This window comes from Salvelinus namaycush, chromosome 3 (genome assembly GCF_016432855.1).
Source record: "Salvelinus namaycush isolate Seneca chromosome 3, SaNama_1.0, whole genome shotgun sequence".
NCBI lineage: Eukaryota > Metazoa > Chordata > Actinopteri > Salmoniformes > Salmonidae > Salvelinus > Salvelinus namaycush.
The window spans coordinates 11519676-11591368 of NC_052309.1; the positions used below are offsets into that span (position 1 = coordinate 11519676).

At 44.6% G+C, this 71693-nt stretch overlaps 3 protein-coding genes across 7 annotated transcripts; 1 reads left to right on the plus strand and 2 right to left on the minus strand.

Annotated features, from left to right (window-relative positions):
• Positions 1-6206: 6206 nt before the first annotated feature.
• On the minus strand, positions 6207-21158 carry LOC120044935 (disabled homolog 2-like). Of its 5 annotated transcripts, XM_038989680.1 has the most exons (16): positions 20934-21158; positions 17717-17845; positions 16998-17295; positions 16600-16739; positions 13361-13459; positions 12998-13129; positions 12806-12889; positions 12359-12385; positions 12145-12195; positions 10630-10692; positions 9200-9820; positions 8429-8546; positions 7469-8134; positions 7115-7317; positions 6685-6763; positions 6207-6596 (listed from the first exon to the last, which is right to left on the minus strand). In XM_038989680.1, the coding sequence occupies exons 3-15, from the start codon at positions 17131-17133 to the stop codon at positions 6710-6712; spliced, it is 2394 nt and encodes a 797-aa protein (XP_038845608.1). In that variant the 5' UTR covers positions 17134-17295; positions 17717-17845; positions 20934-21158; the 3' UTR covers positions 6207-6596; positions 6685-6709. The 5 variants fall into 5 exon arrangements, with proteins under 5 accessions (XP_038845608.1, XP_038845607.1, XP_038845609.1 ...); XM_038989679.1 differs by lacking the exon at positions 17717-17845; XM_038989681.1 differs by lacking the exons at positions 12145-12195; positions 17717-17845.
• A 10651-nt stretch (positions 21159-31809) lies between these two features.
• Positions 31810-47971, plus strand: c9 (complement component 9). Its single transcript, XM_038989685.1, has 12 exons — positions 31810-31945; positions 32073-32181; positions 32342-32495; positions 41189-41330; positions 42685-42823; positions 43232-43465; positions 43674-43813; positions 44007-44107; positions 45890-46021; positions 46551-46726; positions 47244-47466; positions 47585-47971. The coding sequence occupies exons 1-12, from the start codon at positions 31854-31856 to the stop codon at positions 47755-47757; spliced, it is 1815 nt and encodes a 604-aa protein (XP_038845613.1). The 5' UTR covers positions 31810-31853; the 3' UTR covers positions 47758-47971.
• A 15267-nt stretch (positions 47972-63238) lies between these two features.
• On the minus strand, positions 63239-65985 carry LOC120044937 (growth arrest-specific protein 1-like). The gene has a single exon (XM_038989686.1). The coding sequence runs from the start codon at positions 65390-65392 to the stop codon at positions 64604-64606; it is 789 nt and encodes a 262-aa protein (XP_038845614.1). The 5' UTR covers positions 65393-65985; the 3' UTR covers positions 63239-64603.
• Between the last annotated feature and the right edge of the window lie 5708 nt (positions 65986-71693).

The window sequence follows — 71693 nt, forward strand, 5'->3', positions numbered from 1 at the left end:
TGATTTATTTCAGCTTTTATTTCTTTCATCACATTCCCAGTGGGTCAGAAGTTTACATGCTACCAAATACTAATTGAGTGTTTTGCCTTTAAATTGTTTAACTTGGGTCAAACGTTTCAGGTAGCCTTCCACAAGCTTCCCACAATAAGTTGGGTGAATTTTGGCCCATTCCTCCTGAAAGAGCTGGTGTAGCTGAGTCAGGTTTGTAGGCCCCCTTGCTCGCACACACTTTTTCAGTTCTGCCAACACATTTTCTGTAGGATTGAGGTGAGGGCTTTGTGATGGCCACTCCAATACCTTGACTTTGTTGTCCTTAAGCCATTTTGACACAACTTTGGAAGTATGCTTGGGGTCATTGTCCATTTGGAAGACACATTTGCGACCAAGCTCTAACTTCCTGACTTATGTCTTGAAATGTTGCTTCAATATATCCACATAATTTTCCTTCCTCATCATAGTAACTATTTTGTGAAGTGCACCACTCCCTCCTGCAGCAAAGCACTCCCACAACATGATGCTTCCATCCATGTGCTTCACGGTTGTGATGGTATTCTTCGGCTTGCAAGCCTCCCCCTTTTTACTCCAAACATAACGATGGTCATTATGGCCAAACAGTTCTATTTTTGTTTCATCAGACCAGAGGACATTTCTCCAAAAAGTACAATCTTTGTCCCCATGTGCAGTTGCAAACCGTAGTCTGGATTTTTGATGACGGTTTTGGAGCAGTGTCGATATACGACTCGTTTTACTGTGGATATAGATACTTTTGTACCTGTTTCCTCCAGCATCTTCACAAGGTCCTTTGCTGTTGTTCTGGGATTGATTTGCACTTTTCGCACCAAAGTACGTTCATCTCTAGGAGACAGAACGCGTCTCCTTCCTGAGCGGTATGACGGCTGCGTGGTCCCATGGTGTTTATACTTGCGTACTATTGTTTGTAGAGATGAACGTGGTACCTTTAGGCGTCAATTAGCCTATCAGAAGCTTCTAAAGCTATGACATAATTTTCTGGAATTTTCCAAGCTACTTAAAGGCACAGTCAACTTAGTGTATGTAAACTTCTGACCCACTGGAATTGTGAAACAGTGAATTATAAGTGAAATAATCTGTCTGTAAACAATTGTTGGAAAAATTACTTGTGTCATGCACAAAGTAGATGTCCTAACCGACTTGCCAAAACTATAGTTTGTTATAACAAGAAATCTGTGGAGTGGTTGAAAAACGAGTTTTAATGACTCCAACCTAAGTGTATGTAAACTTCCGACTTCAACTGTATGTGTTGGAGGTACACTAAGTGCTTCGCTTAACCTATCAATTTGCAATAATAATCCTACATGCTCTGCAGAGTCTGTGCTATCAAACATGCGTCATGGGTTAGCTTCACAAGATTACATTATCAAGCCTTAATCTCTGAACTAAAGAAAATCAGTGAGACTGAAACCAATCTCACCTTTTCCTTGTTCATCTCCTGTCTCAGCAGTTCTCTGAGCTGCCGGGCCTTGGCCAGCCTCTGCAGGTCCGTTGGGTCATTCAGGAACCTGCTAAGCCTGGACTTCCCTGGTGCCAACCTGGTGAGCCCAACAGACCTGGCTACCAGAGTCATAGCTCTCTCAGATACTGAGATACCCTCTTTGTGTGAAAGGGAGGATGATGAGACATTCTCTGATGGAGTGAATGGAGCTTTAATGGCTGGTGTTTTTTTTCGAGAGATCTAATTGGATGCTGCCTTTGTCTTGTTTGGTGAGCTGTGAGGATGTTTCCTCCTTGTTTGCTGCCTGCAGGGTCTGTTTTGACGGGGATGAGTAATGCACTGCCTGCTTCCCCAGTGGGGGGGTTGTTGTCTCAGGGGCTGGGGAAGATGGGGACAGGGGGCTGGGTTTGGGCTGTACTTTGGCCTGCCTACTACCTCCAGAGGGCCTCCGCCTTGGGTATCTCATGCCCTGTGGGGGTCCAGCATCTGTCTCGCTGGGGGCCCCTGGAGCCTCAGTGGCTGGGGTCTCAGTGCCCGCTCTCACAGGGCACTTGGAGGTCCGGGGGGAGGAGAGGGTGAGGGCCGGGGTTGCAGCCGCCCGGGGTTTGCCAAGGTTTGGCATGAAAGAGAACCTCTTCCTCCTTTGAATACTGTCTGAGGGGGTGCCACTGGAAGCCTCACCATTTGGGTCTTTATCATCCCTATACCAAAAGACAAAAGGATCAGAAACAATGCTGACAATCAAGGAATACGTGAGCAGCCACACAGTCAGTGGATGGTTGTTGGGAAAGAAGCAAGTTACTCATGTATAACCCATGTTACCTTGAACAGTTCTCAATTATACAACAATTATAAATCCTATGAGAGGTTACGAACCTCCAGAACCAGCTCTGACTGCTGGCCAGCAGCAACTAATCATTGACAAATGTTGCTGTAAAAGGGACTATAATACATTTGATTTAATGACAGACTTTTCCTCACTCTCTGGGTGTGGTGGACTCTGTGGAGGTTTCTGGCACTGCAGTAGTGGTGGTGTCCACCTCCTGGCCTCCTGCCTGGAAAGGAGCCTCGGTGGCCTGGGACGATGGAGGAGTGTCTTGGGAGGAGGCTGGGGCTGCTGGGCCTCTGCCTGCCGGCCTGACGTTGGGCCTAACACTGATCCTGGATCTGCGGACCATTCTGTCCTACTGCAGAGAGAGACTGTGACACAGTCTGCACCAGAAAACGTATAGTGAGATACAGACATCTGATAAAGTAATTGCATTATCTTGCTAGCTAGCTAGTATTTGTTATAACAGAATAGTAACGGCGAAAGAGCATTATTATTAGCATAATATAAGTTCTACGCCTAGGAAAGCAATGTAGCAATATAGCTAATACTAACTTCCTCTTCTCCAAATACGTATCATGATCAATACAAATACAAACCTCGTGATTAAATTCCTTTTTTAGAGATATATTCCATATGTTTGACGTTTTATTCCAAATTTAGCGCCCATGAACACACTACCCCGCCATGATGTTTTCGGTGACGTCGAATGTAATTCGTGATGGGGATTAGGGGAATAGTATTTTTGTAACAATAGAGTTTGACCAAATGTCACAGTTTCTAAACCGGGAGGCGCAACATCGCGAACGCTTGCGAAACAGACCAAACAGACCATTCTTCTTCGATGGGGTTTACCGGCGGTAGGCATCAAATGTTAATCAAATCAACTCAAATGTTATTTGTCACATGTGCCGTACACAACATGTGTAGACCTCCCGAGTGGTGCAGTGGTCTAAGGCACTGTATCTCAGCGCTAGATGCGTCACTACAGACACCCTGGTTCGAGTCCAGGCTGTACCACAACCTGCCGTGATTGGGAGTCCCATAGGGCAGCGCACAATTGGCACTGCGTCTTCCGGGTTTGACCGGGTTAGGCTGTCATTGTAAATAACAATATTTTCTAAACTGATTTGCCTGGTTAAATAAAATGAAAATAAAGCCCATGAAATGCTTACTTTACAAGCCCTTAACCAACAATGCGGTTTTAAGAAAGAGATAAGAAAATATTTACTAAATAAACTTACGTAAAAAATGTTTTTAAAGTAACACAATAAAATAACAATAATGACGCTATATACAGGGGTTACCGAGTCGATGTAATTAGTCGAGGTAATAATTAGTCGAGGTAATTTGTACATGTAGGTAGGGGTAAAGCGACTATGCAGGATAATAAACAGTGAGTAGCCACTCCGTTTTTTATTTTACCTTTATTTAACCAGGTAGGCCAGTTGAGAACAAGTTCTCATTTACAACTGCAACCTGGCCGATACAAAGCAAATCAGTGCGACAAAAACAACAACACAGAGTTACACATGGGATAAACAAACGTACAGTCAACAACACAATAGAAAAATATGTTCTAGCCCCTGAGGCTCCAGGGGCCCCCTGCGAGACAAATGCTGGACCCCCACAGGGCATGAGATACCCAAGGCGGAGGCCCTCTGGAGGTAGTAGGCAGGCCAAAGTACAGCCCAAACCCAGCCCCCTGTCCCAATCTTCCCCAGCCCCTGAGACAACAACCCCCCCACTGGGGAAGCAGGCAGTGCATTACTCATCCCCGCCAAAACAGACCCTGCAGGCAGCAGACAAGGAGGAAACATCCTCACAGCTCACCAAACAAGACAAAGGCAGCATCCAATTAGATCTCTCGAAAAAAACACCAGCCACTAAAGCTCCATTCACTCCATCAGAGAATGTCCCATCATCCTCCCTTTCACACAAAGAGGGTATCTCAGTATCTGAGAGAGCTATGACTCTGGTAGCCAGGTCTGTTGGGCTCACCGGGTTGGCACCAGGGAAGTCTATCTATTCTATTTTTGTTTCATCAGACCAGAGGACATTTCTCCAAAAAGTACAATCTTTGTCTCCATGTGCAGTTGCAAACCGTAGTCTGGATTTTTTATGGCAGTTTTGGCGGTGGCTTCTTCCTTGCTGAGCAGCCTTTCAGGTTATGTCGATATAGGACTCGTTTTACTGTGGATTTAGATACTTTTGTACCCCTTTTCTCCAGCATCTTCACAAGGTCCTTTGTTGTTGTTCTGGGATTGATTTGCACTTTTCGCACCAAAGTACGTTCATCTCTAGGAGACAGAACGCGTCTCCTTCCTGAGCGGTATGAATGCTGCGTGGTCCCATGGTGTTTATACGTGCGTACTATTGTTTGTACAGATGAACATGCTACCTTCAGGCGTTTGGAAATTGCTCCCAAGGATGAACCAGACTTGTGGAGGTCTACAATTTTTTTTCTGAGGTCTTGGCTGATTTATTTTGATTTTCCCATGATGTCAAGCACAGAGGCACTGAGTTTGAAGGTAGGGTTTGAAATACATCCACAGGTACACCTCCATTTGACTCAAATTATGTCAATTAGCCTATCAGAAGCTTCTAAAGCCATGACCTCATTTTCTGGAATTTTCCAAGCTGTTTAAAGGCACACTCAACTTAGTGTATGTAAACTTCTGACCCCACTGGAATTGTGATACAGTGAATTATAAGTGAAATAATCAGACTGTAAATAATTGTTGGAAAAATTACTTGTCATGCCAAAACTATAGTTTAACAAATCTGTGGTGGTTGAAAAATGTTTTAATGACCACAACCTAAGTGTGTAAACTTCCGACTTCAACTGTACATTTAATTGGGGAGGGAGTCATGTGTTTGATGCCATACCATTCCAGCCATTACACTCCATTTCCGCCATTATTAGGAGCCGTCCTCCTTCAGCAACCTCCACTGGTTAGGTTGGTTGAAAACATTTAGCCAGGTGCTTTAGTCAGCCCTTATTACTGTATGTGCATCAATGGCAAAGTATCTATGAACTGACTCAGAAAGCCAAAGTAAAAATTGCTTGTTTCTAGCCTTTCTCCAGTTTCAGATTTTGTAAGAGCTGACTCCACTCATTTAACTTATTTCATAGGTGGATTAAAACACTGCACCCCACAAGTTCTATGAAAACATATTTGAGTGACCTATACGAAAACACACATGGGATACTAAAACAGGTTTACGGTTGTGAATTTTATGAATAAATGACTAAACGATGTATACATTTAACTATAACTAATTGAATTCTACCCTGTTTTAATATATGTTCGTTCATAAGAAAGAGGTTATGTAGCATGTACATGGGAAGAAAGGAATGTGTGTGTGCCTAAAGAAAACTAAGTGGATCATTAACCTATGTTTGAACCGACCCAGCTATAACTCTGTGGAGAAGACAGCGAGAGCCCTCCAGGTTTTCCGAATCTGGGGGGGACTGCAACTGTCAGCTAAGTGGTAATAAAGTGTGGTGAGACTTCAGGAGATAATCCAGATATAGTGTGTAATGTATGTGCGTTAGTGTGTTGGAATCAGCTTTGTCTGGTCGGAGGGACATTTTAGGACGCTATGAGTGATATAAACTAATGTACATGGTATTTTGAGTAGAGCTCTCTCGAGAATAAAGCTATTGATTAATTTGGACACTGGTCTTTATCCATTTTATGCAAATAAGAATCTTACAAACGGACAGACTGTTTGCTTTGTTATAATTAAATTGGTTAACACATAGGAATCAAATTCCTTTATCAGTTACATTCGAGTGTAGTCTAGGAATGCAGTAATAACCCTTCTGAAACCTGAACATTATTCTGCACAGGGAAATATCTAAAACACAACTTTTATAAGCAGACACCCAAAAGACCACACTTAAAGGAATACATTTTTCAGTGTTTAATATAGAGCATTTCCAGGGCCTTCCATCCATCCTTCGCACATATCCCTTTTTAAAATAGTCACTTTATTACAATACATTTCATTTTTTACATTTAATTCAGTGGTACTGGAAAGCTATGCGAGATGGGAACCGAAACCAAAAAACACTACTGATTGGGCAAGACATTAAAGTGAAGGTGTTTTGGGGGTAAACGAGGGGCTATGTAATGGACATCAAGAAAGGCAGTTATTCAGTATGGGCAAGGGGTTAGAAGTTGTTATTGTGTAGGATTGTCTGGCGCTTGTAGTTGTAGTAGCTGGTTCTGAAGACATTATTTGGTCGTAGAGCGTCGCTGCTTATTCTCTGGACCACTGCAAACCTGACTGGAAGAAGAGAATGCACAGGTTGATTTAAAGTAATATCTAAATTCCCAGTCTAAGGTTCAGAATGTGGTATCCGTCTGTCACTCACATGTGGAAGATGGGCAGGGTGTCACTCAGGCAAAGGGGTTTCCAAAGGGGTCTCCGAAGGGATCCGAGCCACCAGTGGTCTGGGCAACAGCAGTGTTCCGTCATAAAAAAGGGAAAAGATGAAGGTTTTATAGTGATGCAAAGCATTACATCACAATCAATTGAACTTTGATAGAACTAATTCCCCTATATGTGTACTTGCAGGGGCGCAACTTTGGTTTTAGAAGTGTGGGGGCCATAAAGTTTATTTTTTAATCCATTCGGATAAACACTCCAAATCCGTGAATACTCGACGCCCAGAGGCATCCGCATGGTCGTAAAGCACACCGTTGCCTCGTTTTGTATCACATTCCAATGAGAACTGGGGTGAAAAGAAAATGCAATTTCAGTGAAAGTTGCACCCCTGTTTGTATATGCGTGTACATCCATACCATAGCTAGAAGTGGTGCTCCAAAGGCATTAGGAGTTGCAGCGCCAAATGCGTCATCAAATAGGTTCTGGTTGAGACCTGCTGCTGCTGCTGGAGCAAGGAATGTGGCTGGAGTAGGCGCAAATGCATCCAGGAGCCCTGGCCCTGGGACCACTGCAGGAGATATCATGGGTGCAGAGTGCCGTGGGGCTGGTTTGGGTGGGTCTAGAGACAGAGAGAAGGGGGGTAATCAGGTGGATTCAAATGTATGTATACTCATTGGACATTAAATTAATCTTTACTAGGATGATATCATAAATGTGGTCATCTACAAATCAATTTACAGGAACTTAAAATCCTAAATAACTGCCTTTACCATTGGCAACAGCTGAAATCCGACTCTGAATTTCAAAGTCGTCATGATCCGCAATTTCCTGGGGCACGCCCACTTTGCTTGAGAAGTACTGGGCAAACACCCCATCCCCATTGGTGCTTGGGGCGGCGGACCCAGGTGCCTGCTCCCCTTTCCTTGCTGGGATGGCTGGAGGCTTGGCAATCTGGAAGTCCTTGAACATGTCCTTCCCACTCTTCTTCTCCTTCTCCCCTCCCAGTGGGTCCAGAGCCGTGAAGGCACTGGGTTCCACCTTAGCTGGGGCCTCCTTTACTGGCGGCCGGGGTGGGGGCAGTGGTGGACCCTGCGGCATACCCTGTGGAGGGCCTCCCATCATGGTGTAAGGCCCAGGCTGGAAGGGGTTAGCCATAGGAGGCTGGCCCCAGCCTGGTGCACCCATGGGCCCTGCAGGTGCAGGCTGTCCCCAAGCCTGGGTGACTGGCGGGGCCCCATAAGGGGATGGCGCCTGCTGGCCCCAGGGGGCAGGAGGTATGGGCAGGGCACCAAAGGCAGATGGCTGGGGGAAGGTGGGCTGGGGGTTGTGTAGTGTGACCCCTCTTGGCATGGTGAACATGGAAGAGGCTGGGGCTCCCCATGGTGATGGGGCGGTCTGAGGGATGGTGACTGAAGGGGGACCCAACTGCAACGCTCCTGGAGGGGAGAGCGAGAACAGAGAGGGTGATGTATTTAGGTTTGGGTACAGTAGGTAGCCTACTGGCTGCAAATCAACAGAATCTAACACACTAGCTAGTATGCACACTACTGAGCTGAGTCCAGCTGAGCCATGCCGTATGGCCTACTGCTCTAGCCTGATTACACATGAAACAGTTGCTGGAACCACACATCTACAGATGCAGATTTGACCACTTTAGAAAACTAACATGCATCAACACTGCATGGGTAGCATCATTGACCATTTCAAACCAATGGTAACACTAGTCTTACCCAGAGCTGCCATGGAGGAGGTGGTGGTACTGAAGAGGTCATCGGAGGCAGACGAGCTGTCAGGCTGACTGGGAGCAGCAAACATGTCAGCCCCAAACAGGTCGTCAGCAGGAGGACACTGGCAGTGAAATGTCAGATTATTCAACCAAATTTACCACAGGAATAGTGAACAATGATTTACTGGCCCTCAATTAATTGTCAGAGAACTGTGGTAAGCACAAAATTAATGACAAGGTTTATTGTATGGATGAAAACTAAAATGATACCTTATTCACAGTTATATGATAATTAAAAACAAATATTTCTAACAATACTTAGACACAAATACCAACACTTACCTCCACACCTCACTGAAGCATGAACGTTAGGACAAGGAACATATGAATAGATAGCAAACAGGAGACAGATGCAGTGTTTACAGTCGAGCAGAGAGGTTGTTAAACTTCCCTGGGACACGCAAGTTAGAGAAGCCATGGGAGCACCACCATGCAGTTAGCTACGTTAGAAACCCATACCAGTTCCATTTGCATCCCAGAGACAAAACAAACACACCACCAACCCTAATATACTTCTACAAAAACCATGTTGGTAGATACAAAACCCAGTGCAACGCAACCTGTTGCCCTTGAGGAATAGAGTATAGTGGTATGGTATCCCAGTGCTGTAAAAAGGGTTTGTTAGAAAACCAATCATGGTTTGGGGAGGTGGTGTGCAGACAGAGACTCATTCTCAGACATGCAGCAACATCAGAGCTTCATTATGGAGCTTCACCTTGGCACTCCTCTGACCTCGTCCAGCCTTAGTGTTCTGTGGAGGGAGGCTTATCACTACCGAACTGTCCTTGCCATGACCCATGGGTGCGTTCTTTTTTGGATCGAACAGCACACTGTTACAGAAGGACGGGATTTTCCCAGATATGTCGAGAAAGGGGTTCTGTGGAGAGGCCACAGGTCCCAAACCGTTCTGGATTAGAACAGGGACCCTGCACTCTGACATAACGCCACCTATCGGCCACTGGCAATTACTGAGAGCCAGGATCATGTTCTTATTGGACAACCCGTTCAACTGCTGACCGAAGTGGTCAGAGTCTCCATTAAGACCATTGCCATTCATGATTGGCCTGCCCAAGATGTGAACAGAGCGCTCTTGGCTGTCATAGGTGGAGGGTGCTGAGATCAGAGAATTGGGGGGTGCTGATTGGGCAAGGGGGTCGTCGCTGAAAGGGTCAGAGTCTGGAGTTGAAAAGAAGCCAAACGCGGAGGAGAAGGGGTTCTCTGTTTGGGGGGTGCCCCAAAGGTTAGAGGCGTAGGAAGTGAACGGATTTCCTTTTATACAGTTCTGATTGCTGTCAACCTCAGCGGACAGATCCAGCAATAGAATATCATTAGTCTCCTGGTTATCAAGAGGAGAAAGAGATAAAAATCAGTTGTGCTGAAAAAGAGAAGCAACTGTTAACATAGCTAAATTAATCACATAATGACATGACAGTTAATGATTGTTGAAGCAACAGCATTGACGACAGACCAATAAACATTTCAACAGGAATCAAACTCAACTCTAGGAATGTGCTTTGTGATGGCAGTTGGCTAGCTTTTGTGTCTGTCTGATGATTTAACCATATTTGACATGCTGACATTTGATATATATCCAGGATTTTACCTTTGTAATCCATCAAACTACTTCAAGACAAACATCCAGATTACAGACCTTTAGAGTTGAGTTTGAGAGCCCTGTATGACATGTGGGATGATATGATTGGTGGAAAATGAGGGTGAAGTTATGCAGTAAAGCTATGTTTTGGGGCAAGAGCCTGAGACACTGCCGCAATGCAGAACAAAACAGACATCTTTGACAACTGGCAAGCCTGCACTAGCGAGAACCTGAAAGGAACTTTACCAGAGATTGAGTTGTCAAAGCCACCTGATTATAAAAGATCCTTGTTAGGAATAAGAAGAACGGGCAAAAAGCCACCGATCTTCAAAAATAAAATAGAAGCACCGTTCTTAAATGTAATGACAAATGTTTGAGCATACCAACCGCTGCATTATTATACCCATTTCTAAAGTGTTATGAACATTTCCCCAGTGCCATCATTTGGTCTCCTTATGAACGCAGAATGAAATGTTTCCAGAAACGAGGGGTTCTATATTATGTGTGCGCATATCCAGTGAGCCTCACCCTACAGCAACAGGCCAACTTACTGTAGGAGAATGGATGTCTGGAGGGGTGGACATGTCTCCAAACAGATCCAGCTGTTGCACCTCCTGAACAAACACACAAATATCTAGTATCAGCATCATAAAGATCTATCCATCATCGTCATCATAAATATTTTTTATTGAACCTTTAACTAGGCAAGTCAATTAAGAACAAACTCTTATTTACAATGATGGCCTACCCCCCCCCCCCCCCAGCCAAACCCGGACGACACTGGGTCAATTGTGCGCCGCACTATGGGACTCCCAATCACGGACGGTTGTGACACAGCCTGGGAATGAACCAATGTCTGTAATGACGCCTCTAGCACTGCAGTGCCTTCCGAGTGGTGCAGAGGTCTATATATCATAAAGATACAGTGCCTTCGGAAAGTATAAAGACCCCTTGATATGTTCCACTTTGTTACGTTACAGCCTTATATAAATTTCCCCCCCCATCTCACACTATACCCCATAATGACAATGCAAAAACAGTTTAAAAATGTTCAGAAATAACACTGAAATATCACATTTACATAAGTATTCAGACCCTTTACTCAGTACTTTGTTGAATCACCTTCGGCAGCGATTACCACATTGAGTCTTCTTGGGTATGACGCTACAAGCTTGGCACACCTGTATTTGGGGAGTTTCTCCCATTCTTCTCTGCAGATTCTCTCAAGCTCTGTCGGGTTGGATGGGGAGCGTCGCTGCGCAAGTATTTACAGGTTTCTCCAGAGACGTTCGATTGGGTTCAAATCCAGGCTCTGGCTGTGCCACTCAAGGCCATTCAGAGACTTGTCCTGAAGCCACTCCTGCGTTGTCTTGGCTGTGTGCTTAGGGTCGTTGTCCTGTTGGAAAGTGAACCGTCGCCCCAGTCTGAGGTCCTGAGCAGGTTCATCAAGGATCTGTACTTCGCTCTTTGCCTCGATCCTGACTAGTCCCCACCTCTGAAAACCATGCCCACAGCATGATGCTGCCACCACCGTGCTTCACCGTAGGGATGGTGCCTGGTTTCCTCCAGACATGACGCTTGTTACAGGTGGATTCCAATGAAGTTGTAGAAACATCTGAAGGATGATCAATGGAAACAGGATGCACCCGAGCTCAATTTCCAGTCTCATAGCAAAGGGTCTGAATACTATCATAAATAAGATATTTTTTTTATTTGTAATATATTTGCAAACATTCCTAAAAACCTGTTTTTACTTTCTCATTATGGGGTATTGTGTGTAGATTGCTGAGGATTTTTTATATAAATTAAAAATAAATACATTTTAGAATAAGGCTGTAATGTAACAAAATGTGGGAAAAGTCAAGGTTTCTGAACACTTTTTAAAGGCACTGTATATCCAGTATCAGCATCATTAAGATACATCTCTTTATGATGGCACTGGATATAAAATAGTCTTGATCAACACAACATAATGTCTACTAGTAGACAGGTGGTCCTGGAGAAAGCTCTTTTGCATCCACTTGGCGCTCTTTTGCATGTATGATTCCATGATCTGAAACACTTACTTTGGCAGTGCCTGCCTGTCCATCAATACTGAGCAAGGTGTTGCCACCATTCTATAATTGAGAAACAGCAATTAAGGGTCACGTATGCACTACTACAGCCTACATCTCAGATCAAGCTTATACTAAATCAACATACACAGGCAATTAAAAAAGCAAAAGGAAAACTTCTAAGCACAAATAGGTGCTAAGTGGCATGACAAATACAGGCACTTACCTCAACTGTTGCATTATTGCGCTGATCCTGAACAGATGGAGGAAGAGGGAAAAACAAGGTGATTCCATTGGAGGAATGTCATATGTACTCCATTTACTTATTAGCTGAGATGTGATATTTTTGTGCCATAACGAGTCATCTCATTGCAATACAAAGAAAGCATGGTTTGTGGTGCAGGACTGTAATACAGCGCTAGGGGGCAGTGTCGACCTCACAACTTCAGTCACATGACCTCCATCCAGTCAGCAAACCCAAAACACTACCTCCCCAAAAACAATACTTTAAATAAATAAATAGGGATCATGTTCAGTAGGGAGAAAAAAAGGTTATGAAACTGATTGAAGCAGGGAAGAACTATTAGCACATAGAACAGTGTTTTCTGTTGCAAAATCTTTAGCTACGGTGTGTCCTACTGAACACAACCCGGATCCCACCATAGTAATTTACCTTCTGTGAGGCCTCAGACTCTTTCTTCTTCATGTTGAAGATGACCTGGAACAGATCCTTCAAGTCAATGACCAGGGGCTCTGCCTATATGGAGAGGAGATTAATAGAAAAACAGTCAATAGATACAATCAAAGACTTTCAGTCTGTGTGTGTCCCTGTGTGTGTCCCTGTGTGTGTCCCTGTGTGTGTTACCTGCTGGCCAGTCTTTATGGCGAAGAACTGGTGCTGTCCCTCGGCCCCACACACGTAACCAAAGGCCCTGTTATCTGTTACGTCTCTGGCGATGAACGAGATCTTATTCACTATGTGCTCATGTTCTATTACCTTAGGGGGAGGAAATGAAAACACAGCTTTAAAAAAAAAAGTGTAGTATTCATTAGCATAATAAAACGGAGGCCTATATGGCATCTACTCTTGACCGAGATCATGTCCTGTGTTCATATTATTCTGAAAATGTGCTCACTCTATGATCTACAACAGATCATTCAATGTGTAGGTTGGTACTCCCCAGCCACTGAGACATGGTTTAGAAAGCCATAGAAGAGTTGTTCTCACCCCTGTTTTCTCATCAATGATCTTGATGCCCGACATGGATATGTTGACCCAGATCCTCTGCTTGTGTTTGCCCTGTGACCGAGAGGCTATTGCCATGCCCTGCAAAGAAACAATGACCACCATGCGCAGAACAACAGAGTTACATAAACATCACACACAAAAAATGACATACTAACAAAGACCAGGGAGGTTTTCCAATGTCTCGCAAAGAACGGCACCGATTGGTAGATCCATTGATGATCCTTCAGATGTTTCTACAACTTGGAGTTCACCTGTGGTAAATTCAATTGATTGGACATGATTTGGAAAAGGCACATCTGTCTATAAGGTCCCACAGTTGACAGTGCATGTTAGAGCAATAACGAGCCATGGAATTGTCCTTGGAGCTCCGAGACAAGATTGTGTCGAGGCACAGATCTGGCGAAGGGTACCAAAACATTTCTGCAGCATTGAAGATCGCCAAGAACACAGTGGCCTCCATCATTCTTAAATGGAAGAAGTTTGGAATCACCAAGACTCTTCCTAGAGCTGGCCACCCAGCCAAATTTAGCAATCGGGAGAGAAGGGCCTTGGTCAGGGAGGTGACCAAGAACCTGATGGTTCAGATCTCCTCTGTGGAGATGGGAGAACTTTCCAGAAGGACACCCATCTCTGCAGCACTCCACCAATCAGGCCTTTATGGTAGAGTGGACAGACGGAAGCCACTCAGTATAAGGAACATGGCAGGCTGCTTGGAGTTGCCAAAAGGCACCTAAAGGACTCTCAGACCATGAGAAACAAGATTCTCTGGTCTGATGAAACCAAGATTGAACCTTTTGGCCTGAACGCCAAGCGTCACGTCTGGAAGAAATCTGGCACCATCCCTACGATAAAGCATGGTGGTGGCAGGATCATGCTGTAGGGATGTTTTTCAACCGCAGGGACTGGGAGATTAGTCAGGATCGAGAGAAAGATGAACAGAGCAAAGTACAGAGAGATCCTTGATGAAAACCTGCTCCAGAGCGCTCAGTATCTCAGACTGGGGCGACGGTTCCCCTTCCAACAGGACAACGACCCTAAGCACACAGCCAAGACAATGCAGGAGTGACTTCGGGACAAGTCTCTGAATGTCCTTGAGTGGCCCAGCCAGAGCCCGGACTTGAACATCTCTGGAAAGACCTGAAAATAGCTGTGCAGCGGCGGTCCCATCCAACCTGATAGAACTTGAGGATCTGCAGAGAATGGGAGAAACGCCAGATACAGGTGTGCCAAGCTTGCAGCGTCATACCCAAGAAGACTCGAGGCTGTAATCACTGCCAAAAGTACATCGCAGTATTGAGTAAAGGATCTGAATACTTATATGTAAATGTAATTTCTAAACCTGTTTTTGCTTTGTCATTATGGGGTATTCTGTAGATTGATATGAGAGAAAACGATTTAATAAATTTTTGAATAAGGCTGTAACGTAACAAAATGTGTAAAAATGCACTGTACAGGCATCTTAACTCCATTGCCGGAGAGGAAGGAAACCACTCAGGGATTACACCATGAAGACAATGGTGACTTTAAAACAGCTAGAGTTTAAATGGCTGTGATAGGAGAAAACTGAGGATGGCATCAACAACATTGTAGTTACTCCAACATACTAACCTAAATTAACAGTGAAAAGGAGGAAGCCTGTACAAAATGAGAATATTCCAAAAACATGCATCCTGTTACAACAAGGCACTAAAGTAATGCTGCAGAAAATGTCAAAGCAATTCACTTTTTGTCCTGAATGCAGTGTTATGCTTGGGGCAAATCCAATACAATGGGAAAAACTCCCCAAATACAGGTGTGCCAAGCTTTTAGAGTCATACCCAAGAAGATTACTCAGTACCACCCTCCATATTTTTAAGCATAGGAATGGCTGTGTCATGTTATGGGTATGCTTGTAATTGTAAAAGGACGGAGAAGTTTTTCAGGAGAAAAAAACCAAACAATGGAGCTAAGCACAAGCAAAATCCTAGAGGAAAACATGGTTCAGTCTGCTTTCCACCAGACATGGGGAGACGAATTCACCTTTCAGTAGGACAACCTAAAACAAGGCCAAATCTACACTGGAGTTGCTTACCAAGAACACCGTGAATGTTCCTGAGTTACAGTTGACTTAACATTTTGAACAGCATAATGGGGCAAATGTTGCACAATCCAGGTGTGGAAAGCTTAGACTTACCCAGAGGACTCACAGCTGTAATTGCTGCCAAAGGTGATTCTAACATGTATTGACTCCAGGGTGTGAATACTTATCCAAATGAGATATCTGTATTTCATTTTCAGAGAATTCCTAAAACATGTTCTCACTTTGTCATTACGGGTAGTATTTAGGTAAGTGAGGATGGCAAGTTTATTAGGTACACTACACCTTTCACGAAAACGGTTTGCTCCTACAGACAGTCACGTAACCTTGGCTTGCTATATCAGCACTGTTTGATTGAACGTTCGAATGGGAAAATGAGTGACAAAAGCAACTGAGCGTGGCATGATTGTCGGTGCCAGGCGCGCCGGTTCCAGTATCTCAGAAACGGCCAGCCTTTTGGGCTTTTCACACACTACAGTGTCTAGGGTTTACGGCGAATGAAGCGACAAACAAAAAAGTCAGTCAGTGGCAGTCCTGTGGCCGAAAACAGCTCGTTGATGAGGTCGAAGGAGATTGGCAAGAATCACGAAAGCTAACAGGGGGGCCCACAAACTCAGCTCAGCTAACAGATGGGCCCACAAACTCAGCTTGGTACAACAGTGGTGTGCAGAAGGGCATCTCGGAACGCACAACTAGTCGGTCCTTATCACAGATGGGATATTGCATCAGAAGACCACACCAGGTTCCACTCCTATCAGCTAAAAACAAGAAGCGGCTCCAGTGGCCACGCAATCACCAACAGTGGACAATTGAAGAGTGGAAAAACATCACTTGGTCAGATGAATCCCGATTCCTGTTGCGTCATACCAATGTCAGAGTCAGGATTTGGCATAAGCAGCCCTGGCTCCATCCTGCCTGGTGTCAACGGTACAGGCAGGTGGTGTTGGAATGGTGAGGGGAATGTTTTCCTGGCACATGTTAGGTCCCGGTGATACCGTTCCCATGCCCCAAATAATTCAGAATGTTCTGGAGACTAACAGTTGTCCGACGCAGCACTAGAAGGTTGTACCTAATAAACTGACCACTGAGTGTAGATGCGTAACAGTAAGTGTACTGTAGTGGTTGCATCATGATGTGGTACCTTGAGTTTCATCATGGAGTCCTGGCTCATCTTGTCCCCTCGGGCCTCTGGTACATCATCGATGCCAATCAGCTTGGCCCTGTACCTCACACCATCACCCTGGAACCGGGACAGCAGGTACTCATCAGTCTTCTCTGGAGCTGGACAGAGGTATGAGAGAAGGATATTAAACTGATTGATTGGTTGGTTTTCACTTTCTATCCGGTTGAGCATGCCCTCTACTTCTTCTGTATTTATTTTATGACATCGCCTCAACCATCACGCCACAAGACGCATGGAAATCAAAATATGCCTAGTCAAAATAGGTCAAGTCAGAGGTCACAGAAAAAGGCTGTTCAGCCCTTAACACCAAATCCCTCACATATGGGGAGAGAGGCAGTGGCCCTTACATACAATACCTTTCTTCTTCTCTTTCTTGAAGGGGGTCTTGGCTGGTGCTGTGGAAGGGGTGGTGGGGATGCTTGTTGTGGGGGAGGGAGTGCTGGAGGGGTCAGCTGGGACAACAGGTGCACTGCTTTCCACTTCCGTAGACATGGTGGGTTGGGGGGCCAGCCTTACGGGAGTTGGGACAGGCAGATAGAACGGGGGGGGGGGGGGGGGGGGGGTGTAAACCAGCTCCGGTCGCTCCTCGTTCAGGCAGGGGGTGGGGTTAACTCAACAAAGAGGTTCAGCACTCGCATATGCTCAGTTATGTGCCTGAAGGAGGGCGAGAGGAAGAGGGAGTGACAAATATAATGCAATGACACGCCGATGTTAAGCTTTCAGGAAAATTAAAGGTGAAATACAAAAACATTTCTGGTGATAAAAGCAGAATGATAACAGAAGACATTACAGTTCTAAACATTTTAAAGACCAACAGCTTTCGCTGGCTTGTGCTACCTGAAAATGGCCCTTACGGGTTTTGTGAGCGTCATAAAAAGTAATATCACTTTAATGATCAACAACCAAGAGTCATGACCCCAGTAACTTGTTCCTACTAATCACGCACAAGGAGCACAACATTTTGACCCGTGTTGTAGCCTTGCTGTGACGGCTGATAGCAGGTAATGGAACTGCCATTGAATTCAGTGGGCTCTTTAATTAATATTGAGTGTGTGTGGGAGAGAGAGAGAAACACCTGGAGGGCATCAGAAAGAGTTGTGTGTGTGGCCAGTTGCACACACTTCCTGTTTCCAACTGTGCGTCCCGTCAGTCATCAGATTCCCACAGTCATAGGGGTCCTGTCCAGAACACCACCAGTCCAAGTCTGAGACAAGCATAGGCAAGAGGCTGGGTGTTTAAAAGCTGAATAAGCCACGACTCACTCTGGCAGAACAAAGATTGGGAGCGACCAAAGGTTGAGCTATTAAAAGTTAATCTTACGCTAGCTGGTTGGTGTTAAAACTGACAGATCCCATGATGACCATGTGCTCCAGTTAGCTCTTAATAACACACCTAAGGACAACATGACAGTACAGCTTGCAATTCTCCCTCAGCAACTGCTACCCTATAAAACCTCAGATGGGAATCATCATGATAGACCATCATGCAAACAACTTGACAATGTCACCGAGCATACAAAACATTAAGAACACCTGCTCTTTCCTTGACAGACCGACCAGATGAAAGCTATGATCCCTTAGAGGTCACTTGTTAAATCCACTTCAAAAATCAGTGTAGATGGAAGGGAGGAGACAGGTTAAAAAAGGATTTTTAAGCCTTGAGACAATTGAGACATGGATTGTGTGTGTGTCATTCAGAGGGTGAATGGGCAAGATAAAATATTTAAATGCCTTCGAAAAAAAGGTTATGGTTGTATGTGCCAGGCGCACCAGTTTGTGTCAAAAACAGCAACGCTGCTGGGTTTTTCACACGCAACAGTTTCCCGTGTGTATCAAGAATGGTCCACCACCCAAATGACAACTGTGGGAAGCATTGGAGTCAACATGGGCCAGCATCCCTGTGGAACGCTTTTGACACCTTGTAGAGTCCATGCCTCGACGAATTGAGGCCGTTCTGAGGGCAAATATTAGTAAGTTGTTCCTAATGTTTGTCTAATCTCCAGGCCGGCTAAACTCTTTCAACAAACGTCATAATTATTTTGGAATAGGGAGACATGCAAGGCCAAGAACCTCCTGTTTGACACAGCTCAAGTTTTACATAGATGCCTCTTGTAGTCCTTGCTCTCTCTCCCTCTGTGCCAGTCTGGGGGGTTACTCAAAAACAACAGTCCACTTCCTGAAAACAAGTAGAAAGCTGACAGTCTACAGGCACTTTTAAAACCCAAAGCACAGTCAGTGACTGCTGAAGAGTAGCTAACATTAACCCAACTCTCATCAAGTAAAGTCCATTCTGAACTCTAACCTGATGACAGGTAATCACAGTAACATTAAAACTCCAATGATAGAGACTGGAGGCGGTCAAAGAGATTGAACTGTTTAAACTTCCACTATGAGAAGTATGCAGCTCTTCTAAAGCCATTTGATTCTCAAAGTCAGATGAAATGCTTTCTAGAGCTACCATGTTCAGAGTCTACAACAGCAGCGTCCAGAAGTGTTTTCCAGTCATGACATGATAGCTGATGCATTCGGAGACAGCAGGGTTTGGTTGAGTCCCCCGCTTAAAAACTTACGTAATCTCTGGTCCCATCTGTCACTGAGTGCAAGTGTTCTTATTCATTACATGTGTGTTTAGTGGGCCTCTAGCACAGAGAAGACAATTAAGCCTAGGTTCCAAATAAATTAGGAGTTAGATACCATGCAGCAATAAGGGATACACTACCAATCACATCCCAGATCGTACCTCATGACTGATTGGTTCATCTGTGGTTCACATCACACCACACTGTTTGTGACTGTTACCCCCAAGATTTCTTTCAGCAGTGGTGGCAAAGTTAACGTGGTGGCGTGATAGGGGGTGTGGCTCAATGGCGCAGTCCTACATTTTTACAGGCAATCCTCTTGGCCAGAGACAATGTTGCCATTTTAAAGCCAATTTCCTGCGATTCTACAAATTTTGGCAAGGGCCAGAGAGAAATGTACAGTTCTAAAGCTAGTTTCCTGCAATTCTACACATTTTGCCATGGGGCTGAGAATATTGCTGTTCTAAAGCTAATTTCCTGCAATTCTACACATACCGTAGCTTATGCTGTGTTCTTATGCTATCTGAGGGACTCAAACAAAATCTTCCACAAAAACTATAATAAATGCAAAATGTATTATACAGGACGGCCTGACGCTGCTAAATGAATATAGGGAAACACTGGGGCTTCTGTGTGTGTGACAAGTCAAAGGACCTCCAGTAATGGGTGAGAAGAGGACAATTTGGGATACTGTCAGACAGGAAGGTTGAAGACTGAAATAGCTTAGGGGTGGTGACACAACCCACATGATCTTAGATGGTCTATAACTACCATGGAGTGACAGTCCAGGTAACTTTGCCCCAGATAAGTGGTGATGTCAGCGACTATAGAAAACACTAATAAAACACAACAACTTCTCAATGTCAGCATGTTAACTAACCTGGCTGACACACAGCATGAAAAACCTGCCCCCAGTCTAAGAACAGACCAAAACCATTGGCATTTCCACAGTTTAAGAAGTGAGAGAAGGACCAGACTCATAACAAATAGCTATAAGGCATTTGAAAGCTGCCAGGGGATCAACATGAACATTGGCCATCATGCCCAAATGCATAGACTGAATTCATGGTGTTTTTTCACTAAATCAGCAGAATTGCTGGAGAGAGAGAGAGAGAGAAAGAGAGATTAAGCACATCTGGAGGAGATCATGGGATTAATCACAGACTCAATAGGATGGTGAAATACACTACAGCCTATAGGCCCACTGTGGGGACAGACAGTGGCCTGGACTACAGACAAAGACTACAGGGAAACAATAACCGTCTACTAGGGATACAAGGCAGCCATTTGTATTGTGTTTTTATAAACTCAAATATGCAGTCATGAATAGTAGTAGGCTATAGGGAGGACAGGAAGACATCTGGTTGCGCAATAGGACACATTAACCATGATGGTTAAACATCCAAGGTGGCCAAAATAATTTGAACGTCGTTTTAGCCTTACATTCAACAAGACAGAAAAGGCGATCCGTTATTCACCCGAAGCATTTTCGGCAAGAAAAATAGCGACCTCCCACAATTACCAGTGACGTGTGCACAGCTGGAACTAATGGAAAAACCAGGGGGCTTCTTGAGTTTGTTTGATTCAGCATGTAAAACATGTCACAAACATCATCCCAAATGTATTATTTCATATAGGATTCCGTGACAAGACAACACAAATAGCGTTCCCTGCCTGGTGAATGTGGCTGCGAAAGAATGTGGCTGTCACGTACCGTTAACAAGCGCTCCAGACAGAACTCTTCATATTCGAGGTTTGTCTTCCAGCGTTCTGAATGTCATGCGAATACTACCTTCCCTGTCGACACGTCTCCTGTCTGCTATGAGGGTTAAATCAAACGCAGCTTTTCAGAGACGTGTTGGAATCAGATGTTACCGCTGAGATGTGCCCCAGAACGCGCCGCTATGCAGTGAATTGACTACTCCCACACAGCAGCGAGATCATGCAACCTCCCAATTTAACCCCTTGCATGCCAGCACGTCAGGAGCCCCCAAATCTACACCAACCAATGAAGAGACCAATATGATGATTGACATGAAACCATTATTTCCTTCTTACACCACATCGCAACAAGAGAGGCATATTACAAAGCAGAAGCAATGAGTTAGCCAGCTAACTTGCCTAAATATTTTGAAATAACTTTACATTTCTCAGAAAAATTTGCTTGAAATGGGAATGGTCTAATTGAGTCAACAACCAAAAACACATATTTAAGTTTAGCTTTCCTAAGGAACCAGAAAATCTAGCTATTTCTGTCTGTTCATCAAAGTTAGCTGGCTAACTCATTAAACATACTTTGTATTAGTATACCACTCTGATGTTGCCTTTAGTTTTATGCAAATCAATGTAACTGCTCCCTAAATGTACAATCTAATATTTGGGCTATACTACTTGGGATCTGTGTAGCCTAAGTCTATAAGAACATATCAGATATTTTCTGATGTTTTGCAGATTAAAACATTGAATAATTCCCCACTGCACTGCCCCAGGTTTGTTTGACCCAAATTTAGTAGGTCTGTTAGGCCAAAGACAAATATTTGAAATGCAATTTCCATTAAGTGAAACTATTTCAGTAAGACATGTTGCATAGAGCAGCATTTTGTCAGAAGCTCCTTCAGAGAAAAAGGAAGAGTAGGATATCAGTTTATTTTTTTTACCTTACGCTTCTATTGTTCACACTGGGCATGATGACAGTAGAATGGAAAGTGGTTGTTGAAGTAGCATTTCACAGCCACCACAGTGTGTGTGTGTGTGTGTGTGTGCGTGCGTGCGTGCGTGCGTGCGTGCGTGCGTGCGTGCGTGCGTGCGTGCGTGTGTGTGTGTGTGTGTGTGTGATTCCAGACTAGCCTTAGGAGACAGAGCAGGGGAGAGAATTAGACAGAGGGAAGCTTTCCTTCCTGGCTACGTTTCCTGTGTAGATCTGCTGACAGAGGATGTTGTTTAGGAGGAGTTAGGGAGAAGAGCCTCTCTGAACCAGATCACTGTCAAGCTGAGGAAGAACCTCTTTTCCCTTTTTCCCATTCCTGTGACCTCTGGAATGGATAGCCAGTGGCTTCGTCCAAAATGGAACCGTATCCCCTACATACTATAGTGCACTACTTTTAACCAGAGCCTTATGGGCCCCTGATTGGTTAATGGGCAAAATGCTTTAAGACCAACCCGGACTCAGGGGTAGACGTAACATAGTAAATGTAAATCTGTCTCTCTCCATTTAATTTGATATGTTACGTTTTGTAATTTGTGGATGTCCATCATCCATTTCTTATGATATTTTAGGAATTACAATTCGTATGATATGTTACTAATTGCAATTCGTACAATTTGTTCCGAATCGCAAATTCATATGATATCTTATATGAATTCCAATATGTTGTGGCTAACATTAGCTAGGTGACAAATGTTAGCTAGGCTAGGTGTTAGGGGTTAAGGTTAGGGTTTAGAGTTAAGCTTAGGCTTAGGCTTAGGGGAAAGGTTAGCTAGCATGTTAAGTAGTTGTAAAGTTGCTAATCAGCTAAAATGCATAAGTTGTCCCTAATGTGATTCGAACACGCAACCTCCACGTTCACGTTATATGCCCACCCGTCCTCCACGTTTGCGTTATACGTCCACCCGTCTTCCACGTTCTCGTCATACGCCCACCCGTCCTCCACGTTCTCGTTATACGCCCACCCGTCCTCCACGTTCTCGTTATACGCCCACCCGCCCTCCACGTTCTCGTTATACACCCACCCGTCTTCCACATTCTCAGTATACGCCAACCCGTCCTCCACGTTCTCATTATACGCCCACCCGTCCTCCACGTTCTCATTATATGCCACACCGTCCTCCACGTTCTCGTTATACGCCCACCCGTCCTCCACGTTCTCGTTATACACCCACCCGTCCTCCACGTTCTCGTTATACGCCCACCCGTCCTCCACGTTCTCGTTATACGCCAACCCGTCCTCCACGTTCTCATTATACGCCCACCCGTCCTCCACGTTCTCATTATATGCCACACCGTCCTCCACGTTCTCGTTATACGCCAACCCGTCCTCCACGTTCTCATTATACGCCCACCCGTCCTCCACGTTCTCATTATACGCCCACCCGTCCTCCACGTTCTCGTTATACGCCCACCCGTCCTCCACGTTCTCGTTATACGTCCACCCGTCCTCCACGTTCTCGTTATACGCCCACCCGTCCTCCACGTTCTCGTTATACGCCAACCCGTCCTCCACGTTCTCATTATACGCCCACCCGTCCTCCACATTCTCATTATATGCCACACCGTCCTCCACGTTCTCATTATACGCCCACCCGTCTTCCACGTTCTCGTTATATGCCCCACTGTCCTCCCCGAACAACCTCCCTCCTTTTGTTTCTGTCTTATGTAACCAAACGTAATATATCATACTAATTTGAGTGTCACAGATGTACATTAATGCTAGACATGCTGCGTCTAGTCTGGGAGCCAGGCTGAGACAGAACAGGCTAGGAGAAAGTATAATCTATTAACGAATACTAACTTGGTCATCTATTTTATTCAGTTTACTGTTTCCTCCCTATTAATGAGATGACCGAGGCCCTCAGATTGTTGAACAGCATCACTAACCAGCTACCTGCCCGGTACTCTACCCCGCACCTTGAGTCTAATGCCTCATACATAAAGAGTCATTGAACGCTGGTCACTTCATATACTGTTTATATACTGTTGTTTACTCAATGGGTATGTATAAACTGTATTCTCGACATTGTCCATCCTTATATACTGTACCTACTACTGTACATACCATTTTCCCAAATGATATAAATCAAATTTTCAAATCAAATGTATTTATAAAGCCCTTTTTACATCAGCTGATATCTCAAAGTGCTGTACAGAAACCCAGCCTAAAACCCCAAACAGCAAGCAATGCAGGTGTAGAAGCACGGTGGCTAGGAAAAACTCCCTAGAAAGGCCAGAACCTAGGAAGAAACCTGGAGAGGAACCAGGCTATGAGGGATGGCCAGTCCTCTTCTGGCTGTGCCGGGTGGAGATTATAACAGAACATTGCCAAGATGTTCAAATGTTCATAGATGACCAGCAGGGTTAAATAATAATATTCACAGTGGTTGTCGAGGCTGCAACAGGTCAGTACCTCAGGAGTAAATGTCAGTTAGCTTTTCATAGCCGATCATTCAGTATCTCTACCGCTCCTGCTGTCTCTAGAGAGTTGAACACAGCAGGTCTAGGACAGGTAGCACGTCCGGTGAACAGGTCAGGGTTCCATAGCCGCAGGAAGAACAGTTGAAACTGGAGCAGCAGTACGGCCAGGTGGACTGGGGACAGCAAGGAGTCATCAGGCCAGGTAGTCCTGAGGCATGGTCCTAGGGCTCAGGTTCTCCGAGAGAGAGAGAAAGAATGAAAGAAAGAGAGAAAGAGAGAGAGAATTAGAGAGCGCATACTTAATTTCACACAAGACACCAGATAAGACAGCAGAAATACTCCAGATATAACAGACTGACCCTAGCCCCCCGACACATAAACTTCTGCAGCATAAATACTGGAGGCTGAGACAGGAGGGATCGGGAGACACTGTGGCCCCATCCGACGATACCCCCGGACAGGGCCAAACAGGCAGGATATAACCCCACCCACTTTGTCAAAGCACAGCCCCCACACCACTAGAGGAATATCTTCAACCACCAACTTACCATCCTGAGACATGGCCGAGTATAGCCCACAAAGATCTCCGCCACGGCACAACCCAAGGGGGGGCGCCAACCCAGACAGGAAGATCACGTCAGTGATTCAACCCACTCAAGTGACGCACCCCTCCTAGCGACGGCATGGAAGAGCACCAGTAAGCCAGTGACTCAGCCGCTGTAATAGGGTTAGAGGCAGAGAATCCCAGTGGAGAGAGGGGAACCGGCCAGGCAGAGACAGCAAGGGCGGATCGTTGCTCCAGTGCCTTTCCGTTCACCTTCACACTCCCGGGCCAGACTACAGTCAATCATAGAACCTACTGAAGAGATGAGTCTTCAGTAAAGACTTAAAGGTTGAGACCGAGTCTGCGTCTCTCACATGGGTAGGCAGCCCATTCCATAAAAATGTAGCTCTATAGGAGAAAGCCCTGCCTCCAGCTGTTTGCTTAGAAATTCTAGGGACAGTTAGGAGGCCTGCGTCTTGTGACCGTAGCGTACGTGTAGGTATGTACGGCAGGACCAAATCGGAAAGATAGGTAGGAGCAAGCCCATGTAATGCTTTGTAGGTTAGCAGTAAAACCTTGAAATCAGCCCTTGCCTTAACAGGAAGCACTGGAGTAATATGATACATTATTTTGGTTCTAGTCAAGATTTAACAGCCGTGTTTAGCACTAACTGAAGTTTATTTAGTGCTTTATCCAGGGAGCCGGAAAGTAGAGCATTGCAGTAGTCTAACCTAGAAGTGACAAAAGCATGTATTCATTTTTCTGCATAATTTTTGGACATAAAGTTTCTGATTTTTGCAATGTTATGTAGATGGAAAAAAGCTGTCCTTGAAACAGTCTTGATATGTTCGTCAAAAGAGAGATCAGTGTCTAGAGTAACGCCGAGGTCCTTCACAGTTTTATTTGAGACGACTGTACAACCATCATGATTAATTGTCAGATTCAACAGAAGATCTCTTTGTTTCTTGTGACCAAGAACAAGCATCTCTGTTTTGTCTGAGTTTAAAAGTAAAACATTTGCAGCCATCCACTTCCTTATGTCTGAAATACAGGCTTCCAGCGAGGGCAATTTTGGGGCTTCACCATGTTTCATCGAAATGTACAGCTGTGTGTCATCCGCATAGCAGTGAAAGTTAACATTATGTTTCCGAATGACATCACCAAGAGGTAAAATATATAGTGAAAACAATAGTGGTCCAAAAACAGAACCTTGAGGAACACTGAAATTTACATTTGATTTGTCAGAGGACAAACCATCCACAGAGACAAATTGACATCTTTCCGACCGATAAGACCTAAACCAGGCCAGAACTTCTCCGTGTAGACCAATTTGGGTTTCCAATCTCTCCAAAAGAATGTGGTGATCGATGGTATCAAAAGCAGCACTAAGGTCTAAGAGCACGAGGACAGATGCAGAGCCTCGGTCTGATGCCATTAAAAGGTAATTTACCACCTTCACAAGTGCAGTCTCAGTGCTATGTTGGGGTCTAAAACCAGACTGAAGCGTTTCGTATACATTGTTTGTCTTCAGGAAGGCAGTGAGTTGCTGCGCAACAGCTTTTACATTTTATTTTGAGAGGAATGGGAGATTCGATATAGGCCGAGAGTTTTTTAAATATTTTCTGGGTCAAGGTTTGGCTTTTTCAAGAGAGGCTTTATTACTGCCACTTTTAGTGAGTTTGGTACACATCCGGTGGATAGAGAGACGTTTATTATGTTCAACATAGGAAGGCCAAGCACAGGAAGCAGCTCTTTCAGTAGTTTAGTTGGAATAGGGTCCAGTATGCAGCTTGAAGGTTTAGAGGCCATGATTATTTTCATAATTGTGTCAAGAGATATAGTACTTAAACACTTGAGTGTCTCCCTTGATCCTAGGTCCTGGCAGAGTTGTGCAGACTCAGGACAGCTGAGCTTTGGAGGAATACGCAGATTTAAAGAGGAGTCGGTAATTTGCTTTCTACTGATCATGATCTTTTCCTCAAAGAAGTTAATGAATTTATCACTGCTGAAGTGAAAGCCATCCTCTCTTGGGGAATGCTGCTTTTTAGTTAGCTTTGCGACAGTATCAAAAATAAAACCTGGATTGTTCTTATTACATGTCCCAACTTCCCTGTCTAGTATCCACCCACTGGGCCAAAACTGTTGAATCAACGTTGTTTCCACGTCATTTCAAACCCAAAGATCTATGTGATGATGTTGAATCAATGTGGAAAACTGATTGGATTTGCAGAGTCAACGTAGGAGCATTTTGTCTTTTTTTCACCCAACTTTAAACATAAATCCAATGGCATGGTGATATTCTTTGTTGATTTCATGCTGAATTCACATTAGTTGACAACTCAAACAAATGTAAATCAAAACTAGAAATTGAACTGACGTCTGTGGCGACAGAGATAACAACAACACACAAAGTTGAATAAACATTCCACAATCTATATTTTGGGAATGTGATTTAGTGAACAGACATCAAGGCTGCGTCTCAAATGGCTCCTTAAATAGTGTACTACTTTTGACCAGTGCTCTGTAGTATTGCACTATGAAGGCAATGTGTGCCAAACCTGCAACGAATAGGATCCAAACAAGAGATACCAATTCAGATTGATGTATTAGCCATGATTCGAATGATTCTGCTGAATGATTCTGCTAAATTATTCTGCTAAATTATTCTACTAAATTATTCTGATAAATGATTCTGCTGATGAAATTCTGCTGAATGTGATGAGTAAGAGTTCCATGTAATTTTTTAAAACCAATTGTACCTGGGAACTAGCCAATAGCCATGTCCACAGCAGTGCAGCTGACTCAAGTATACCACAGGAAGGCTACAGTCCCCGCAGGAACAATGTAAGGAGTGATTTCTGGCATCACCTCTGGCCACCTGACCACAGCGTCAGCCTGGACCCAAAGGACCCAATCAGATCACAGCCTGAACCCAAAGGCGCCAATCAGATCACAGCCTGGATCCAAAGGAGACAATTAACTCCATAATTGAGGGAGTCTTCTTCCTTTGACTTTTTTTCTTATTTTAGTCTTCTGACTGTGCCAGAGGAGAAGTTGATATGCTTCTTATCCTGGTCTCCCTGAATGTCTACTTTGAATCCTGGACTGGTTTATTATCTGACTGGGTCCCATGGCCCTCTGGCTGCCACCCCCTATGGAAGACAGAGTATAAAGCATTTTTTCTCTATTAGAGTACACTCTAAGGTACTACTGGTGATGTTGAACTATGTCTGGCTTTGAACCATGATTCATCTTTTCACTTTCTTACTTCTTTTGAGTAGAGATGTTTCTACATATCCTATAATGTTATACATCATTGCTCAAACTCTGTTCCTGCTGATGACACTGACCCAACCCCCCCTCTAAATCAGGAAGTCTTTCTAGTGAGGAGAAACCTTGACCAAGCAGCACCTTGCCTCCCCTCTGGCTTCCTGAGAAGGCTGGGAGGAAACCGGCTGCAGCGGTAGAGCCCGGTGAAAAATGGCGACTTCAGCACATATTTGTGCCTCTCAGGCAGGACCTAAGAGGGAGACACACACACATGCATGCACGGGCGTGTACACACACCCTGGCCAGATGGCCTCTGTTCTACCTCTCTCTCTGCCTGTCATTTATCACGGCTCAGGGAAGAGGGGAGGAGCGGAGGAGGGGAGGAAAGGTGGAGGGGAAGAGGGGAGCACCGGAGGAGGGGAGGAAAGGAGGAGGGGAAGATGGGAGGAGCGGCAGAGGGTAGGAGCGGAGGAGGGGCAGAGGGGAGGAGAGGAGGAGAGGAGGAGAGGAGAGGAGGAGGGGAGGAAAGGAGGAGAGGAGGAGTCAGGAGCGGGCAGCCTCCAAATTGACTGGAGGGGCGGTAGGGGTTAGAAGGAGGGTTGCTTTGGTTAAAGAATTGCTCGCAGCTTACTGCTAACTCCTCATCAATTGCTAGCAGCTTGGGCTGGGAGTTTTATTTCATGACATAAGGTCAGTACATTAACCAAATAATTACACTTTTACACACATAGCAATACTCACAATAAATATGTGACCAACATTTCTTCAACATGAAATAATCCACCATTAAATAAAACCAGATCAAACCAGACTTAAACAAACCCCTTCAGTGTAAAAGAGCTTCCATCCAATAGCATACCGTGCTGACAATGAGCCTTTCTCTCTCTTGCCCTAACATCTCTTGTTCTCTCTTCTCTCATTTATCTAAACACAGAAAACTCCTGCTTCCTGAACGATCAGATCACATGACGGCTAGATCATTCCATAGAACATTCTGTAGAATATTCTGAAATGTTCTCAGAAGCTAACTTTTTTTGTGTTAGGCTATGTTTTAATGTACTGTACTTTAGCCATGTTGCTCAATAGGCCTACTGTGGTTTCTCCATAAATGCCTACAGGAGGGCAGCAAATGTAAACAGACATTGCAGTGATTGCAAATGTTTTTAAATATGACACGAAAAGATGAGGAAAAAGAACCAGAGTGGAACATTTGTAATGTTGTTGCAGGATGTTTTAAAAGCCACTGTAATGCATAATGAGTTCACAGTTTCACAGACTGAGGCAAAATGATCTCCACAGACTTCAGATCTGTCTAGGGTTGCCACCTTGTGGACATTTGTTAAACAACACACATTAGAGACACAGATGGCCCTCCCTGTTTGTGGGAGACAGATTTTATTTTTTAATTTTATTTAATTTAACCAGGTAGGCAAGTTGAGAACAAGTACTCATTTACAACTGCGACCTGGCCAAGATAAAGCACAGCACTTCGACACATACAACAACACAGAGTTACACATGGAATAAACAAACATACAGTCAATAATACAGTAGCGGGAAAAAGTATATATACAGTGAGTGCAAATGAGGTAAGATAAGGGAGGTAAGGCAATAAATAGGCCATGGTGGCGAAGTAATTACAATATAGCAATGTGCAGAAGATTAATGTGCAAGTAGTGATGCTGGGGTGCAAAGGAGCAAGATAAATAAATAAATACAGAATGGGGATGAGGTAGTTGGATGGGCTGTTTACAGATGAGCTATGTACAGGTGCAGTTATCTGTGAGCTGCTCTGACAGCTGGTGCTTAAAGCTAGTGAGGGAGATATGAGTCTCCAGCTTCAGTGATTTTTGCAGTTCGTTCCAGTCATTGGCAGCAGAGAACTGGAAGGAGAGGCGGCCAAAGGAGGAATTGGCTTTGGGGGTGACCAGTGAGATATACCTGCTGGAGCGCGTGCTACGGGTGGGTGCTGCTATGGTGACCAGTGAGCTGAGATAAGGTGGGGCTTTACCTAACAGAGACTTGTAGATGCCAGCCAACGAGAGCGTACAGGTCACAGTGGTGGGTAGTATATGGGGCTTTGGTGACAAAACGGATGGCAGTGTGATAGACTGCATCCAATTTGTTGAGTAGAGTGTTGGAGGCTATTTTATAAATGATTTAGGGCCAGGTTTCAAGACACAGATTAAGCTTAGTCCAGCCTGGACTAAAAACAGTTTAATGGGAATGCTTTCCCAGAATGGAAAACTGGCCCAAAATTTTTGTTGGACTTTTATCTTGTCAATAATACCATTGCGTCACAAGTTTCTACAAACAAAGGAACTATTTAAATATTTGCTCTTCTATTTCCACAAACTCCAGTGGTCAGGGGGACAGCGGACATTTTCCCGTAACACTCTTGCATCAATAACTTTGCAGATGTTAGACGTAGCTAATTGTAATAATTTGTTAATGGTAGATACAGTAGGCCTACAATAGTTCTGTTTGGTGCCAATAAATGTAAATTAAACTGGATATAGTACTATGAGAACCAGAGCTCTGCCTAACCTGAGTACAGGGGGTCCCTGATGTAAACTGGATCTCTTTCATCCATTGGAAAAGCCTATAAGACTGTCCTGCTTTAGCTGCTCCATGTTGTCCTACTTTAGCTTGCATGCTGTCCTACATTAGCTACTCCATGTTGTCCTACTTTAGCTACTCCATGTTGTTCTACTTTAGCTAACTATGCTGTCCTACTTTAGCTACTCCATGTTGTCCTACTTTAGCTAGCTATGTTGTCCTACTTTAGCTAGCTATGCTGCCCTACTTTAGCTACTCCATGTTGTTATACTTTAGTTAGCTATGCTGTCCTACTTTAGCTACTCCATGTTGTTCTACTTTAGCTAGCTATGCTGTCCTACTTTAGCTACTCCATGTTGTTCTACTTTAGCTAGCTATGCTGTCCTACTTTAGCTAGCTATGGTTGGTAAAGCGGTACAACAAAAAATTACTGAATTACATTTTAACATAATATTGGCAACATTTTATTTTATTTTGATGCACCAGTACATAGTATGCACATTTACATCACAGTTTGGCACGGTGCATTATTTATGACAGTTTTATAACCTTTATAAAAGCTGTCACTGATCTCACTGTGTTCTTCACAGAGGTGAGCTTCCTGTTTGAAGCTTGCTTTTCCCTCCTCTATAAGGTCACACCAATGAAGTGATGTGATTTTGATCATGTGGTGTCTCTGCAAGGGCTTAATAACAATAGTTTAGATTTTCACTTGTCAGACCAAGAAATAAACTGTCCCAAACTGAAAATATGGTTTTGGCTCAGAGTACACAAATGGGTGTATAATGCCTCCTATGAATATGATATTAACATTTGTCATTTTTGTGTGATCAGGAAACCTCTTGATGATTTCAGAAATGTATCATGTGTTTGGATAATATGTTGGATAGAAAAATGTAAAAGACACTGTATTTCGAAAATCTTCTGTCCATTTATTCTAATACACAATAATTGTAATAAATTGTGAAATAGGGGATTGTCCACTAACTCTACCATGAGTCCACTGATAACACTCTGGGTTGCGTTTTTCCATAAATCAAGATCCAAACTATCGATTTGTTCTGCAATCATTAACAGAAAGGTCGAACATATAAAGCAAGACATACCAACCTTCTGTTTATCATTCTGCCGTTATGAGGACTGAGGTAGCTGCTGCTCTTCTCCTGGGGTTCTGTGCTGTGGCTGTGGCTGTGGCTGTGTCCGTGTCTGGTGATGAAAACAGAATGTACGTATGCTCTATTTGACACAAAATACTCTCATTACACTTGTTTATTCTCTCATTACACAAAATACAATTAGAGGACACGTATTCTAGTAATCTGAGCTCTGAACCTTGTGTGTGTAACCCATAGAGGAAAACGGGACACTCGGGAGGTCAAGGTGGCTCCCCCCGACCCGGTGGACTGTGTCTGGAGCCGCTGGTCTGAGTGGACCCCCTGTAACAGCTGCACCAAGATACGGGTGGGTCTCAGATTAATAAAATATACAGATCAGGGCCTAGCAATTTGGCCTCCCAGTCTCTCATTTTTCTCAAATGTCAGTCTCAAATTATTCATGGCTTAAAAAGCATGAGTGAAAGTTTGTATGCTCCTTAAGTGTGTGAACTCTGTCATGTTGGCAGCACCGTTCTCGGAGTGTGGAGGTGTTCGGCCAATTCGGTGGGAAGCCCTGTCAAGGACAGCCAATAGGAGAGCAGCAGGCGTGCACCAGCGATGCTGTGTGTGAACAGGCCCTGCCCTCTGAGTGCTCCAGCACTGAGTTCACTTGTGAATCAGGTACTGTACCTCCCAATTAGGTCATAGCCATGAGTATGTCTGTGTATGGTGTTACAACCTGGCTCAAGATTGTAACAAACAATGGGAAACCACACACTGAGTTAAGGAATAACCAAATTAATTTATTCCATAAATTAAGTAAACACTCACAACAATAATCAGATGAAGGTCAGTAAATTAGATGTCAACATGGAGAGAGGAATCTCTTGCTGAATGGGGAAACAGTGGCTTAATGCCAGAGCTGAGCTTTGACAAGTGCGCTCCATCAGCACTGACAACCCTCCCAGCTCCGCCCACCTCTCCTACTCCGCCCACCAATCTCCTGCAGGAGCAGTACTGAGAAGAGCTTTAACATCCTCAAATGACCATTGACATAATGGAGACCAGACAAAGTGGGCCTTTGCCTTAAGCAAGTCAGTAAGGGGTGCGGCCTCAGTCGAAAGATTCTTACAAAACTGCGGTTGTAGCCGACCATCCCACAAAAACGCTGGAGATCTTTTTTAGTGGTTGGAGGTGAGTAGTGATCAATGGCCAAAACTTTAGTGCGTACCGACCGTACTTCCCCCTGACCGACAACTTTACCAAGGTATGTCACAGTTCCCCTGGCAAACTCATACTTTGCCAAGTTAATGGTAAGTCGAGCTTCTGCCAGGCAACCAAACAGTGCTGCTACACGGCACAAGTGTTGTTCCCATGTATTGCTGTACACAACTACATCATCGAGGTACACAGCACATCCCTCCAAACCAGAAACAACCCTGTTCATAAGGCGTTGAAAAGTGGCTGGTGCATTTCGTGGAGTAGTAGAGGTGGGCGGAGCTGGGAGTGTCGTCAGTGCTGATGGAGCACACTTGTGAAAGCTCAGCTAAAGCCATTTTTTCCCCATTCAGCAAGAGATTCCTCTCACCATGCATACCTTTGGTTGTTTTGTTGTGGCTTTGGCAGTTGACACCTAATTTACTGACCTTCCTGCCTCATTTGATTATTGTTGAGAGTGTTTACTTTATGTATGGAATAAATTAATTTTGTTATTCCTTTACTCAGTGTGTGGTTTCCCATTATTTGTTACAATCTTCAGCCAGGTTGTAACAAGTGGGTGCTCATCCGGGACACTCTCTTGGTTACCTATCAGGGATACGTAACCCTCAGTAATGAACGGTTAATAGATGGATGCACTGTCAACCATACCCAATGGTTCTTTTAACTAGTCCTGAGGTGGAACAATTGAATCCCTTAACTTAGAAGCAAGTGCCGCTAATGCCGTAGGCTTTACGGGCACATTAACCCCAGAAGGCCTAGCTTTAACTCTAAGGACAGGGCATTCATTTTTCCAATGACCTTTACCACAGCAGTAATTGCAAATTTTGCCATGATCTGATTTCACATGGGAACTACAGTCAACCCTTGAGACAAGGTCAGGCCCAGTAGGAAAGAATTTAGTCCCAAAACTATCCCTGCGACCATCACTGCCAAGACGGGTTCCCCAAAGTGACCTTTATGCCTGAGCACATATTCATCAGCCAACACGGCAGCCTCCGAGGCGGTCTGCACCTTATGCTCATTTATGTATGTGGCAAGGCGGTCAGAGACAATCTTTGAACTGCTCCAGCTCAACTGCTCGTAGGTTGTAACATCTAACGAAGTGCACCATCAATTAAACTGGGTGTGCAAATCCCGTGCGAACTCAACATAAAAGTCTGTTAGCTTTTTTCCAGGTTCTAAACCGCTGGCGATATGCTTCAGGAACTAACTCATAGGCGTGCAACACAGCAGCTTTAACTTTGCCATAGTTTTGGCTGTCAGCAACGTTAAGAGCCGAGTAGGCCTCTTGTGATTTCCAGTTAGCACACATTGAAACATCAACTTACGGTCGGTGTCAGGCCAATTCGTGGAATCTGCTACCCTTGTCACTGAATTTCAGCCGGAGCCTCAATTTTCCAGCTACATCGAAGGAAAGCTGAGCACGAACTCCGGAGAAATCACCGTAACTGTCATTAAGAGACATGTCAGAGAGCTTACCATCTCTGACCAAATCTAAACGGACTTGTTGCAGCGTCAGTTTGGCACGCTCCGTTTCCTGTTTAAACCTTTCTACCTCCAACTCCTTTTCCAAGGCTTGTTGCTGTTTCAGCCTATCATGCTCTAGTTGTAGCAACAACAGTTCCTTTTGCTGTTCAAAAGATAAGACACGATTAGGGGCGTTTGTAGTGGACCGAAATGTAGCCAAACCAGGAGAAAACAACTCCATTAGAATGCCGGTGTCACGAATCCCGCTTCCTGAGTCTGGGTTTGCCTGTGTGTCTGTCCTGGAGTGTGTTTCAGGTGTCCTGGAACGCACCCTGTCTGGTTGCCGGGCGAATTAGCTCATTGGGAGATTGATTTCACCCGCACCTGTTTCCCGTCAGTAATCTGCACACCTGTCCTGATCATCATCTCTACCCTTCAAAAGCTCTGACCTGACTTCCATTCCCTGCCGGATCGTTAGCCATGAACAGTATGTTGTGCCTGAGTACCAGACTCCAGTTGGATAGAATTTGTTTTGTTGTTTTCATTTACGTATTGCTTGCCTTGAACTTACCTCCGTTTGTTTTGTCTTCAGTTACTCACCTGGATCATTCACTCCATTCCCGCCTGGTTGACAGAGGATTCTGCTACTACATTGGATTCACCTATTTCCTCTCATCTACTCACCACCGCTGCCCGCTACGCCATCTGGATATATCTACCTTTTCACATTTCACTGTAAATAAATACTCACCTTCTTCCTACGCTCCTTGTCCTGGTCTGCTTCTGGGTTCGATCTTGAAAGATCGTGACAGAACGATCCGGCCAGTAATGAACCCAGCGGACCTGGACTCCGTTTGCCATGCCATTACCCTGCAGGAGAAGAAATTGGGACAACACAATACGGCGCTACAGGAGATAGCGAGTTCGATCCAGAATTTATCTGCTAGCTTGACACAAGTCCAGGATCAGCTCAGTTTGCAGGTGATTCATTCACCACCGGTTTCACCCATCTCACCTGCCGTGTCTGAAGCGGTTCCATTTCGTGAACCCAAGGTACCGACGCCTGATAAATATGAAGGGGATTTGGGAAAATGCCGTTCGTTTCTTATGCAGTGTGGGTTAGTGTTTGATCTACAGCCCCATTCTTACGCCACTGACAAGGCTAGGATAGCCTTGGTTATTGAACTGTTGCGTGGAAGAGCTCTGGAATGGGCTTCAGCCGTTTGGGAACGACAGGGAACCTGCACGGCTTCATATCAGGAGTTCACGGGAGAGATGAGGAAGCTTTTTGATCATCCAGTCCGAGGTAAGGACGCAGCTAAACGTTTGTTCTCTCTTCGCCAAGGAGATCGCAGTGTGGCAGATTTTATGATTGAGTTCAGGACATTGGCTGTGGAGAGTGGTTGGAATGAGGAGTCACTACAAGCGGTTTTTTACAAGGGGTTGTCAGATGAACTTAAGGATGAGCTGATTTCTTATCCAGAGCCTAGTGACTTAGACAGCTTGGTCGCTTTATCTATTCGGGTTGATAATAGAGTCCGAGAGAGAAGGAGGGAGAAGCAGTGGGGTCTATCCAATCAATCTGTAACTCGGTTACCATTCGGTTCAGGAGGTGAACCAGGACGTATTGATCGTTATTCTCCACACGGGATTAGTGGAGGAGTCTTGCCACCAGATTCTGAACCAATGCAAGTGGGGCGACACGGGCTAACTAAGGAGGAGCGCCAACGTAGACGTGAGACCAATAGCTCTTTCTACTGTGGTAGATCGGGACATTACAACTCCGCTTGTCCACAGCGCCCGTTAAACTGCCCGGCTCGCTAAATTTGGGAGGAATTTTAGCGAGCCAGTTTCAATCTCTCAAGGATCTTGTCAGACTCCGTTTTCCTGCGACCCTTATGAATAAGGATCAGAGTTTTGACCTGAACGCTTTTATCGATTCAGGTGCCGATGGCAACTTTATGGATGCCGACTTGGTGGAACAGCTGGGGCTTTCCAAGGAGCAATTGCCGGAAGCCATTGAAGCAACCACTCTGAACGGCAGTAGTCTGGCACGGATCACTATGAGGACTGAACCGGTTAAGATGTTGGTGTCGGGAAATCATTCAGAGTTTATCTCTTTCTTCATTTTGTCCTCGCCCCATGTTCCTCTGGTTCTTGGTTACCCCTGGCTGAAGGAACACAATCCCTCGTTTGATTGGGTGACAGGGAAGGTAACTAGTTGGAACATTGAGTGTCATGCTAACTGCCTTAGGACTGCCTGTTCTCCTGCTGTTTCCAGTCAGGTCAGTGACTCTGCTCCTCCTGATTTGTCCCTGGTTCCAGAAACATATCACGAGTTGGGTGAGGTATTCAGTAAACAGAAGGCTCTGTCTCTTCCTCCCCACCGACCTTATGATTGTGCGATTAATCTGTTTCCTGGATCTGCCTTTCCCAAGGGACGGTTATACAGTATCTCTCGACCGGAACGTGAGGCCTTGGAGACCTACATCAAGGAGTCTCTAGCTACAGGTCTCATTCGGCCATCGTCATCACCTTTGGGAGCAGGATTTTTTTTTGTGAGCAAGAAGGATGGTTCTCTTCGACCGTGTATTGATTATCGGGGTTTGAATGAGATTACGGTTAAGAACAAGTATCCCCTGCCCTTGATGAGCTCGGCTTTCGATTCCTTACAGGGTGCTACGGTTTTTACGAAGCTTGATTTACGTAATGCTTATCATTTGGTTCGGATCAAGGAGGGGGACGAGTGGTTGACTGGGTTCAATACTCCGATGGGACATTTTGAGTACCAGGTGATGCCGTTTGGACTGACCAACGCTCCGGCGGTGTTCCAAAGTATGGTGAATGACGTTTTGAGAGATATGATTGGTATTTTTGTGTTCGTTTACCTGGATGATATCCTCATCTTCTCAAAGGAGCTTTCTAGCCACGTTCTGCATGTCAAGCAGGTCCTGCAGCGGTTATTGGAGAACCGTCTGTTCGTGAAGGCGGCGAAGTGTGATTTTCACGCCCATACAACGTCCTTCCTCGGGTACATCATATCCAGGGGAGAGATCAAGATGGACCAAGAGAAGGTTCGGGCGGTTCGGGATTGGGTCCAGCCCGGTACAAGATTGCAGCTCCAGAGATTCCTGGGGTTTGCGAATTTTTATCGGAGGTTTATCCGTGACTACAGCCGGGTGGCTGCACCTTTAACTGCCCTGACGTCTTGCACCAGAAAGTTCTGTTGGACTCCTGAGGCAGACCGAGCATTTCTGGACTTGAAGAGCCGATTCACCAACGCCCCGATTCTCTCTCAACCTGACACTTCCCGTCAGTTCGTTGTGGAAGTGGATGCTTCTGATGTGGGTGTGGGCGCCATCCTGTCCCAGCGTAGCTCCACTGACGGTAAACTCCATCCCTGCGCTTTCTACTCTGGTCGTCTTTCTCCAGCTGAAAGAAACTACGATGTGGGTAACCGGGAGCTTCTCGCTGTGAAGCTTGCCTTGGAGGAGTGGCGGCACTGGTTGGAGGGAGCGGAGCAACCGTTTGTGGTCTGGACTGACCACAAGAATCTGGCTTACGTACAATCGGCTAAACGTCTCAACGCCCGTCAGGCTAGGTGGGCCTTGTTTTTTGGACGTTTCAATTTTTCCCTGACGTTCCGACCTGGGTCTAAGAACGGGAAGGCGGACGCCCTGTCCCGGATGTTCTCTAAGACGGAGGAGAGTGGGGTCAAGACTGAGACGATTCTTCCCCAGAATGTTGTCGTGGGAGCCGTTACATGGAGGATAGAGGAGGATGTGATGGCGGCCCTTCGGACGCAGCCCGGCCCCGGTAACGGTCCACCCGGTCGGTTGTTCGTACCCGAGTCAGTCCGTTCTGCTGTCCTTCAGTGGTCCCACGCCAGCAAGATAGCTTGTCACCCTGGCGTTGCTCGGACTATGGCACTACTGCGCAGACGTTTTTGGTGGCCTGCCATGGGAGAAGATACCCGGAGGTTTGTTGCCGCATGTCCTGTTTGTGCCCAGAACAAGAGTACCAATCGGCCCAGCTCTGGGCTTCTTCACCCCCTACCTATTCCTCGGCGACCTTGGTCGCATCTGGCCCTGGATTTTGTCACGGGATTGCCCCCTTCTGTTGGGAACACGGTCATTCTGACCATTGTGGACAGATTCAGCAAGTTTGCTCATTTTGTTCCTCTCTCCAAGCTTCCATCGGCTACGGAGACGTCCGAGATCCTGGTCAGGGAGGTTTTCAGGGTTCACGGATTGCCCAGTGACATTGTGTCTGACCGTGGTCCTCAGTTTACCTCTGCTGTCTGGAAATCCTTCTGTTTGGCCATTGGAGCTACAGTCAGTCTCACTTCTGGATTTCACCCACAATCTAATGGTCAAGCGGAGAGAGCCAACCAGAAGATGGAGTCCACGCTGCGTTGTCTTGTCTCCTCTGATCCCACCTCTTGGTCATCTCAATTACCCTGGGTTGAGTATGCCCATAATACCCTTCCTTCATCTGCCACTGGGATGTCCCCCTTCCAATGCCTTTACGGATACCAACCTCCTTTGTTTCCTTCTCAGGAGAGGGATCTCTCGGTTCCCTCTGTCCAGACCCATATTCGTCGTTGCCACCGGACCTGGCATCGGGCCAGGAAGGCTCTCCTTAGAGTTTCTGACCGGTATCAGATACAGGCGAACCGTCGCCGTATTCCTGCCCCAGCTTATACGGTTGGAGATAAGGTTTGGTTGGCTACACGGGATCTTCCTCTACGGACGGAGTCAAGGAAGTTGTCACCTAAGTTCATTGGTCCGTTTGTAGTGGAGAGAATCATAAATCCTGTGGTGGTTCGACTCAAGTTGCCTGCAACACTTAGAGTGCATCCCACTTTTCATGTCTCCTGTCTCAAGCCGGTTCACCTCAGTCCTCTGTTGCCTCCTCCTCCTCGTCCTCCTCCTCCTCGGATGATCGGAGGTGGTCCTGTCTACACGGTGCGCCGCATCATGGACTCCAGACGGCGGGGTCGAGGGTACCAGTTTCTAGTGGACTGGGAAGGATATGGTCCAGAGGAGAGGAGTTGGATTCCTCGGCGACAGATTCTGGATGACGACCTGATTCGTGACTTCTACCGCCTCCATCCTGGCGCTCCAGGTAGTCCGCCCGGTGGCGTTCGTCGGAGGGGGGGTACTGTCACGAATCCCGCTTCCTGAGTCTGGGTTTGCCTGTGTGTCTGTCCTGGAGTGTGTTTCAGGTGTCCTGGAACGCACCCTGTCTGGTTGCCGGGCGAATTAGCTCATTGGGAGATTGATTTCACCCGCACCTGTTTCCCGTCAGTAATCTGCACACCTGTCCTGATCATCATCTCTACCCTTCAAAAGCTCTGACCTGACTTCCATTCCCTGCCGGATCGTTAGCCATGAACAGTATGTTGTGCCTGAGTACCAGACTCCAGTTGGATAGAATTTGTTTTGTTGTTTTCATTTACGTATTGCTTGCCTTGAACTTACCTCCGTTTGTTTTGTCTTCAGTTACTCACCTGGATCATTCACTCCATTCCCGCCTGGTTGACAGAGGATTCTGCTACTACATTGGATTCACCTATTTCCTCTCATCTACTCACCACCGCTGCCCGCTACGCCATCTGGATATATCTACCTTTTCACATTTCACTGTAAATAAATACTCACCTTCTTCCTACGCTCCTTGTCCTGGTCTGCTTCTGGGTTCGATCTTGAAAGATCGTGACAGCCGGATTCAATCAAGTTGGCCTTTAGTATGGACTTAACCGTCTCTTTCAGACGTTTATCATCAACCTCAATGTTATATGTCGCAATTCGTAACAATTGATCTTTAGTATAGCAATCCAGAAGCTCCTCCCTCAGGACTTTGAATAATTCCTCAATGTTAGCCATAGTCAAACAGTCAACCAACTATGGACAAACAAAAACCTGCTCTCGCCCCAATTGAGTACCCCAAACCAGACAAAACAGAATCAGTGTCAACCACACAGGAGAGAAAAAAACAAAAAACAAGTGGAGCTTCCCCAAGACCTATTACTAGCTCAACCCCAGTCTTCATGCACTTACTGGCGGTGGGTATTAATGCCCTTTAACCCGCTGTCACAGACAAAGCTCCCAGCAAGCTGGTTACCCCTCTGAGCCACGGATGTGCTCCAGAGACAACTGCTCCAGCCACGGTCACCACACAAAAAATAACAAAGAGCTAACACTGCCCAACGTGTGTCAACTGCCAAAGCCACATCAAAACAACCAAAGGTATGCATGGAGAGAGGGATCTCTTGCTGAATGGGGAAACAGTGGCTTTATGCCACAGCTGAGCTTTGACAAGTGTGCCCCATCAGCACTGACGACCCTCCCAGCGTCGCACACCTCTCCTACTCCGCCCACCAATCTCCTGCAGGAAGTAAGCACAGCAAAACCCAGCAGGGAGGGGCCGTCACAATGGTGCCTCCATCTTTCAGATCGAATATGACGCTGAATCTGTGTGCATAAAAGCTGGTGGCATTATTTCAGGGCAGGTCGTTTACTCTGAGCAGCTATGGACTAAAGTTATGTTATTAACAGTAATACAATTTACACAGTTGCAGTAGTGCTATTGCAGTGAATGAATTGCATAAAACTGTCATCATACACTGATCATGCACGTTTCTGTCTGTCTGTGTTTCTCGCTCTCTCTCCCTCTTTGTGAAGGTGCATGTATTAAGTTGAGACTGTCGTGTAACGGAGACTATGACTGCGAGGACGGGTCAGACGAGGACTGTGAGCCCGTACGTAAGCCCTGTGGCACAAAGTTGTACGACACCAACGAACAGGGCAGGACTGCAGGATATGGGTCAGCACAGCAGCACTCACCTCTCAAACACCTGCACAGTAGCAGACCAAATATTTATTTTTGTTTTAAATATTTATATTTATAAATATTATAAATAAATATAAATATAAATATTTCAGATTAGTTTGTTAGTCACATGCACAGGATCGCAGATTGAATCGCAGGTTACAGTGCAATTTTTATGCTGCGAGCTCCAACAGTGCAGGTCAAAAAAAGAGAAGTGAATGAGACGATAATAATAATAATAATAATATACACATTTAAAACTGTACAATGATAAATGTCCATTGGAGGGTGTGCAGGGTAAATGTTTGTTGTTGAGGTTGAAGAGTTGCTGCCTTGCCTTCTTCACTACGGTGTCCGTGTGGTTTGACCATTTCAGCTCATCAGAGATGTGTATGCCGAGGAACTTTATGTTTTGTATCATCTCCACGATGGTACCATTGATGTGGATGGGGCGTGCCCAACCTGGTTCCTCCTGAAGTCCACAATCAGCTCCTTTGTTTTGCTGATGTTGAGGGAGAGGTTGTTTACCTGGTACCACGCCGTCAGAGTGCCTAACTCCTCTCTGTAGGCCGTCTCGTCATTGTTGGTAATCAGGCCTACTACTGTCGTGTCGTCAGCGAACTTGATGATGAACTGTGTGAAATCACGAAATCGTGGGTTGGGGCCTCTGTGATGAGGATCATTGTGGCGGATGTAATGATTCCACCTGGGGGCAACCCATCAGGAAGTCCATGACCCAGTTGCATAGAGAGGAGTTTAGTCCAAGGGTCGTGAGCTTTGTGATGAGTTTAGATGGCACTATGGTATTGAAGACAGAGCTGTAGTCAATGAACAGCAACCTCACATACTGTATGCATCCCTTTTGTCCAGGTGGGTGAGGGCAGTGTGCAGTGCAATGGTGATTGCTTCGTTCGTGGATCTGTCAGGGCGGTAGGCGAACTGGAGAGGGTTGAGTGTGTCAGGGGAGGGAGGAGGTGATGTAGTCTTTGACTAGCCTTTTGAAGCATTTCATGATGACAGAAGTTAGTGCTACGGATTGCTAGTCATTCAGTTCAGTTACTTTCCCTTTCTTGAGCACGGGGATGATAGCTGCACTTGATTGAGTATGCCTGGTGCAATAGAATCAATGGAATAGTCCCAAAAATGAAAACCTCGACTCCAGGCACACTCAATCAAAGACACAAAGTAAAGAAAACAAATACTATTTGAACTCAGGTCTGCTCCTGAATGCTCTCCAGCAGCCATTCAGGTCCCTGACTGAATACAGAGATCTACAACATGTCCATAGAAATACATATTATATTAGTGTTCTTTTAAGTTCTGTGTCTATGTCTTTATGCTGTGACAGAATCAACATCTTGGGCATGGAGCCCCGTATAAACCCCTTCAACAACGACTACTTCAATGGGATGTGCAACAAGGTGAAGAACACCAATAACAACGAGTACAACAGGCTGCCTTGGAACGTGGGCTTGCTCAACTATGAAGTGAGTAAGGCCTAGCCTGGAATTTGCCCTCACTTCAGTACAACAATATTGAAACTGAGAGATATTCAGCTCAGATTTCAGACTAAGATGAATCACGTCTCCGTCCATAAATGTGACTTTTCAATTCTTGCATTGTAATTTCAAATCATCTTTATGTCATTATCTTTATGTAATTTCAAATCAGTTCTTAAATTGCACTGACCCAAACCATTCTGGCTTTATGATGTTGTCTGTATATTTGATCTAAGTTCCATTCCACATTGTGACAGACTGTTAACGTTTAGTAGCTGGCCAATGAGCATGTGAGATTTGCTTCTGGGTTCGAAGATTAGACAGTACAGTACGTAATACTTCAGCAAATTCAAACCTTTGTGATTGACCTCTGACCCCTGCATGTGTCTATCCCAGACTATAGCAGAGGAGACCGTTTCCAAAGAGATCTATGAGGACACATACACCCTCCTGAGGGAACTGATGACTGAGACCAAGTTGACTGTGAGCGCTGGGTTGAACTTAAAATTCACCCCCACAGAAAAGTCTATGGCCAAGTCCAATACGACTGTGTCAGGAGGGGTTGGGTTGGATGCTGAGTATGACAGGACACAGATGATCAAGGAGGTCTCGGAGTACACTACCATCAAGGTACAGTAGACTTCATGTTATACTGTAGTGTACGCTCTCTGTACCCCATGGATAATGTACTTTCAGTCCACTTGTATTTGTTTATTTCATCCATCTTGTAAATCACAGTGGCTTTATATTTGATGGAAGTCTAAAATGTCTTGGCTGACTTTGAGTTTAAACTCCCTGATTTGAATTTATGAATTGATGTTGGTCCTTGTCCAATCAGAACAAGAGTTTCATGCGTGTGAACGGCCATGTGCAGCTGAGCACCTATAGGATGCGTTCCCGGGACCTTCAGGTGGCTGGGGAGTTTCTAGAGCATGTCAAGTCTCTACCTCTGGAGTATGAGAAAGGACAGTACTTCAGGTTGGACTGTTATCATTACACTAGAAACACATTGTTTTTGTGACTATATCTTATGTAAATTGATATATACTGTATATAAATTGTTGTGTATGTATTTGCCGACTCCTGCTTGGACAATTGTGGGATGGATAAAGTATTTTGAGTTGAGTTGAATGGAATGGAATTTAATGGAATTTAATTGAATGGAATGCAGCTTTCTGGAGGACTACGGGACTCACTACACCAGGAATGGGAAGTCTGGAGGAGAGTACCAGCTGATCTACGTTCTCAACCAGGACACCATCAAGGACAAAAGTAGGGATCTTAAAATCGTGTTGTCTTTCTACCAAAACCACTCTTAAAGGTCCAATGCAGCTGTTTTTATATCAATATCAAATCATTTCTGGGTAACAGTTAAATACCTTATTGTAATAGATTTCAATTAAGATTGGCAAAAATTACTTTTTAGGAAAGAAACTATTTCTCAACCAATAATTTTATAGGACTGGCTGGGAGTGGTCTGAGTGGGGAGGGGAAAACGGAAAACTAGCTGTTATTGGCAGGGAGGTTTAGAACATTATTGGCCATTTAACCTATTTACTGTATGGTGATGTCACCATGGTAAGCCGAAACTCCCGCCAATGCAAACCTGCTGATTAGAAGTTCCTGTGTAGAGTGTATTTTTTACCAGCAACTTTCAGGAAACTAGATGGTTATTTTCCGTGAAGAAAAATTGGTGGGACTTGCTTTAAACTCTTTACAAGTATTTTTGTGGTAGTGGAAGAAGTTTAAAATGTTTTACTTAAGTAGTTATTGTTATTGCTGTTCTGATTTCAGATTTGAATATCAGAGAAGTAGACCAAGGTGTCATACCCTTTAAGTTTTTGTCAACGACACATTGTTGAGAAAAGTGGTCAAGCTGATTAGTGTTATTACTAACAACGTTTACTCATGGTCTCATGCTTAGAATGTGCTCCCACATTGTTCTCATTTGAAAGTTCTGAAAAGTTCCATAGCAGTTAATTCAACAGTGGGAACTTAGCTAAATTAGTTGATGCGGTTACTAAAACATCTGTAGCTCTTGATTGGTAGTAGATATTTCTGTTCTTATTTCCAGATATGTATCGCACAGAAGTAGACCAAGATGTCTACTTCAACTTTGGTCTAACTTGTTCTGAAAGTGGACAAAACGTCAGTTGTTAGGAAAAAGTTGGCAAAAAATTGTTAATGCAGTTACTAAAACAGCTGTATTGTCAGATCTGTAGCGGATATTTTTGTTCCGTGGACTGATTGGAATAGCAGAGAAGTGGATGAAGATTCCATACCCTCTAACTTCTTGTCTAACTTGTTCGGAAAGTGGTCAAAATGTCAGTTCTTTTTAAAGTTACAGAAAATGTTGTTGATGCTGTAACGGTACCAGATAATTATGTTATTATTTCAGATTTGAATAGCAGAGAAGTACATGAAGATGTATAAGTGTTTTGTATAAGTGTTTAGCCAAAGTAGCTGATTTGTGTCAAGAGTTGCATTGTTGCATTTACAGTGAATGGAAGTTTGAAGTGATGATGTCACAATTAAAGAGAATGAAGATGGACAAAAAGTGTAAATAATATCAAACAGTTGTATGCAAGCACACAAACTAACACCAGTCTTCCAGACCAGTCTGCACATTTTAAAGTTTGAATGGCGTTTCTAGCTTAAATGGTGTAAGAGGAGTAATGTGCAGAAGAAGAAGTATGATGAAGATTTAAAGTCGGGACTTTTGCTTTCACAAGTGCCATCTGATAAAATAAAATAAATCACACTTTACAGTGTTAGTTTCATCAGCTGTTGTACATATGATATAAGAAAAACACAATTTTGACTGCACTGGGCCTTTAAGAGGCTACAACTGATACATGAAACATGAATACTAACTAGGGCTCTTATTCAAAACAGCCCAAGATTGTATTGAGGATCAGAGAGAAAATATTTGGTTCTATATGAATGTTTTTTATAATGATTTGGAAAAATGAATGAAATGAGACCATATAGAAACCTCTCCTGTTTGCAGTGATGTCCGTATTTGATGTTTTAGCAATGTTGTCTCTCCTATAGAGCTGACTGAGAGAAAGCTCCAGGACTGCATTAAAGTTGGAATCTCAGGAAACTTTGACACCAACATCGGGATTGGAGGAGATGCCCACATCAGACCGGGATACTGTAAAGACACTGTGAATAAAAACACAGGTCCGTCAACACAAACATACCGTTTATCTAACCCTTATTTTACCAGGTAAGTTGACTGAGAACACATTCTCATTTACAGCCACAACCTGGGGAATAGTTACAGAGGAGAGGAGGGGGGATGAATGAGCCAATTGGAAGCTGGGGATGATTAGGTGCCCTGATGGTATGAGGGCCAGATTGGGAATGTAGCCAGGACACCGGGGTTAACACCCCTACTCTTAAGATAAGTGCCAAGGGATCCTTAGTGACCACAGAGAGTCAAGACACCCGTTTAATGTCCCATCTGAAAGACGGCACCCTACACAGGGCAATGTCCCCAATCAAGAGTGTCTCCTACTGGCCCTCCAACACCACTTCCAGCAGCATCTGGTCTCCCATCCAGGAACCAACCAGGACCAACCCTGCTTAGCTTCAGAGGCAAGCCAGCAGTGGCATGCAGGGTGGTATGCTGCTGGCACGCACGCACGTATGCACGCACACAAAACACCTACCCTCCTTCCTGATTCCTATGGTGGCTCTGTATCCACAGCTGAGAAGGAGGGCAAGGCGCTAGTGGATAAGGTGATAACTGTAGTCAGGGGCGGAACCGTGGAGACTGCTGTCGCCATGAGAACCCAGATAACGAAGGAGGGGCTGATGGACATACAGACCTATCAGAACTGGGCCCGGACAGTGGGCGATGCCCCTGCACTCCTCAGAAGTGAGGTGAGGGCACAATTCCAAATCCATCCCATACTGTCTCATTCCTATAAATACTGTGTAGATCTGAAAGAAGGTGTTACATTGCCAAAAAGGGGATTGGTAAAGTTGTATTTTTGTATACAAAAATATCTACTGTATGTATATTAAAGCATACAATGTACCTGCTGTGAAGCCACAACCCCCCCCCCCCCCCCCCCCCAACAAAAGCCACTGTCCCCCAACGCACCAACAACCAACAAAATGAACAAAAGCCACTGTTCCCCAACGCACCAACAACCAACAAAATGAACAAAATACTAAATAAATGTAAACAAAGGAAAACAGAAACAACAACAGAAAATAACAGAAAATAACAACAGAAAACAACAACTGAAAACAAAATACATCCAGGAAAACAAACATCATAACAGCAAGGCCAACTGAATACGTTTCAGTGCATGTTTGCACTATTTACATCTGTGTATGTGTGTGTGTGTCCGTGTGTGTGTCTGTCTGTCTGACTGTCTATCTCCCCTCGTAGCCAGAACCCATTCAGACCCTGATCCCACTGAGTATGCCTGATGCCAACACCAGGAGGCTTAACATGCAGAGAGCCACTCAGGAGTACGAGGCTGAGTACAGTGTGTGCAAGTGTCAGCCCTGTCACAATGGGGGCTCTCTGGCCCTGCTGGACGGGAAGTGCCTGTGTCTCTGTCTGCCCCAGTTTGAAGGTCTGGCCTGCCAGGATGCCAAGGCTGATAACAGTGAGTGGAGCCAGCCGTTGTATACACACGCATGCCCAAGCATGTATGCACGCACAAGCACACTGTCCTATGTATATAGTTAAAGCTGTCAAGCTGAAAATATAGTTTTCTTCTCCAGATAAGAATAGTAAAATCCCCGTGGAGAGTGTTCCTCAGGAGGGGAACTGGTCGTGTTGGGCAGCCTGGTCAGGCTGCAGTGGAGGAAAACGTATCAGGACCCGCAGCTGTAACACACAGGGCCTCTCTGGTGCCACCTGCAGGGGAGACACAGTCACTGAAGACTACTGCTGAGCACACTCTGTGTGCATATGTTTGCACACACACACTCACACACACTCACATACACACACTCACACTCACACACACTCTTATACACACACACTCACTCTCTCACTCACTCACACTCATACACACACGCAAACACATCCACAAGCACGCGCCAGACACACACACACACAAACTAGTAGGCCTAGTTCTGTTTTACAAATAAACATTTTCCAATCAACTTTGACCTTTTATTGAGAGTTCATGATGAAAGGTATCGACACAAAACATGAAAACATCCAATTACATTACATATTTAAAATTCATCCTAATCTCAAGTGTTCACTAGACTGTGACCTGAAGTAGCTTCCTTTGACTGATCGTCTAACAAGAAAAATGATTCCGCCTTGTGGCCAACAGCGGGTAATACAATTAATATGGTCCTTAGAAACCTTAGGTTTGTCTTCATGATCATCTTTGAAAATCTTATAATCTCAGGAAGTTAAGGGAAATGGAGGCTTGAAATGCTAATGCATTTTAACCGAAATCTATCGCTGTTGTTTGGCAATCATAATGTAATGATCCTTCCTTCAGGAAACCAAATAATATCTAGAACCATAATGTTCTCGTGTTAAAATATGCACAAAGTGTACCAAACATTAAGGACACCTGCTCTTTCCATGACATAGACTGACCAGGTGTATCCAGGTGAAAGCTACGATCCCTTATTGAGTTCACTTGTTAAATCTATTTCAATCAGTGTAGAAGAAGGGGAAGATTTTTGAAGGTTAAAGAAGGATTTGAGGCTTTTCTGAGGGCAAAAGGGGGGTGCAACTCAATATTAGGAAGCTGTTCTTAATGTTTTGTCCACTCAGTGTATATATATATATATATATATATATATAGTGCATTCAGAAAGTATTCAGACCCCTTCCCTTTTTCCACATTTTGTTACGTTACAGCCTTATTCTAAAATGGATTAAATAAAACATTTTCCTCATCAATCTAAACACAATACCTCATAATGACAAAGCGAAAATAGGTTTTTATACATTTTTGAAAATGTATAAAAGAACAAAACAGAAATGCCTTATTTACATAAGTATTCAGACCTTTTGCTTTGAGACTCGAAATTGAGCTTAGGTGCATCCTGTTTCCATTGATCATCCTTAAGATGTTTCTACAATTTTATTGGAGTCCACCTGTGGTAAATTCAATTGATTGGACATGATTTGGGAAGGCACACACCCATCTATATAAAGTCCCACATTTGACAGTGCATGTCAAAGCAAAAACCAAGCCATGAGGTCGAAGGAATTGCCCGTAGAGGTCCGAGACAGAATTGTGTCAAGGCAAAAATCTGAGGAAGGGTAACAAAAAAGGTTGGCACCATTGAAGGTCACCAAGAACACAGTGGCCTGGAAGAAGTTTGGAAACACCATGACTCTGCTTAGAGCTGGCCGCCCGGCCAAAACGAGCAATTGGGTAGAGAAGGGCCTTGGTCATGGAGGTGACCAAGAACCAGATGGTCACTCTGACAGAGTTCTAGAGTTCCTCTGTGGAGATGGGAGAACCTTCCAGAAGGACAACCATCTCTGCAGCACTCCACCAATCAGGCCTTTATGGTAGAGTGGCCAAACAGAAGCCACTCCTCGGTAAAAGGCACATGACAGCCCACTTGGTGTTAGCCGAAAGGCACCTAAAGGACTCAGACAATGAGAAACAAGGTTCTCTGGTCTGATAAAACCAAGATGGAACTCTTTTGCCTGAATGCCAAGCGTCACGTCTGGAGAAAACGTGGCACCATCCCTACGGTGAAGCATGGTGGTGGCAGCATCATGCTGTGGGGATGTTTTTCAGCGGCAGGGACTGGGAGACTAGTCATGATCGAGGGAAAGATGAACGGAGCAAAGTACAGAGAGATCCTTGATGAAAACCTGCTCCAGTGCGTCCAGGACCTCAAACTGGGGCGAAGGTTCACCTTCCAACAGGACAGCAGCCCTAAGCACACAGCCAAGACAATGCAGGAGTGGCTTTGGGACAAGTCTCTGAATGTCCTTGAGTGGCCAGCCAGAGGTGAGACCTGAAAATAGCTGTGCAGCGATGCTACCCACCCAACTTGACAGAGCTTGAGAGGATCTGCATAGAAGAATGGGAGAAAATTCATAAATACAGGCTTTTAGCGTCATACCCATGAAGACTTGAGGCTGTAATCGTTGCCAAAGGTGCTTCAAAAAGGCACTGAGTAAAAGGTCTGAATACTTATGTAAATCAAATCAAATCAAAGTTTATTTGTCACGTGCGCTGAATACAAACAGGTGTAGACCTTACAGTGAAACGCTTACTTACAGGCTCTAACCAATAGTGCAAAAAAAGGTATTAGGTGAACAATAGGTAGGTAAAGAAATTAAACAACAGTAAAAAGACAGGCTATATACAGTAGCGAGGCTACATACAGACACCGGTTAGTCAGGCTGATTGAAGTAGTACGTACATGTAGATATGATTAAAGTGACTATGCATATATGATGAGCAGAGAGTAGCAGTAGCGTAAAAGAGGGGTTGGCGAGTGGTGGGTGGGACACAATGCACATAGCCCGGTTAGCCAATGTGCGGGAGCACTGGTTGGTCGGGCCAATTGAGGTAGTATGTACATGAATGTATAGTTAAAGTGACTATGCATATATGATAACCACAGAGTAGCAACAGCATACAAAGAGGGGTTGGGGGGGCACACAATGCAAATAGTCCGGGTAGCCATTTGATTACCTGTTCGGGAGTCTTATGGCTTGGGAGTAAAAACTGTTGAGAAGCCTTTTTGTCCTAGACTTGGCTCTCCGGTACCGCTTGCCATGCGGTAGTAGAGAGAACAGACTATGACTGGGATGGCTGGGTTCTTTGACAATTTTTAGGGCCTTCCTCTGACACCGCCTGGTGTAGAGGTCCTGGATGGCAGGCAGCTTAGCCCCAGTGATGTACTGGGCCTTACGCACTACCCTCTGTAGTGCCTTGCGGTCAGAGGCCGAGCAGTTGCCGTACCAGGCAGTGAAGCAACCAGTCAGGATGCTCTCGATGTTGCAGCTGTAGAACCTTTTGAGGATCTCAGGACCCATGCCAAATCTTTTTAGTTTCCTGAGGGGGAATAGGCTTTGTCGTGCCCTCTTCATGACTGTCTTGGTGTGTTTGGACCATTCTAGTTTGTTGTTGATGTTGATACCAAGGAACTTGAAGCTCTCAACCTGCTCCACTACAGCCCCGTCGATGAGAATGGGGGTGTGCTCGGTCCTGCTTTTCCTGTAGTCCACAATCATCTCCTTAGTCTTGATCACGTTGAGGGATAGGTTGTTATTCTGGCACCACCCGGGCCAGGTCTCTGACCTCCTCCCTATAGGCTGTCTCGTCATTGTCGGTGTTCAGACCTACCACTGTTGTGTCGTCTGCAAATGTAATGATGGTGTTGGAGTCGTGCCTGGCCATGCAGACGTGGGTGAACAGGGAGTACAGGAGGGGACTGAGCACGCACCCCTGGGGAGCTCCAGTGTTGAGGATCAGCGTGGCGGATGTGTTGCTACCTACCCTCACCACCTAGGAGCGGCCCGTAATATTTCTGTTTAAAAAATGCTATACATTTGCAAACATTTCTAAAAACCTGTTTTTGCTTTGTCATTATGGGGTATTGCGTGTGGATTGATAAGAAGAAAAAAACAATTTAATACATTTTTGAATAATGCTGTAACGTAACAAAATGTCAAAACAGTCAAGGGGTCTGAATACTTTCCGAATGCACTGTAAGTTAAATGCATTATCGTTAGAGAGCTTCCACAAAAAAGTTATCCTCTTTTGTCTACTAAGGAAATTTACCTAACGGCACTGGAGGGCCGTATACATTTACAGAAAAACAACAGCCGGTAAATCTGATCAGCCCGTTGCTGTCACAAACATATCAAACACATTTTACAAAACATGTATCCTACATTCCAAATATACATGAAACCATGAAACCATACTAAAAGAAGTCATCCAAAACAGCATTGTTCCTAAAACACAGTGCTGCTGTGTGTCTTTCCACTTTGGCCCACTTCAAAAAGTGTTGGGTAAAGTATGTATTAATGGCCTAATAACTCATCTCTAAAAACATGGCCACATTCCAAGCAGCTACACCGTGGAAATGAGAAACAGATGTGCTGCAGCTGGAAGACATGGGAGAGGGTGGAGAGAGAAAGCAAAATTGAGTGATAAGGACAGAGATATAGAAGGATAGGGAGAGAGGGGGGGCGAGGCAGAGAGGGGGAGAGAGAGGGAGAGGGGGAGAGAGGCGGAGAGGGGGAAAGACAAACTAAGATCTGGACAGGACATGGAGACTGACGTATGAAGGTGATTGAGATTCAGAGATGGTTTATCTTGACATGGACAGGAGAAAAATAAGATATCTGATATATTTTTTATTGTGTATACATTCTTCGAAAAAAAGGTGCTATCTAGAACCTAAAATGTTTCTTTGGCTGTCCCCATAGGAGAACCCTTTTTGGTTCCAGTTAGAACCCTTTTGGTTCCAGGTAGAACCATTTTGGGTTATATGAAGAACTCTTTCCACAGAGGGTTCAACATGGAACCCAAAAAGGGTTTTTACCTGAAAATGGTTCTCCTATTGGGACAGCTTACCAACCCTTTTGGAAGCCTTTTTTCTTAGAGTGTAGAGATAACATGACCTTGTAAATTAGGTTTGCAGTATGTAGACATCTTAGGCTAGCAATAAGTATGTGTACAAGAGAGCTCTCTTTCGATATGAACATATTTGGGCATTACCTCTCACATAGCCATGTTTATCATTTGACACAAGTCTGAACTGGTAACAGCATGGTTCCTAGATTGAGCAAACTGGAACCAGACAGGCCAGGTCGTAAAGACGTTCCTGATCCTGATCCTCTCTGTCCTGCTGGTCTCTGTGTCCCACTGGTCTCTGTGTCCCGCTGGTCTCTGTGTCCTGCTGGTCTCTGTGTCCCACTGGTCTCTGTGTCTCGCTGGTCTCTGTGTCCCGCTGGTCTCTCTGGCCCGCTGGTCTCTCTTGTCGGCTGGTCTCTGTGTCCCACTGGTCTCTGTGTCCCACTGGTCTCTGTGTCCCACTGGTCTCTGTGTCCCACTGGTCTCTGTGTCTTGCTGGTCTCTGTGTCCCACTGGTCTCTCTGTCCTGCTGGTCTCTGTGTCCCACTGGTCTCTGTGTCCCACTGGTCTCTGTGTCCCGCTGGTCTCTGTGTCCCGCTGGTCTCTGTGTCCCGCTGGTCTCTGTGTCCTGCTGGTCTCTGTGTCCCGCTGGTCTCTGTGTCCCGCTGGTCTCTGTGTCTCGCTGGTCTCTGTGTCCCACTGGTCTCTGTGTCCCGCTGGTCTCTGTGTCTCGCTGGTCTCTGTGTCCCGCTGGTCTCTCTGGCCCGCTGGTCTCTCTTGTCGGCTGGTCTCTGTGTCTCGCTGGTCTATCTGGCCCGCTGGTCTCTCTGGCCTGCTGGTCTCTCTGGCTTGCTGGTCTCTCTGTCCCGCTGGTCTCTGTGTCTCGCTGGTGTCTCTGTCCCACTGGTCTCTGTGTCCTGCTGGTCTCTGTGTCCTGCTGGTCTCTGTGTCCCACTGGCCTTTGTGTTCTGCTGGTCTCTGTGTTCTGGTGATCTCTGTGTCCTGCTGGTCTCTGTGTCGAGCTGGTCTCTGTGTCACGCTGGTGTCTCTGTCCCACTGGTCTCTGTGTCCCGCTGGTCTCTGTGTCCTGCTGGTCTCTGTGTCTCGCTGATCTCTGTGTCCCACTGGTCTCTGTGTCCCGCTGGTCTCTGTGTCCCGCTGGTCTCTGTGTCCCGCAGGTCTCTGTGTCCCGCAGGTCTCTGTGTCCCTCTGGTCTCTGTGCACTGCTGGTCTCTGTGTCCTGCTGGTCTCTGTGTCGCGCTGGTCTCTGTGTCCCTCTGGTCTCTGTGCACTGCTGGTCTCTGTGTTCTGCTGGATAAAACCAGGATGGAGATTTATCTGGGGTTTTACAGCATAAAGGAAGTGACAGTGACAGTGGATGTTGATGAGGCAGAAAGATAGCAACTCCCTGGTGTTTGAACTTTTACCCTCTCGTCATGAAACTACTGATACACAGACTCATGCTCCGTATGGCTTACACATGCACATTCATAACACATCACACACATATGGTACACACACACACACACGCACACACACACACACACACGCACACACACACGTTACTTTTCACAACCAGAAGGTATTATCCCTTTTACTACATAGCACTTCACTGTCAAGTCCATTCTGCCTTTGTTAAAGCCTCTGCTAACATCCACAAGTGTCCTGACCCCTTTTGTGAAGCTGTTTATCTGTTTCCTTCTGAGAGCTGTGAACAAAGTCATTAGCACTGGCCTAATGCTCCTAGATCCTGCTCTCACAATGGCTAGAAAGGTCTTGAGATGAACTGTGATATTTGCCTAGCTCGGCTGGCTTTGATTTGCCTGTTTGCTCTCGGGTTTAAATTGAGTCATTTACCGTCAACACTGCAAGCATGACTGGAGATCCCTGCGCCTGAGCCAAGCTTGTTAAACAAACAGTGGTGGAGTGGTAGAGCGAGAGGGAGGGGGAGGGAAAGAGGGAGAAGGGGGGAGAGAGTGGAGAGAGAGAATGCAGAGTAAGGGAGGGAGGGAGGGAGGGAGGGAGGGAGGGAGGGAGGGAGGGAGGGAGGGAGGGAGGGAGGGAGGGAGAAAATGTGGGGGTGTCAAAGTGTTGGTTTGCTTACAAAGCAATGCGAGTACTGCCACTGCTGCCACTGTCTGAAAGTTGCACAGTGATACATCAAATGAACTGCAGCACCGCAGCATACCTTAAAGGTATGTGTTTCTAACACATTTAAAACACTCGCATGAGATCTTTTAGGCAACCTTTCCAATGTGATCACTTCTCCATTGCTGTTATGCTCAGGTAATGGAGACAGTAGAGATTAATCTTATCATTTCATTTGTTCAACACAGATAAGGAAACGGAAGGGGAAAAAGGCATATGATTGGCCTCTTATAATTACATTTTGGTTCCACAAACAAATCTTGTGGTAAACCCTCATATTCTGAGTGCTTGTTGCTTGGCTTGTTTCAATAGCCGCTACGACTCAACTTTTTGGCCTCAGTCTTAACCTTGACTTCTCTCTCTCTCTCTCTCTCTCGCTGTCTGTCTCTGTCTCTCTCAATTCTCTCTCTCTCTGTGTCTGTCTGTGCTGTCTCTCTCTCCCTCTCTCTCTCTTTAACCTTTATTTAATTAGGCAAGTCAGTTTAGAACAAATTCTTATTTACAATGATGGCCTACCAGGGAACAGTGGGTTAACTGCCTTGTTCAGGAGCAGAACGACAGATTTTTACCTTGGAGATTCAATCCAGCAACTTTTCGGTTACTGGCCCAACGCTCTAACCACTAGGCTACCTGCCGCCCCAATGAATGAATGAATGAATGAATGAATGAATGAATGAATGAATGAATGAATGAATGAATGAATGAATGAATGTATGTATGTATGTATGTATGTATGTATGTATGTATGTATGTATGTCTGTCTGTCTGTCTGTCTGTCTGTCTGTCTGTCTGTCTGTCTGTCTGTCTGTCTGTCTGTCTGTCTGTCTGTCTGTCTGTCTGTCTGTCTGTCTGTCTGTCTGTCTGTCTGTCTGTCTGTCTGTCTGTCTGTCTGTCTGTCTGTCTGTCTGTCTGTCTGTCTGTCTGTCTGTCTGTCTGTCTGTCTGTCTGTCTGTCTGTGCTGTCTCTCTCCCTCTACCAAAACTCTATTGTTCTTCTCTCTTGTAATTGCATGTTCTCTATCTCTCATATCCAGTGCCTCTCCCTTCCTCTCTCTATCACTCCATCTCTTCCCCTCTCAAGACTGACCTACATTTTGTTTTTCAAAAATAACACCATCGACCTACCCTCGCTTCATCGCAAAAAGAAAAAGCCTCAGAGCATAGAGCTAGAGAGAGAGAGAAATAGAGAGAGTGGGAGGAATGTGTGATGGATGAATACCTAGACAGTGGCTGGGGGTGGTGGCCCCTGACCCTCAGGATGTCAAGATAATGGAGTAAAGCTTTGGGCTCCCATTGAGCTCCAGGGAGACCCTATTCACTACCGACATCACCCTTGCCTCAGGCCATTATCTTAGGATAAAATGTTTTGTTCTCACCCCTCTCTACAACAAAACGGTTAGCACAAAATAATGAACCTCTTTCCTTCCATAGACTCTCCCACTTCTCTGTTTATTCATATTTTTTATATTGGTTAATTGTTGAGCACGCAAAAGAGGAAAAGTACTTTGAAACATAATTTGAAAGAATAGTATATTTGAGGGAGTTGTTTTTTTAATATTCTGTTTGTATGCTTAAACATGTTGGTTATATTATATTTGGCAATATTAAAGTTTGAGGATGATTTAATGATCACATGAGTTTGAGGAAAAGGAGAAGTTAAAAACCTTGTTTGACGCAAAACTATAAAAAACATATACCGGGACAGCAAGTGCATGATGGGAAAATAGAACAGAATTACAAGATACATGTAAACAATTGTAGGGTAGGAACTTGGCCCTTTACTTCAGAAGGAAATAGACAACCATTATTATTTCCCAAAAATGATCATGCACTCAAATCCCATTTAAGTATCTATGTATCCCCAGGCTAGAAGTGGTGGTTGCTTAAAGCCTGTATAAAGCCATATTCCATATGATAATAGATTATTGTTATGTTTGTACATTTTCCAAACAACAAATAGCAACTTACAAAATGGTAACTAAAAATAAAATAAAATAAAGGTCAACTAATTTTCTAAAAAATATTTTTTCCCAAGATCCAAACTCTTGCATATAGGGATGTGTGTGTGTGTGTGTGTGTGTGTGTGTGTGTGTGTGTGTGTGTGTGTGTGTGTGTGTGTGTGTGTGTGTGTGTGTGTGTGTGTGTGTGTGTGTGTGTGTGTGTGTGTGTGTGTGTGTGTGTGTGTGTGTGTGTGTGTGTGTAATTGTTTCCCAGCTCATTGATCAAACAGCTATAGAACCAAGGCATGAATTCTAAGTTTGCTTTAAAAAATGACCCATTGTTGTCTCCTTGCGTCCTCGGACCTAAACACACCGGCCTGCATATTCCCCTCTCAGAGAAGTATAGGGGGGTATATTGCTTTAAGACAAATCCCTGAATGGTGTGAAAGGGGCTCCACTCCCTGGTCCTCTCCTCTAAACGGCTGGACACAGTTGAAGTCTCCCCCCTGGGGTCAGTGGAGCCATTTATGTGTTAGAGGGCCGCCATGGCAGATTACTGCACACAGCTGTCCCAGAACCGTGGAAATGAAATTATGCCCCGTGTCAGCAATGTTTTGTGTTCCTTCTTCCTCCTCCTCTACTCTCCCCCGCAACCCAAACTCAAAACCCACGCTTCACTCTCGACTCCCTCGGTCCTTTCAAAACATTAGCGTTCCTCTATTGGTCTTCTCTGGCCCTGGACGCAGGAGGGAGAGGCAGGAATGAGAAACCAATCAGGGCGCCCCACTGAGAGCTCAACTCTAGCGTTCCAGAGATCCCTGCATGGGTTGGAAGAAGTTATCTGATTGGCGCGGGTGAATATCCCCATTCTTTATCTATGTCCCACATGGAACCCTATTCCCTATGTAGTGCACTACTTTTTACCATAGCCCTATCCTATTTTTGACCAGGAAAAGTAGTGCACTACATAGGGAATATGGTGCCTTTTGGGACATTACCTTTGTGTCAGCATCATCATTCAGAGAGATCTGAACTCGACAACATCCAACCCCCCTCCCCTCTCCTCCAGACCACAGTCCCCCCCCCCCCCCCCCCCCAGGCACTTAAAAACAATAAATCAGCCCCTCCCCCACGTAACCCCCTCACCTCTCCTAAAGCCCAGGGTGAACCAGGCAGCCCCCTCCCTCACACCCCTATAACCTCTACAGCCCTCAGTAGACCGCTGGGCTGGGGGTTTACCTACTCAGCTTGTCTGTGCGTGAGTTTGTTTATTCTCTGGTTAGTCCTGAGAGGTAAGTAGTCAAGAATACTGTCAGAAGTCCCTTCCACAAGACGTGGTGTGGTTAAATACAGTCATGACAAGCAAATATGTCAATGAAAGAGGAAAAATGCACCCTGTCCTAAGAGCTTGCATTGAAACAAATATACTGTAGCATACAGCTGTAGGATCTACATTTTACCAGTATTGTCACAACAAAATAATCCTGCAGCAACCGGATTTGAACGTTGAGTCCATAATGTTGCTTGATCAGATAGTCTATTAGCTAGCCAAAAGTAGTGTCAACCGTGTTTTAGTGTGGGGTTTCAGGGAATTTACCTAAATAACAAAGCTTGTGCACTACCAGCGGTGCAGGACAATTCTCAGCAACAAAAGAGTGATCAAATTAAGATCCTATATCTGTATGTTTGTATATTTAAAAAACATTACATACTTGCTTTATACTTTAAAGTTCCATTTCAAATAAGCAAAGTTTCTAAGTTAGGCTGATGGTTTACACACAAATAGGAAATCAACCTTCTCTTTCAGAACAACTTTAGTCTTACTCTTTCCCCACTCACCTATTTTTCTCTCCATCTAGCTTAGGGTTCACAGGAGGCACAAGGAAGTCTAACTGGATTAGAGACTGTTTTTTTCAAAGGCCGGTGAACTCACAAAGGGCTGGACGTGACAGAATCAATGTGGCAGTTTGGAATTTTGAAGAGTTTCACAGAAGCTTAAAAGAGAAAGGGAGTAATTTCATTACTGGCATTTTTATTCCTATTTATTATTGTTGTTCATTGAGTAGCCTACAGATGCTTCTTAAACAACATGGAAAATTGTTAAGGGGCACACATGTTGTTTTTATTTACTTTTCTGCTCTTTTGCACACCAGTATTTCTACTTGCACATCATCATCTGCACATCTATCACTCCAGTGTTCATTTATTAAATTGTAATTACTTCGCCACTATGGTCTATTTATTGCCTTAGCTCCTTACTCCATTTGCACACACTGCATACAGATTTTTCTATTGTGTTATTGACCGTACGCTTGTTTATTCCATGTGTAACTCTGTGTTGTTGTTTTTGTCGCACTGCTTTACTTTATCTTGGCCAGGTCGCAGTTATAAATGAAAACTTGTTTTCAACTTGCCTATCTGGTTAAATAAAGGTTGAAATATAAATTTAAACAATTTTTATTTTTTATTTGTGTAACTGTGTAACATGTATGCATCTTATGAAAAATGCCCTTTTTTGATATTAGAATACCACACAATTACCTTAGATATCCAGTATTGATACTTATTTAATTTACCCAGTTTACATTGTGTAAAATGTTAATGGTTTACCTTCTAGTAATGTATTTCAACTGAGAGAAAGTTCAGAGAGGAAAATGTGGTCAGTATGCTCAGGGGTTTGTGAATCATGATTGTTCCAAGAAGCATCTCAACCATAAGCCATATCATCGCTTTAATTGTGTCTAGATTGGAATGTCCACTAATGTAAGACCATTAGTCTGCTTCTGCAGATCACAGAGTTACCCAGAAGGAGGGGTTAGTGTGTGTGTATGCTATGTGCTTGTGTGTGTGTGTGTGTGTGTGTGTCTTCCCTTCTGTATGTATGTGTTTGTGCTTGCATGCATCTGTGTGTGTGGATAAAGGGGGAAGGGGTACTAGGGGGAAGGGGTACTAGAGGTAGAGGGTTGAGTTATGATGAGGTGACTTTAATGAGGTAGTGTGTCCCGCAGCGCTGCACCCATCCCCCTCTAGCCTCTCCTCTATTTCAGCATGATGGAAAAAAACATCTCGCCTATTTTCCTCCAGTGCCAAAAGTTAATTGAAAACATTTCAGGAGAAAGTATGGTTTTGGGGGCCCCATATGACTCTCATTCCTTCATTATCCCTAGCAACAATAAAGAGGCATTACAATTAATAATGGTTGGAGACCGGGCCTGCTCTCTTAAAGCGGCAGGACCCTCTTTTGTGACGGCAAACAAAGGCCCATAAATGCATTCGCCACATCACCGTGACAAAGCTGCAGGGTTTCCACAGTTTTCTTCTTTTTCTTTTTTTACATTGAGTGGGAAGGAAAGCCAAAGTAACTTGAGCAAGTTTTAAGTCTTAATGTCATGTGCACAGGTACAGTGAAATGCCTTTTTTACAGCTCTAACCCCAATAATGCAGTAATCAATAACAATGTAATACTAAAAATAACATAAGGTAGAACAAAAATACACAAGAAATTATGTAAGCATACTATATACATACTGTAGACAGGGTCAGTCAGTTCTAGTACCATATTTACAATGTGCAGGGATACTGGAGTCATAGAGGTAGATATGTATAGGGGTAAGGTGACAGGGATACTGGAGTGATAGAGGTAGATATGTATAGGGGTAAGGTGACAGGGATACTGGAGTGATAGAGGTAGATATGTATAGGGGTAAGGTGACAGGGATACTGGAGTGATAGAGGTAGATATGTATAGGGGTAAGGTGACAGGGATACTGGAGTGATAGAGGTAGATATGTATAGGGGTAAGGTGACAGGGATACTGGAGTGATAGAGGTAGATATGTATAGGGATAAGGTGACTAGGCATCAGGATATATGATAAACAGAGTAGTAGCAGCTTATATGGTGATTGTATGTGAGTGTGTGTGTAGAGTCAGAATAAATGTAGGTTCATATTATGTGTGTGTGAGCAAATGATGGAGTGACTGTTTGTGTGAGTGTGTAGGGTCCTGTGAGTGTGTAGGGTCCTGTGAGTATGTAGGGTCCTGTGAGTGTGTAGGGTCCTGTGAGTGTGTAGGGCCCTGTGAGTGTGTAGAGTCCTGTGAGTGTGTAGGGCCATGTGAGTGTGTAGGGTCCTGTGAGTGTGTGGGGCCATGTGAGTGTGTAGGGTTCTGTGAGTGTGTAAGGCCCTGTGAGTGTGTAGGGCCCTGTGAGTGTGTAGAGTCCTGTGAGTGTGTAGGGCCATGTGAGTGTGTAGGGTCCTGTGAGTGTGTAGGGCCATGTGAGTGTGTAGGGCCATGTGAGTGTGTAGGGTTCTGTGAGTGTGTAGTGCCCTGTGAGTGTGTAGGGCCATGTGAGTGTGTAGGGCCCTGTGAGTGTGTAGGGTTCTGTGAGTGTGTAGGGCCCTGTGAGTGTGTAGGGTTCTGTGAGTGTGTAGGGTTCTGTGAGTGTGTAGGGTTCTGTGAGTGTGTAGGGTTCTGTGAGTGTGTAGGGCCATGTGAGTATGTAGGGCCCTGTGAGTGTGTAGGGCCATGTGAGTGTGTAGGGTTCTGTGAGTGTGTAGGGTTCTGTGAGTATGTAGGGCCCTGTGAGTGTGTAGGGGCCCTGTGAGTGTGCAGGGTTCTGTGAGTGTGTAGTGCCCTGTGAGTGTGTAGGGCCATGTGAGTGTGCATAGAGACAGTGCAAAAATAAATCAAATACAAGGGTCAACTCAGATAGTCCGTGTAGCAATTTAGTTAGCTATTTAGTAAGCTATTTATTTGATTTTCCGAGACTTCCTTTCACCCTGTCTGATATAGAGGTCCTGGATGGCAGGGAGCTCGGCCCCAGTGATGTACTGGGCTGTCCACATCACCCTCTTTAGCTCCATGTGATCGAGGGCGATGCTATTGCCATGCCAAGCAGTGATGCAGACAGTCAAAATGCTCTGAATGGTACAGCTGTAGAACTTTTTGAGGACTTGAGGGCCCATGCCACATTTTTTCAACCTCCTGAGAGGGAAGAGGCGCTGTCACACATTCTTCATGACTGTGCATGTGTGTGTGGACCATTTTAAGTGCTTAGTGATTTGGACACAGAGGAACTTGAAGCTCTCGACCCGCTCCGTCGATGTGGATGGGGGCGTGTACACCCCAACATTTCCTGTAGTCCACAATCAGCTCCTTGGTCTTACTGATGATGAGGGAGAGGTTGTCGTTCCGGCACCACACTGCCAGGTCACTGACCTCCTCCCTGTAGGCTGTCTCATCGTCGCCGGTGATCAGATCTACCACCGTCGTGTTGTCAGGAAACCTGATGATGGTGTTGGAGTTGTGTGGCCACGCAGTCGTGGGTGAACAGGGAGTACATAATTGTAATTCTGATAGTAAACTACAATCTCAAATAAATTATTTCGCAGACTATTTATAAAGAGCTCATAATAAAATGTTTTACAAACCAGTATCAAATAGTTTGTTAACCAGTAGTAACCTGATTATAAAGCATACTTAATGTTTTCATGTATGTTGTACCTAATATATTATTATAAAAATATGTGTACTACTCATACATAGAAAAAGGGATACCTAGTCAGTTGAACAACTGAAAGCATTCAACTGAAATGTGTCTTCGGCATTTAACCCAACCCCTCTGAATCAGAGGTGCGGGGGGCTGCCTTAATCTACGTCCATGTCATCGGCGCAGTTGTTATTGGGGGTTAACTGCCTTGCTCAAGGGCAGAACTGCAGATTCGTCCACCTTGCCGGCTCAGGGATTCAAACCAGTGACCTTTTGGTTACTGTTCCCAACGCTCTTAACCGCTAGGCTACCTGCCAGTGTGTGAACCATTGCGAGTGTACCCATGAGTTTACCAGTCAAATTGCCAGGGTTTGTTTGAGGTTCCAAGTCTGTTCTATTCATTATGTATCTATGTACTCATATATATCATAAACATCAGGCCTTAAATGTATTAACTTTAATTGTTGACAAACTATATAAAAGTTCCTATATTAAATGTTTCTAAACGGTTTATAGGCACACCTAGAAACAAAGCAAAGTGAGTGTCACCTAATATTAAACATGAAGGCATCACATAGCCTTAACTTAAAACATAAACGGAGCAGAGAGAAGGAGAGATACAACTTTTAAAGAAGTTTTACACGTCCTTCCGAGAAGCCCCTATCTGCAATAGCTATCAGTCTCTGTCTCTCCCCCCAGCCAAGCTCTCCTCTCTCTCTTGTGTCAGAGAGAAAGAAGGTGAATGAAGTGTCTGCACATGGTGCCGCTCCACCATTGTGTTTTACATTTCTCTGACAGAAGTGCCACTCGACTTCTCCTCCATTCACTGGGCTGGAGGGCCCTCGTCCACTCCCAGAGAGAAACAACATGGCTGCCATCATGGGTCTCAAGTCCCTCTTGTGACAAGAGGTGAAGGAGAGGATGATGTACCATCTTTTTTTTCTGTTTCTCAGTGATGCCAAGAGAGAAAACAATTGTGAATCTATGTGAACTCCAAGATGATGCTATTTTTGTATATGGTGGTGGTGGGTAGGCTAGGCTACAACTTCTACAAGTAGACCTAGGTCAATAACCAGCATTTCAACTTCTGTTCAGGATGATAATAACAGTATAGTTTATGTGAAAGTGTCAAATAAAAACACAAACTTCTTTGTTACACATACATAGCAATGGTCCGTAGCTAAACACATACACACCAACAGCAGTCCAATCGGAGTGCATTTGTAATGGTTACTTAAGTCTCAATTCCCCCAGACATAGCTTTCCTTGCCCCCTCTCCTCTCTGTATGAATGCTTCTTCTAACAAACACATGGGGTGAGAATAAATAAACTAGCCAGGCCCATCTTGGCTCCATCTGAGCAACAATCCCCAGGAGATAGGCTATTTCGTCCTCAGGTTTATACAGTCTTCCAGCATTAACAGTGTAGCCTTCAGCAAACATTAATGTTGACAAAGTCAAGTGTATATCAATATGACTCTTCATTTGCTCTAGGAGTCAGATAACATTAGCTCAGATCAACTGATGGTTTGTATTGAGGGGGTTTTGTGATGTAGAAAGCATTGGTACAGCTGTCAAAAGATTTGCGAGACACAGTACTAAAATCACCTGCTGCTACCCATACGGCTACATAAAGTAGAGTTAACACGGAAACAATCAAGAGTCAAAAGCACTTTAAGTAAGAACATTTATATTTTCACTAAAATACAATGTAGACACAGTGAAGCATTTCATGACATTTCTATACAGTGCAAAAATCTTCTTAGCAGTAATAAACAAATAACTCTGGAAAAAAAATCCATTCATACAATATACTGTACAATTTAACTTCACACAATTTGACATATAAAAATAATCTCCCTTAACTTGTTTTTTAACTTGATATTGATACTGAGCTTATGGAAATGTCTGGGACATGATTAAGGCTAATAATATTGAATAACCAATCAAACTGTGCATGCGTTTTACATCTGTCACTTAGATGATTACCAACTGATTAGAGCTTAAATGACATCTTAATGAAATGTAGGCCTATGTCTGTTGTCTAGCTCATAATGAAAGAAAACTTGATTAGTCTGTCCCCATTATAGCCAAGTGACCAAGAACATGTTTTATACTGTTGTTTTCACTATTGTCTTGAAACAGCATTATGCATACCTACACTTACAAGTCACTTGGCTATCCACATTAAAGAAAATGGGGTGTCAAACTTTTTGGGCTATTTTGTGAGACACAAGGTAAGGAGAAGCTTATAGCAGGCCTAGAACATTCTTCAAGGGTTGGTTAAAACAATTACATATTTTAGAGGTGCACAGCTGTCTGGAAATGAATCTATACACTTTTGAGATTCACATAAAATGTATACATTTTAAATATAAACATTTGTGAGCAAGATGACCCAAAGCCTATCAGCACAGAGACTGACACCAGATAGAATGTTGAGAAGCCCCATTATTTAGACAGCAGAGCAAAGGCCATAAAATCTTCCAAACACACAAAGTATAAGCTAAAGCAGGTGTGCTGGTGTTACAACACTTTCATGAGCTATTCTGTCTCTCTGTGTCAACTTTTCACAGGCCTCTATATTTCTCTAACAACTTCCCCAACAGCTGAATCAACTTGGGTAGACTGCCCTATCAGATAAGATGCATTAGAACCAAAATGGTGGCCACAGTAGAAGTCCATACACCCCGACAGGCGGATCTAGGTGAATCACTCGCGTTTTCCACATAGACATAATCCTCCATATCATCATAATCATCTTCAGAGTCCGAATCAGAAAACCCGCTGCCTGCGTATCTGTCCATAGAGTCAAAGCAAAAGTTTTTCATACTAACTTTGACGTACTCGCATATCGTCCTCTCCGTGCCATCACAAACACAAGTATCAAGTTGTTGTGCTTTAGGTATATTGCGCATGTTGGCAATCACCCTCCTGCAATCGTCCGAACATCTCTCGCCTCCGAAAAGTTTACGGCAGTGAAACAAATAGTCACGCATTGCCGAGCTACATTGGTAATCTCTCTCGCACTGCCGCCGGGCTTCGGTGCAGCCCATTTTGCTGGTCCGAGGCAGGCACGGCTCTATGGCGCGTTTGGTGCTCCGGCAGACCGGGTCCGAGGCGCAGTCACAGTCCTCTAGAGACGGACCGGTCTCAGTTAGATTCAGCTGGATAAGGGACGAGATGCAGTGGCTGGGACACTTCTTCCTATTCCCGTTGATAACGGGCGCACAGGCGTAAAGGTATTGGTCATATGCGTAGTGGCACTCCGGCTCTCCATGACACTTCATAATGGCTTGCCAACAGATGAGCCGACGACCATGAGTAGGGGACGCGATGCAAATACAACCGAACAGGGCAAACGCACAGCATAAATACAAAGTTGATCTCCCAGTCCACTTTATAAACCCGGCAAAACTTGCCATTTCGAAGTAGACTGATCCGAATAAATGAAAGACTTCAACATATGGATTTGTGTAGCAGTATCTCCATCAAATCTGTGTCAAAAACAAGTAATCCAAATCCATTCCCTCGCATTCAGTACACGCCAGTGGGGAATGAACGAGGTTCACAAAATAATGTGCAATGCAGTGATACCGTTTGAAAACCGCACATCGCCTGCAATTTGTTCGATTTGAATTTTTCACCGAAGTTTGATACACTGTTACAATACAAGTTCACAGGCACTCTCCACTTATCTTCACAGCAGTAGAGGCTTCACAATACTGAATTATTCAACTTCTGCGTTCCATTGCTTTGCCGCACAGACTAGATGAAGTAGAAAGAACAGTTCCGTCGTCGTTTTACCGTTCAGAAAGGCAAACTCCGTTCCAGGAAAAGTTTTATGATGTATCCTAGGCTATCTGCGCAAGCAGCATGCCATTCGGTGTCTTCTTTAGCTATACAATTATGTAAAGGAATGAGGAATGCGATGAACGATGCGCCCCATTGAAGACTGTGGAATGACTCTCTCGTTCATCTGCGTCGGTTGACTAAAACCTCCTTGCCTTATTGGTCAAATTAGTTGTTGTGATTTGTTACATTGTTCAGGGCAGTGACGTGAAGGTGGAAACGTGACCAATGAATTGGCAGGGGAAAAGGGTCGTCACTAGCTTCCACAGCCACAAAGTCAGAAACCCCGCCCATTTCTACCGTTTATCTTCTAAAATGTTCATTTTAAACCTAACCCTAACCTAACCACACTTCTAACCGTATGCCGAAACCTAACCTTAAATTAAGACCAAAAAGCAAATGTTTGTTTTCATGATTTTTTTATGATATAGCCAATTTTAACCCAGTGGCTGTGGAATCTAGTGTGAACTGGGGAAAATGGATAGTACATTTTGATAATAAAGATTTAAGTCATTAATAACATTGTTATTATAGGCTAATATTTTTTATTTATTTATTGAACCTTTATTTAACTAGGCAAGTCAGTTAAGAACAAATTATTATTTACAATGATGGCCTACCCCGGCCAAACCCTAACCCTAGGCCAATTGTGCACCCCCCTATGGGACTCCCAATCACGGCCAATTGTGATGCAGCCTGGAATTGAACCAGGGTCTGTAGTGACACCTCTAGCACTGAGATGCAGTGCCTTAGACTGCTGCACCACTCGGGAGCCCCTAATAAACATGACCTGACTTCACATAACTTTTTCTTTATTTCAAAATGTTTACTTATTATCAATTATTCTCCCCAAACATTTCAAACATATGAAAATAAGACATAAAGGGTAGTCCAAGAAAATTCTGCCATCCATCACAGGAGACATGTGGTAGCCTAACCTGTACTTCAACTACCAGTGAAACAAAAACTGTGAATGTTGATTGACCTATAATCACACTGAATAACTACCGGTCATTCTAAAGGTGGTGAAGGACAATGTCTTTAGAAACGTTGTGGTCATGTTGACTAACTACCGTAGAGAGAGACTGCATCCCAAATGGCACCCAATTCACTATATAGTACACTAGTTTTCACCTCACAGCTGCTATAACACATGCTGCTGCTCCTGTCCACCCCTTCCCCCTCCCCTTTCCCTTCCCTTCCACCCTCCACACAACATAAGTGAGTATTAACACAAGCCTTAAGGGCCTTCCTATGTTACAGCACACGTGTGAATAACACCAGTCACCACATGTATGCCAATAATGTCACGCCCTGACCGTAGAGAGCTTTTTATGTCTCTATTTTGGTTTGGTCAGGGTGTGATTTGGGTGGGCATTCTATGTTCATTTTCTATGTTTTGTATTTCTTTGTGTTTGGCCGGGTGTGGTTCTCAATCAGAGGCAGCTGTCTATCGTTGTCTCTGATTGAGAACCCATGTGGGTAGTTGCACCAGACAGAACTGTTTCGTTTTGTTCTATTTTGTTATCTTGTTTCAGTGTCCAGGTTTAATAAATTATCATGAACACGTACCACGCTGCACCTTGGTCCACTCCTTCTTCATCAGACGAGCGTGACAAATAAAGACATGCCAGCCAGGGAGGACAGGAGGGCGAAGAGAAAATAAGAAATAGAGCTGTAATCTTGTGAAAATAGAGCATTGAAAAAATAGAATAGAATCACATTTTGCTCGTATTCAGACATAGTGGCTCTGGGTTAGGCCACTCACTCAGTCACTCACTGGCAGCGCCTTGATACTGTTGCCCTGTTGATCATTTTCACTCTCCCTGGTCTGTAGGCTAGTCTTTTCATGAACCATTAACAACTCAGAAATAATGTTATAAAAAAGAACAACTATCCTTGTGGGTTGAATAGCTGAGTTTATATGAGGCCGACAAATGAGGTGTTTGTTTTTATCAGGTGAAAGAAGGTTATCTTCTTTCAGCTGGTAAAAACAAACACCTCACATGTTTAATTTTAAAACATTTATCATACAAAGGAGTTGTTTAATCTAACTGCTTAACTATTTATCTGTACATGGAATTGTATTATTTTTGTTTTACTCATTTTTTTCTAATCTTTACAGGAAAATGCCATGGGCACTATCTGATGTGTGGAGACATTTCACTGCAGCTAATGTAGAAGGAAAAGCTGTGTACATTTGCAAATACTGTGTCAAATCATATCTGAAGAACGCAACAAATATGCAGAATCATCTGGCCAAGTGCATAAAGTTCCCTCAGCGCTCACAACAAGCAACCTCTGACAAAAGTCCCTCTACTTCTATTCGAGGTGAAAATGACGAATCAGACACAGCTCATGGTCCTCCTGGAATCAGAGTTTTTTTTGACTCAATGGAGGAACGTGGTTCACCTGGTTCGTGGTTCAACGTGGTTCAACGTGGTTCACCTCTGATACTGGTTCACCTCTGATACTCACAGGCAATGTGTATTGGAAAAGATTTCTGAATGTGCTTCACCCAGCATACACCCCTCCAACCAGACATGCTTTATCTACTCATTTTCTGGATGCAGAGTTTAACAAAGTTCAAGTGAAGGTCAAGCAAATCATAGAGAAAGCAGACTGTATTGCAATCATCTCTAATGGGTGGTCAAATGTTCGTGGGAATGGAATAATTAACTACATCTCCACCCCTCATCTAGTATTCTACAAGAGCACAGACACAAGGGAAAACAGACACACCGGTCTCTACATTGCAGATGAGCTGAAGGCAGTCATCAATGACCTTGGACCACAGAAGGTATTTGCACTGGTGACAGACAATGCTGCGAACATGAAGGCTGCTTGTTCTAAAGTGGAGGAGTCCTACCCTCACATCACACCCATAGGCTCATGCATTGAATCTGCACCTCAAGGACATCATGGCACTGAAAACAATGGATACACTCTATAAGAGATCCAAGGAAATGGTTAGATATGTGAAGGGTCATCAAGTTATAGCAGCAATCTACCTCACCAAGCAAAGTGAGAAGAATAAGAGCACCACATTGAAGCTGCCCAGCAACACCAGTTGGGGTGGTGTTGTCATCATGTTTGACAGTCTCCTGGAGGTGAAGGAGTCTCTCCAAGAAATGGCCATATCACAGTCTGCCGATATGGACAGCCCCATCAAGAGGATCCTCCTGGATGATGTATTTTGGGAGAGAGTGGTAAGCAGCCTGAAACTCCTGAAACCTATTTTTATTTATTTTATTTCACCTTTATTTAACCAGGTAGGCTAGTTGAGAACAAGTTCTCATTTACAACTGCGACCTGGCCAAGATAAAGCAAAGCCGTGCGACACAGTAGCCATTGTGGTAGCCATTGCACGGATTGAGGGAGACAATGCCATCCTGTCTGATGTTCAGACTCTGCTTGCAGATGTAAGAGAAGAAATCTGTACTGCCTTGCCCACTTCACTGTTGCTCCAAGTAGAGGAAACTGCAGTTCTGAAATACATCAGAAAGCATGAAGACTTCTGCCTGAAGCCCATACACGCCTTAGTGTACATGTTGGACCCCAAGTATGCTGGCAAGACCGTCCTGTCTGGTGTAGAGATCAACATGGCCCATGGTGTCATCACTACCGTGTCTCGCCACCTTGGCCTGAATGAGGGCAAGGTTCTTGGCAGTCTGGCAAAGTACACTTCCAAGCAAGGCGTTTGGGATGGAGATACAACATGGCAGTCGTGCCAACATATCTCATCAGCCACCTGGTGGAAGGGACTTTGTGGATCTGAGGCTCTTTCCCCTGTTGCCTCCATCATCCTCCAATTCAACCAACATCAGCCGCCTCAGAGCGCAACTGGTCCTTGTTTGGGAACACACACACCAAAGCACCAACAGGCTGACCAATACAAGGGTTGAAAAATTGGTGGCCATCCAGGCAAATTTGAGGCTTAGTTTCTAGACTATCATTTTACAGATGTATGTTGAAAACATTTTTGGGAAATGCGATGGATCATTGGGGACCATTCAATATTCCCTTTTTTTGTTGTTCATTGATGTCACGACTTCCGCCGAAGTCGGCTCCTCTCAATGTTCTGGCGGTGTTCGGCAGTCGACGTCACCGGCTTTCTAGCCATCGCCGCTCCATTTTTCATGTATGCATTTGTTTTGTCTTGTTCCCTGCACACCTGGTTTTCATTCCCCAATAAATCTACATGTATTTATTCCTCTGCTCCCCATCATGTCTTTGTGTAAGATTGTTTGTGTTACGTGTGTATTGTTGACGCTCCAGACTGGCTTGTTTTTTCCGTGTTATTTTTCACGAAGATGTTTATTGTTAAACATAATTCTTGTGACTGTTTTGCGCGTTTTGCACTTTTTCCTAAATAAAGTGTACGCCTGTTCACAACTCTCTGCTCTCCTGCACCTGACTTTGCTACCAGTACACACACATTCTGACAATTGAAATCATTCCATGTGAAGAGTTAACTAATTTAATGAAAGTTCAATCGTAACTAAATCGTTTTTACAGTTTCTATTGGAAGGATTTAATCATTTGCAAGTATGTCTACGTATGATAAGGTAAAATATTTATGTTTCTGTCTCCATATGATATGGTAAATATGACCAATGCAAAAAACATCTACATTAAAATGGTATTAATATTAATTTGCATATATTTCTGTTAATTCCCACGGAAAGTTTCCACCTCTGAATATTCCCCAAAATGTGCAACCCTACTTCTACCTTACCTGACACCTTAGACCCACTTCAATTTGCTTACCGCCCCAATAGATTCACAGACGATGTAATTGCCATCGCACTGCACACGGCCCTATCCCATCTGGACAAGAAGAATACCTATGTAAGAATGCTGTTTATTGACTATAGCTCAGCTTTCAACACCATAGTACCCTCCAAGCTCATCATTATGCTCGGGGCCCTGGGTCTGAAACCCACCCTGTGCAACTGGGTCCTTAACTTCCTGACGGGCTGCCCCCAGGTGGTGAAGGTAGGAAACAACATCTCCACTTCGCTGATCCTCAACACAGGGGCCCCACAAGGGTGTGTGCTCAGCCCCCTCCTATACTCCCTCTTCACCCATGACTGTGTTGCCATGCATGCCTCCAACTCAATCATCAAGTTTGCAGACGAAACAACAGTAGTAGGCCTGATTACCAACAATGACGAGACAGCCTACAGGGAGGAGGTGAGGGTCCTGGCAGAGTGGATCCATGAAAATAATCTCTCTCTCAATGTCAACAAAACAAAGGAGCTGATCGTGGACTTCAGGAAACAGCAGAGGGAGCACGCCCCTATCCAAATCGATAGGACCGCAGTGGATAAGGTGGAAAGCTTCAAGTTCATCGGCGTACACATCACTGACAATCTGAAATGGTCCACCGACACAGACAGTGTGGTGAAGAAGGCGCAACAGCACCTCAGGAGGCTGAAGAAATTTAGGTTGGCCCATAAGACCTTCAGAAACTTTTACAGATGCACAATTGAGAGCATCTTGTTGGGCTGTATCACCGCCTGAAATGGCAACTCCATCACCGGGGGCACGCTGCCTGCCCTCCAGGACACCTACAGCACCCGATAGGAAGGACAAAAAGATCATCAAGGATATCAACCACTCGAGCCACGGCCTGTTCACCCCGCAATCATCCAGAAGGCGTGGTCAGTACAGGTGCATCAAAGCTGGGACCAAGAGACTGAAAAACAGCTTCTATCTCAAGGCCATCAGACTGTTAAAAAGCCATCACTAGCTGGCTACCGCCCGGCTACTCAACCCTGCACCTTAGAGGCTGCTGTCCTATATACAGTGGGGCAAAAAAGTATTTAGTCAGCCACCAATTGTGCAAGTTCTCCCACTTAAAAAGAATAA

Excerpts from the sequence above, each read along its gene's own strand:
- LOC120044935 (XM_038989679.1), bottom strand. The coding sequence starts at position 17,133 with ATGTCTACGGAAGTGGAAAGCAGTGCACCTGTTGTCCCAGCTGACCCC. Across the intron at positions 12,386-12,805 it reads AGTCTGAGGCCTCACAGAAG|GATCAGCGCAATAATGCAAC; the intron begins GTAAATTACTAT and ends CCATCTGTTCAG. Across the intron at positions 12,196-12,358 it reads GCAATAATGCAACAGTTGAG|AATGGTGGCAACACCTTGCT; the intron begins GTAAGTGCCTGT and ends TCTCAATTATAG.
- LOC120044937 (XM_038989686.1), bottom strand. The coding sequence starts at position 65,392 with ATGGCAAGTTTTGCCGGGTTTATAAAGTGGACTGGGAGATCAACTTTG.
- c9 (XM_038989685.1), top strand. The coding sequence starts at position 31,854 with ATGAGGACTGAGGTAGCTGCTGCTCTTCTCCTGGGGTTCTGTGCTGTG. Across the intron at positions 43,466-43,673 it reads CGGAGTACACTACCATCAAG|AACAAGAGTTTCATGCGTGT; the intron begins GTACAGTAGACT and ends TTGTCCAATCAG. Across the intron at positions 43,814-44,006 it reads GAGAAAGGACAGTACTTCAG|CTTTCTGGAGGACTACGGGA; the intron begins GTTGGACTGTTA and ends AATGGAATGCAG.